Below are 71658 nucleotides of genomic sequence, written 5' to 3'. Positions count from 1 at the left end.
TAAATTGATAGCTCCTTCTCTTCTGGAACTCCCAACATTACACAGTGTTCCCAAGGCTGGTAATTTCGATAGGAGAGAATAATGCATTGTATGTGCAAAGGGCTTGGTTTTTCCCAGAGGCCTTTTCGTGTGCAGTTCTCATTTAATCTCTATATATACCCTTGGAAGAGAAAGAGCACCCATTTTTAGATGAGGGGAAAAAGATACTTATTAAGCTAAAAAGAGCTGCAGGGCTCTGGGTCCCATTGTTATTAGTGTAATTGGACCGTGGACACTGACCATTATAAGCATCAGAATTCCTAGAGTGACTGTCAAACTGCCCCATTTCCTTACATCACCCAGAGAGCCATGGGCTCAGGACAAGGACCTCTATTATGTGGCTTTAGGTCTCACATCCATACGCTAGTTGGCAAGATTTTAAATGAACCTGTATTTAGTCTATTTTTTTTAATCTTCTTTGAGATAAAGATTGTCTACCTAGCACCAGGCAGTGGTATGCATGCCTTTAATCCCAGCACTCTGGAGCAGAGGCAGTCAAAGATCTGAGTTTGAGGCCGGTCGAGTCTACTGAACAAGTTCCAGGACAGCCAGGGCTACACAGAAAAACCCTATCTCAAAACAAACAAACAAACAAAAAAAACCCAACAACAACAAATATCCTCTATCTAGCAAGACTTATAAGATGGTAGATTCCCCAAATACAGGAAGGCTCACCCTCTAAATAGCAGCTGTTGTCACCACGCTTGCTGTTGTGGTTGTCGGCATTTATCCTTATTTGTGGCAGCCTACCATCTTTTGACTCTCCTCTCTATATTCGGATGACTTCTAAATTATGAGTAATCACCAAATTAGGAGTCAGAGCGCTGATTTCCAGACTCTCTTGCAGCTAGCATCTGGACCCACAAATTACTTGCTGCCATTTAAGGACATCTGTATATTACAAGATTTGAACTGAGAAGACAAGATTCTGCACAGACTTCTCATCTTTGCTGATGACTGGAAGGCAGAGTCTGGTTTTGAACTGGGAGGATGTTCATAGGAGTTTCAATAGGGTAATTTCTGACATAGAAATTACAGATTATGGGAGAAGTCTTCCATTAGGTCTATGGTTCAGTTTGGTTTGGGGCCTTTTTCTCCTCCAGGTTTACCCTCAGGCCAAATTTCCAGTCTATTCAACAATTCTCTGATCCATCCAATACCTTTAAAAAAAAAAAAGTCTCTTTCTACTTATTTAAGGATTGGCTTTCATTATTTTGTCTAAAACCCCAACTAATATAAATGTATTTTTAATTTTGCAAATTCAGAAGCTGATGCTCTGAGGAGTTAATTTGCTACAGATCACAAAGGTAGCCAATCATAGAGCACATATTAAACTGCAAAGACTATAGCATAAATCATAAAAGTAACGAGTTGGGGTTGAGCCTTTCGTCTTTAAGTGGGAGTAAAAGTCTGGAAGTATGTAGTCTAATTATAAGTCTGAGTGACAAAGAGTCAAAACAGGGACCATAACCCAAATTTTCTGACCTGTAATTTGATGTCTCCCATGATCCCATTTGTCCTCGCAATACTGTGACGTTTTGCTTTATATATTTGGAGACATTCTAATCATACTTAGGTTCAAAATTATGCAAAAAAGAGTGCCATTGTTTTTTGTATCCCATACCTTTCTTTTTTAAGATTTATTTTTAACTGTATGCATATGTCTACATATGGGTATGTGTACATGAGTGTAGAAGCCCACAGATGCCAGCCAGAGGCATAAGATCCTCTGGAGCTGGAGCGACAAGTGGTTGTGAGCAACCTGGCATGGATACTAGGAACCTCAGGTCCCCTAAAAGAGCAGCCAGGCAGCTAGTGACCTTAACCTCTGAGCCATTTCTCCAGCCAGCCTTCCCAAACTTTCTATATTTAAGTTCAACTTTACTGGGAGATAGCCTTTAATAATTCAGCAAGTGTGTGTATGTGTGTGTGTGTGTGTGTGTGTGTGTGTGTGTGTGTGTGTGTGAATGCCACATGTCTTGGTGCCTAAAGAAGCCAGAGAGGGTGTTGTATCCCTTGGAGCTGGAATTACAGGTTCTTGTGAGCTGCCTATTGGCTGGGAGCCACACTCTGATTCCTTAGAAGACCAGCAAGTGTTTTTATCACTCAGCCATCTCTCCAGCCCCAGGACCTGTTTCTGTGTCTCAGATTGAAACTTTGTATCTGCGATATATATATATATATATATATATATATATATATATATATATATATATATATATATATATATATACATATATATATATATATTCCTATATTTATGATATCTACTCATGTAAGGTCCAAGAGACACTTACATATCCCCATGCAGCCCTAAAGCACTGTAGGCTGCTTCTCACTTTCCCAAAATTGTCAGTGGATTCCCCAACCCTTCTTCACAGCTGAGGCACACCTATGGGCTCCCTTTATCAGACTAAATACAAGACAAAGTCATGTGTGATAGTTCATGCCTTTAATTCTGGCACTCAGGAGACTCAGGAGGCAGAGACATAAAGATCTGTATGAACTTGAGGACAGCCTGCTTCACATAATGAACTCCAAAACAGGACACACACAGATCACACACACACACACACACACACACACACACACACACACACACATATGCCTGGCTAGCATAACACTTTTTAATGTAAATAAATGTTGTACTATTTATTTGAAATTTAAATTTATTTAGGTGTCCCACTTTTAATTTTTAATTTTACTTTTTCTTTTAATATTTCGTTTATTACCTGTTTGTTTGGTTTGGGTTTTTTGAGATAGGCTTTCCCTGTACAGCCTTGGTTGTACTGGAAATTGCTCTGTACAAACACACATATATATATGTGTGTGTGTGTGTGTGTGTGTGTGTGTGTGTGTGTGTGTATACATATACATATATACATATATATGAGAGTTATGATATATATGTCAGCAGATGTGGTGGCCCAAGTCTTTAATCCCAACACATATGGAGTAAAGGTAAATAGATTTCAGTGAGTTCCAGCCAGACCAGCAGAGTCTACATAGTGAGTTCTTGGCCAGCTTTAAAAACCTAAATAAGCCAAGCAGTGGTAGCACATGCCTTTGGCCTCAGCATTCAGGAGGCAGAGGTAAGCAGATTTCTGAGTTCAAGGCCAGCCTGGTATACAGAGCAATTTCCAGTACAACCAAGGCTGTACAGGGAAAGCCTATCTCAAAAAACCCAAACCAAACAAACAGGTAATAAACGAAATATTAAAAGAAAAAGTAAAATTAAAAATTAAAAGTGGGACACCTAAATAAATTTAAATTTCAAATAAATAGTACAACATTTATTTACATTAAAAAGTGTTATGCTGGGACTGGAGAGATGGCTCAGCGGTTAAGAGCACCGACTGCTCTTCCAGAGGGCCTGAGTTCAATTCCCAGCAACCACATGGTGGCTCACAACCATCTGTAATGAGATCTGGTGCCCTCTTCTGGTGTGTCTGAAAACAGCGACAGTGTACTTATAATATCATAAATGAATAAATCTTTAAAAAAAAAAAAAGTGTTATGCTAGCCAGGCATGATAGTGCATGCCTTTAATACTAGCACTAGGAGGCAGAGGCAGGCTGATCTCTGTGAGTTCAAAGCCAGCCTGGTCTACAAGGTACGGGACAGCCAGGGCTACAGAGAAACCCTGTCTCGAGAAAACAAACAAACAAACAAACTAATTACTTGTTTCAGTGCTGTGACCAAATGCCGGATGTCTTAGTCAGGGTTTTATTGCTGTGAAGAGACACCAGGACCAAGGCAACTCTTATAAAAACAAACATTTCATTAAGGCTGGCTTACAGTTTCAGAGGTTCAGGCCATTATCATCATGGTGGGAAGCATGGCGTGGGACAGACTGGAGAAGGAGCTGAAAGTTCTACATCTTGATCTGAAGGCATCCAGAAAGAGACTGTCTTCTGCGGGCAGCCAGAAGGAGATTGCCTTCCATACTGGGTGCAGATTGAGTTTGAGGTCAAAAGACCTCAAAACCCACCTCACAGTGACACACTTCCAACAAGGCTATACATACTCCAACAAGGTCACACCTCTCAATAGTGCCACTTCCTATGGGCCAAGCACTCGAGCACATGAACCCAAGGGGGCCATAGCTATTCAAACCACCACACCTGACAAGAAGCAATTTAAGGGAGGAAAGATGTATTCTGGCTTACAGCTCGGGGATCATTTTATTACTGTAGGAACATGCAGAAAAAGCTGGGGGAAACACGGGGGTGGGAAGCCACTAGTCACATTGAGGCAGATTCCAATGGCAGAGTGAACAGGAAGTGGGGTCAGGCTATGAAGCCTCAAGGCTGGTCCCTCGGTGACCCACTCCCTCCAGGGATGCTTTGCCTCCTGAAGGTTCCACATTCTTACAAAACAGTATCGCTAACTGGGGACCGAGTACAAGTGAGTAAGAGGAATGGTTCACATTCCAGCCACAAGTGTGTCTTTCCTTGCTAAAGCTGTCATCCCTAACCAACCTGGGGCCAACAGTTTTGTCCCTGCGTGGCCTGCCTGCAGATCCAAGGATGTATCAACATGTCCATCAGCACCAGCCTCATTTGCACACCCCTGGGTTTCCTGCCTACCTCCAGGATAACACCTCCCTTGCTTTAGTCAACAGTGATTAGATCCGGACACTTTAAATTGCTGCCACATTATGTCAAGATGTCCAATGTGGCCATAGTGAAAGCTTTCTCCTGGGGGGCCAGTCCGCCATGTTCTCAGAAGTGCGTTTATGTTATACATGCCCCTCACTCTCCACATGACCAATGTATTACGTCACTCGGTGAAAACGCTAACGTGCAGAGGGGTTATTTCTTACGAATTAGTCAGAAGACAGAGGAATGTCCAGGACGGCCTGTTCAGGATGTCATTGTGAGCATCCTTGCTGTCCATCTCGGCAAAGGAAGTTTTCTGTGGTAGTCATGGCCTGGGGCCCACACATATCAGGCAAGTACTCTACCACTGGACTACAACTCCAATCCAAAGGATTTTTCTACAGGAATTTTCTTCAAAAAGAGTCAGTCAGGCTGGCCAAATGGTTCAGGAGGTGAAAGTACTTGCTTACGACCCAAGTTCCATCTCAGAACCTGTGGCGAAAGGCAAAACCTCATTCCTGAAGTACCTCTGTGGTCTCCACACCCCACCTTACTCTCTCTCTCTCTCTCTCTCTCTCTCTCTCTCTCTCTCTCTTTCTCCCTCTCTCCCTCTCTCCTCTCTCTCTCTCTCTTTCTCTCCTCCCTCCCCTCTCTTTTACACACACACACTCGCGTGCACACATACACATACATACACATGCATGCTCATGAGTACACACACACATACACACCATATACAGCATACATGCAATAATAAATAATTTTCAAAGCTTAAATAAAAGAAGCAAGGGCTGGAGCTGGCAGCTCAGTTGATAGACTGATTGCTTAGCACACAGGAAAGGAGGCCTTAAATTCAGACCCCAACCCTAGGTGCGGTGGCACACGTCTGTCATCCCAGCCCCTGGGAGATGAACACAGCATGATCAGAACGTCACTGTCATCTTCAACAATACAGCAAGGTTCAGGCGGCCTACAAGGAATTGTGTCTTGAATTCTTTTTTTAATTTTGAAGAGGGGTGAACATATCCCAGAGTTAACTGAAGTCAAGCCGTAAAGACCACCTCCGGGTCCTCAGCTCGAAGCTTTCTATCTACCTGCTGTGTTGCCCGTGTAAAAAATCAAAAAGTGAGGTGGGGAGGTTGAAATAGAAAGCTATCAAGTCGAAGGGGTTGAAACACGGATATTTTAAGAAACTACATTAGTCAAAATCTAAGAAATGAAAGACACCGAGTCATAGGATGAGAAAATGATGTGGTTTTGTGTTGGAATGTTCCAGAGAAAGGCCCCTTTCAGGACAGTGCTATATAAAGCTCCCAGAGGAGAAGACTGCTTTGTTCTCATTTTAGAAACAGAAAATCCCCTGCACCCAAAATTCCAAAGTCCTCTATACATGTTTTCCGACAGCTCCACCCCCCCACCCTGTAATGCCACTTCCAGGCAAAGCCTAAGCAGGTTGGTTGGGGTGATCCCAATCTCATTCTAGGGCCTTTGACGTGACCCAATGAAGAGTGTCTTCCTTTTTCTCTTTATCATTTATTTGTGATTAGATATTGTTATCATCCCTGTGTCAGTTGGGGGCCAAGTAGGAGACTTGATGATGTTTTCATGGCAGAGTATTTAACAAGGAGACTTTGGGCGTGAACACTGGGAGGCCAGAGGACAACCTTAGGTTGCTCTTCAGGAACCATCTGCCTGGCTTTTGTGGCTTCTGGGGACTGAGTTCAGGTCCCTGCTAGAGCAAGGAAAGCATCTCGCCAAGTGCGCCATCTGCCTGGCCTCGTGGAGAGTTCATTTCTGGTTGACTGTTCTCTGAGTTAACGCTAACAATTTGTCCAAGGTAAACGTTAAGAAGACATCGCAACTTTGAAACTCTCTTTTGTCATACCTCAATTTAAAAAAAAATATTCTAGAAGCCTTAAAAACTGATCCAGGCCTGGCTTCCTACCTACCCGCTCTGGCATACTGTCTTACTAAAAAGTGACGTCGTCTATCTATCCTTAGAGGACATTTCCTTCCCAAAAGACTCCTACAGTAAGCCTTCTGCTAATAGGAAATGTTTATAACTCAAAGGAGAAGGGAGTGCTGCCTCTCACGACAGCCTTGGGCTCACAATTTATTGGGCCTATGAGGTCTTTGGCTCTCATTCACCTAGGTTTTTCACTCTGAAATCCTCCTTCTAGGACACCCTACTCCAACACTGCTCACTGAATGGCAAGGCAAACTGTGACCACCCCAGTCTTGAAAATAAATAAGTTATGAAAAAGTAGGGTTTAGAGGTTTGCTCTGATACCAAGGAAACCATGAGGTACCGGACAGATGGTTCATCAGTTAAGTGTACTGGTTGTTCTTCAAGACACCAGTGCAATCCCAGTTTACAACCATCTATAATTCAATCCCACAGAATCTGATGCCCTCTTCTGGCCTCTGTGGATCCTGCATGCATGTGGTGCATAGACATCTACACAGGCAAAACACCCATTTAAAAAAAAAAGACAAAAAAAAAAACACAAACGAACTGAGCAAACCATGAGTCTTGGGAAACACTTGGAAATTTCAGAAAGAAATAGAAATCAAATACAGCCCTGGTACTTAGATCGGCTGCCAAACATAAAATAGGTCGTCAACGAAATGGGATCATGTTCTACACGATTTAAAAATCACCTTCTCTTCACTTCCCTTCTCTGTAGATGATAAAATGTTCCCAGCTCATTACTTAGTCCGAGGACAACCTTGAACGTATATCCTTCTGCCTCCTCCCCAGAGTTCACATTGCAAGCATGAGCCTTCCCACCCGGCAGTGTGTACTGCTGTGAATCAAGCTCAGGGCCTCGTGCATACCACACAAATACCATATCCCCACACCCCACTCCTTATTAGTAGCATTTTAGTGGTTATACACTGCGTGCTATAAATGCAGGGCAGTTTATTTCTACAGTCCTCTAGTGGGGACATTCCTACTGTGATAATTACCATTCTAAGAAATTATTGTTCTTAGCTGGTGGTGATGGCGCATGCCTTAATTCCAGCTCTAAGTTGGCAGAGGCAGGCAGATATCTGTGAGTTTTGAGGCCAGCCTGGTCTACAGAGCGAGCTCCAGGACAGCTGAGGCTACACAGAGAAACCTTGTCTTGAAAAACTAAAAGGGGGCTGGAGAGATGGCTCAGCGGTTAAGAGCACTGACTGTTCTTCCAGAGGTCCTGAGTTCCAGCAACCACATGATGACTCACGGCCATATGTAAATGAGATCTGATGTCCTCTTCTGGTGTGTCTGCAAATAGCTACAGTGTGCTCATATGTAATAAATAAATAAATGTTTTTAAAAAGAAAAAAGAAAAAAAAAGAAAGTTATTCTTGCAGTCAGCCATACCATCATCATTACATCCTCTGCACAAATTCCCAGAAGTGAACTAGTAAGGTTGTGTACTTTGTAATGATTTGAGGTCCACATTCATGAAAAAAAAAAAAAGTCCATCAACACCACCAGTTCCATACAATAGAACCTACCCAAAGCCTACCTCAAGGAATAAAGAGAGCCTGTTTCCTCTTTGTGTTGAACTATCCTGTATGACGGTAAATTGGTACAGAAACAGTTTGGGTTTATTAAAAGGACTTGCCGGGGTTGGGGATTTAGCTCAGTGGTAGAGCGCTTGCCTAGCAACCGCAAGGCCCTGGGTTCGGTCCCCAGCTCCGAAAAAAAAGAAAAAAGAAAAAAAAAAAAAAAAAGAGGACTTGCCACGTGGCTACTTTAAACAATGATATCTCTTGGCACGTTCAAGGCATGATCCAGTTTAAAATATGATTTTAGTCTGGCCTGGTGGAACATGCTTTTAATCTTAGCACTTGGAGGCAGAGATAAGGGAGTCTCCATGAATGTGAGGCCAGCCTACTCTGCATATTTAATAATAAATATTTAAAAATTAATATGGGGGACCTAAGAGATGGCCCAGTGGTTAAAAGTACTTAGGTTTTTGCAAAGACCCTAGCACCCACATGGTAGTGTTTAAACATCTGTAATTCTAAATCCCACAGGATCTGACACCTTCTTCTGACCTCTATAGGCACCTCGCATACACACAGTTCACATACATACATACATGTAGGCAAAACACTCAAACATACAAAATAAGATAAATAGGTTTTTAAAAAAGATTTTAATCAAGTAAATAAATTAAGTATAATGGGGAAAGGAGGGGAAGGAGATTGCTCTGTCAGTAAAAGGGTTTTCACTAAGCAAAAGGACCTGAATGAATTTGGATTCCCAGCAGCCACATAAGAAACTAAGCACATGACACACGCTTACAATCCCAGCACTGAGGAGGCAACTGGAAGAGCATCCTAGGGCTTGCTGGTCAGTCCACATAGATGAATCTGTAAGACCCTGCCTCAAAGACTAAGATAGAGGGGCTGGAGATTTGACTTGGCTGTTAAGAGCATGGGCTGCTCTTCCAGAGAACCTGGGTTCGATTCCCAGCACCTACACAGGTGCTCACAACTTCCTTTAACACCAGTTCCATGGGATCTAACACCCTCTTCTGGCCTCCTTGGGCACGGGGCATCCACATGGTAAAGAGGCACACGAATAGGCAGAACACTCATGCACATAAAAATAATAAATAAACAAATAAAGATAAGGTGAGGATTAGAGGAAAAGATCCAGCTTTGACCTCTCACCCCCACATTCATGCATATATATATGTATATATATAAACATGCATACATATATACACATAAAAAATAAGATAAAATGTGATTTTAAGTTTCTGTAGAAGTCTTTCATAGCATAACTAATACAGAACCAGTGTAGAAAATAAGGCTTCTCTCTGTTTGATTTTCTTTTCAGAGAGAATGCCAGCTCTCAAAGGACTCTCCTTCTGCCCTCTCTTGAGAGGAGCTTCGCCAGCACAGCACCATTCTCCTGAACTTAATCCATCTCCTATTTCATATTCCGTTTCCCATCATTCCCTGGATAAACACGGCAGCGCCCACATGAAGACTGCAGCCCACACTCACCCATCCCTTCACTGAACTCCTATTATACTTATTGTCTGTACCACACAATTAGCACTTTATTATATACTGTCTTGTTCCCTAATTGTCTGTACCACACAATTTAGCACTTTCATTACATTCTGTCAGATTCTGTAACTGTGCCGTGTATTTTTGTCCCATCTCTCTGCCTAGATTACAAGCACAGGGTGGCAGGGTCCCCGTCCCGCATTACCATCTCCCACAGCACAGTTGCTTGGCCAAGCACAGACCCCCAACAAGTCCTGGTTGGTGGGAAATGAGGAGGTTGGAAGATGGTTTAGTTGAGTTTCTGGTGGACTTTAAACAATCTGAGTTGCCTAGGCTTGCAGTGGGAAACAAACTGAGGCACCAGGTAACAAAGGGGTACCATTGTCATCCCTCCCTGTCCCTCTGTCCCACCTGCCCTGAGGCTTACAAAGTCATTTAGTCTGGTTTTCTATGTATACAAAACAGGAAGGCCAAAACGTATGACAACACATAGGTCCCATCCAATGATTTGCACTACAGCATTCTCCCGCCAGGAGCTTGAGAGCGATTATTCTTGGAAATTAGAGAGACTTCGAACCTACTGCATGGTCCTCAACTGACTGCTTGTTCTTTCTCCTGTCCCTCTGAAGCTATCTCCCACTCCTTGTCTCTGTGATGATTCTAGTGTCCGTTAGGTGCGATGTGGCTGAGTGTCTGCAGCCTGCTGGAATAGTCTTACTTTTCTCAATTCCTGCCACAGCCATGCCTTGAAGTAAATGGGAAGCCTTATTATAAACATAATAAGTATGATTGATACTTCTGTTCGCCTCGCACACTCTTTGAACAGTGTCTGCCTGGGCTGTGATTCATAAGCTCGTCCCTCGGTGAGTGTAGAAAATGAAGTCAGACAGAGTCCCGCAATTAATTTCTCTTCCCAGCCGAGGTTGTTTCTATTTAATGACCTGCCACGTGACATCAGAGTTACTTCTAAAGTACTAAGAGAAGGAGAACCCCACCTCCATCAGAATCCCTGCCACCGGCTGTGATTCTCGCCTCTGCTGTAAACACTCAGGTGACCTGATCCTAAGGCTTGACCGGTCTCTCTGACTCTGGGATGATGTAAAAAGATTCCATCACTGAGTGCCGCCTGACTTTCCCTGTTTGATCAATAGGTTTTGCCACACCGCATCCTTTTGCGCTTTTGTTCTTGTTGTTTAACAACTGATAGGTACACAATAAAATCTACCAAGAAGGACAGTTGTGCAATGTGTGACTCTCTCGGGACTGGAGAGGGAAACCTGTCCAGGAAGAGCTTTCATGGAGGGGCTTTCCCATCCCTGAGGCGCTAAGTGGTCTTCTCAGGCTCCTGAGTAAGACAGAGGACTTGCTTAAGAACACTTTCCTTGGCTTGCACTGCAGAGTTTCCCTTCCGTGAAACTACCTGCTGCCTTGGCCCTCCATGTCAGCTGTCCGGATTCATTTGATCTCTCAGAAGTGTTTATGTAGGTCAGCCACGTCACAGGCGGGGTATTGCATGCTGGAGATAGGAAAATAAACACCACTCGGGCAGACTCACATTCCAGCAAAGGACACCTAATGGAGGCAGACAATAGACAGTTCGCACATAGAAGATCACTGTGAGAAATCAGGTCCTGCCAGGCCTGGTGACACACACTTTTAATCCCAGCACTGGGGAGGCGGAGACAGGCAGATCTCCGAGTTCAAGGCCAGCCTGGTCTATAGCTGAGTTCCAGGGCTACACAGAGAAAACATGACTGGGGGTGAGGGGCAGGGTTTAAAGGGGTTGGAGGGGTAACACTAGCTGACATCTCTAAAATCTAGCACAAAATAAGCAACAGAAAGGTTAATTTTCTTAACCTAGACTTAACTCTCTTCTACTCTGTCCAAATAATATGAAGATTCTTCTCACTCAAAATCCGTGCTCAGCTACTGCTAACACTTCAGTTCCTTGAGATCAGGCATCTATATTTTTTTTTCTTCCAGTAGCTGCTATGTGGGGGCCGGGGGGGGGGGGGATGAATTCAGGGGTCCTGCTTGAGCTGGCTGTCCCTCCCACTGAGTCAACTCTGTTGGATAAGAGTTAAGGGAAGAGTTGGCTTGATTACAGGTGCCCTTTGACCCGAAGAGAGGGGAGATTACTTGAAAGCTAATTTAAGGCGGACCCGGGGTGAAGAAGAAAGCGCCAAAAGGGCAACCTTGTTGCTGAGGTGTTTATCTCCAGCCTCGGTTCGCTGCCCTAGCTCCCCAGATTCACGCTTAGACTCAGCCTGCAGAAGAGAGAGAGAGAGATGGTGAATATGTATCAGCTGCTTCAGAATGCTGATAGAAAACCGTGGAGGAGAAGAGAAAAAAAAGTCGGGTCACTTCCCCCGTGGGTTTAAAGCAGGTGAGTTTGATGGCCCTGAGAGCACCTGAGAGTGGCTGAAAGGAGACACTGCCCCCTAGTGGGAGGGAACATCAACCAAGAGCCCAGGGTTGAAGTGGGAAAAAAAAAAAAAAAAAAAAGAAGACAGCAGGGTACTTTGATGTAAACCAATGGAGAGGGTTGCTAGAGAGTTTCTCCCCTATGGAGAGCATTGCTAGAGAGAGAGTTTCTTTCTCCCCTAGGCAGATCTAGGCACAGCCAATACAGTGTGAGCACTGTGGGTCCCACCCAGACCGTACAGAGAAAACCTAAGACACCCCTAGAGGCCCAAGATAAACATCTAAATGGGTCCTAATAATGAGAGAGACTTCAGATAGGCTTCTCCCTCCTGGAGGTATGGAGGAGCTTGAGTGCCCGGGTAGTGGAGGTTGGAGACTTGTCTGACCAGGCTGATGTCAGGTAAACAGACAGCAAAACAAGAACTAAATTCTGAAAAAATAGATATTCCCTGAGCTAAGCAAAAGAAAATTCTACCTACAGACACAAGAAACATTTCAGACCAAATTAAAAGGATACCTTCTGCCTCTGGCCCCAGAGAAACAATGTTAAAATCAGATATGCTTCGCTCAGAGGCCCCCACAGGTGATCCGGGTTAACACAACGTGCCACTTCCACAGAGCTGTTTGAATCCCCTGGAATGCTAACCCTCAGACCTCCTTCATCATTAAAAGGTGGAAGCACAGATATCAAGGACCTCGGAGTCTCCCAGCTCTCAGATCAGCATCCACCTGTTCAGTAATGTGGGATCCCCTTGAACATTGCTCGCCCCCCTAGACGTACCAGTGCATATGTAGCTGTATCCTTGCACATGGCATTTTCTCTTCAGCACAGACGGGATGCCTACATAAATCCTGTTCTGTGTTTGGCTTTTCCCTGACTTCCTGGTCCACCTGTAAATACAGCAAATATTTGAGTTAGACTTCTCATCCAGAGGAAACACAATTCAGGCTATAGCACGATATCTAGCCTGAGAGGAACACAGAAGGAACGCTCTAGAATATTCTGAGAGCTTGCCACAGGCCCAGATGAACCTGGTCAAGGAGGGCACTGCCAACAGTCTGAGAGCTGGGATCTAAGAATGCCCACTATCTACAGGCTACAGTGTCCTTAAGGCTTATGCAAGAAGGGGGAGGGGTGAGTGGGAGGAGGCGAGAGGGGAGGCAGGATCAACGGAATTCCTTGGAGGCCTGCAATCTCTGATCCTGCATCATAGTTAGCACTCAGTAGTTAATCAAGGACCACACAGAAGAAGCAAATTATACTTCAAGTTTCACCTACTTCATACAATTTTCAGAAATCTCTCTCTCTCTCTCTCTCATCAGATGCATATAAATGAAATTCTTTGAAAAAAAAAAGAAAAGGGAAGAAGGAAAAAAGAAAGAAAAGCTAAAATGTTTTACCTTAAATGATAAAGGAAGCATAGCATCTTTTTATTGTTCAACACACATGCACACACACACACACACACACACACACACACACACACACACACGCCCAGGCACACACACACCTTTCCCTTTCCTCTCTCCAAGCCCTCACATACACCCCTCCCTGCTTTCCTTCAGATCCATGGCCTCTGACACACAACGTCAAGACTTTTTATTGCGTAAGTGCATATGTGCGATGTGGTGTGTGTGTGGTGTGCATGCTAGTGTGCATGTGTGTGTGCGTGTGCGTGCAGTGTGGTATACGTGTGCGTGTGTGTGCATGCCATGCTACTTGGAGGTTAGAGGACAACCTGGGCAAGTTTGTTCTTTCCTTCCACCTTGTGGGTCCTAGGGACTGGTCATCATGTTCGAGATCTTCGATTATCTTCTGCTTCTCAAGAAGTCAGTACCACTGGGTGTGCTATGGGGAGTATTTTGTTTTGAGACAGGATCTCAGCTGGGCATGGGGGCCCAGGTCTTTAATCTCAGCACTTGGGGGAGCAAAAGCAGGCAGATCTCTGAATTGAAGAACAGTCTGGTCTACAGACAGAGTTTCAGGACAGCCAGGGCTACACAGAGAAACCCAGTCTTGGGGGGTGGGTGAGAGGAGAGTACTCAGACGGACAGACACACAGACAGGAAGAGACAGGGTCTCATGTAGTCCAGCCTTACCTGGACCTCGATGTCTGTGAACTCCCGATCTTCCTGACCACAGCTCACAAGCACTGGGGCTACAGGTGAGTGTCACCACACCTGACACAGCCTCCATCTGCTGCATTTTTATTTGGGGTGTCCTGGAGGCCCTGCTTGTGGCTTTATATACACTAGGATGCCATTTTATGACTGGGCTCTACCCTCAACCCTAATGCTCAAAACCCAGAGAGCCAGTGTTTGAGAGGAAATGTGTTATGCTATTTTATTTATATGGGTGCTTTGCCTGCATGAATACCTGTGCACCAGGTACATGTCTGGTGCCTTCAGGGGACAGAATCCCTTAGGGGCTGGAGTTACAAACCATTGTAAACTGTCCTACAGTGCTGGGTATTGAACCTGGGGCCTCTGGAAGAAGCGCCAGAGTTTTTAACCACTGAGCCATCTCTCCAGTCCTAATATCTTCATTGATTGCTAAAGTTCCAAGAAACTTGCAGTTCGGAAAGAGAGAGAAAGGAAGGAGGGAGGGAGGGAGGGAGGGAGGAAGGGAGGGAGGGAAGGGAGGGAGGCCAAGCAAGAAAGCCAGCAAGCAAACAATTTCTGCTAGTAGCCTGCCATCTAGTGATAGGTTTCTGCCCTACAGCGTTGATAATAGCCCGTGTGCCTTGGGATGCTTTTCCAAGCTGTGGCAAGCAGACTATAGATCATTCACACAATAACTAGGACAAGCCGAGCGTTCTTGAAAAGAGTCTTTTGCCTCTGCATTTACTTGAATATTACGAAAGAAACCCTGCCAGTCAAAGATAATGTTAACTTTCTCTTTGGCTAACAATCAATGTTCATAGTCTCCCATGCTAATGATCAATGGCCTGCATTTTCAAAAGTTTTCTCAACTACTAGATTATTGCAAGGCAATGTGTGTGACCAGTTGTCGCCAATGTCAAAAGGTGTGAATACCAACAATGAGGCAATGTTCTCCAGATTTAATCTACACTAGGACTCTCCCTTTCGCTCTGAGCATGGCAGTCCTCGGAGTCCTCCAAAGCTGTAAATGGTCCCACTTGTCCACCTGCTGTAGTGTGGATAGCTGCTACAGACAGCCAACCTTCTCCTGCTAAGCTGACTATTGTCCTGAGTCCACAGGACTGCCACGTGACCTGTTAGCCGTGTCTGTTCTGTGTTCCATAGCAATCCATACCAATTCAACCATGTGTGGAGGGTAGGGACTCACGTGTCCCACGGAACAGAAAAGACCAAACAGAAGAGAAGGTGTTGGCCGTTAGAGCAGGGAGGCAGCCCCTGAAGGGGAAGGATCTGAAATAAGTGCCCTCTTGCATCAGAAGGATGAGAGATCAGTGGAATAGAAAAGATCCTGGGTTCATGGAAAACCCCAATCTTGGCAAGAATTTGGGATCTCTGGGAACTTAAAGAAAGACCAGCAAGCTATAAACTAATTCTACTTAATAAAGACAGCACGGCACTTACAAGGCAGAAGCAAGGGGTTTGGAGAGGTGGCTCACCCACTAAGAGCACTTGCTGCTCTTAAAGAGGACTGGGATTTGGTGGTTCATCTGTCACTCCAGTTCCCAGAGCTCTGACGCCATCTTCTGACCTCTACAGTGACGAGGCACACACGTGGTGTATGTACACACATACAAGCAGAACATTCATATACATAAAAATTAAATGATGCATTGTTTTATCTTAAGACAGAATCAAGGCTACCTGTAAGTTTAAGGCCAACCAGAGCTGCGTAAGAAGACAATATCTCAGAAACAAACCACAGAATCAGGGAGATGGCTCAGTGTGATGATCTAAGTACTATCCCCAGAACCTCACACCTCCCTACTCACAATTTTAATGCACACACACACACACACACACACACACACACACACACACACACGGATAATAATGATAAAGACAATGATAAAGTTTATTTAATAATGAGAAAAAAGAATGCCAGGTGCAGTCGTGCACTCTTTACTCAGGAAGCAGAGACAGGTGCATCTCTGGGAGTTTGAGGCTAACCTGGTCCACATAGCAAGTTCCAGGACCATCAAAGCTTCATAATGGAGAGACTCTGTCTAAACTAAAGATTCTAGAGCAATCGGGGGGGGGGTGTCTTCAGGGCAGGACATGGTGATGCTTATCATTAATCCCACTGCTGGGGGTCATAGGCATAGTCTGTGAGTTTGGGGCTAGCCTGGTCTACAAATGAGCTAGGGCCATACAGTAAGACCTTGTCTCAAAACAAACAAACAAACAAACAAACAAACAAACAAACAGATTTATTTTGAACCTGATGTGCTGGCAGAAGCAGACAAGCAGGCAGATCTCTGTGAGTTCAAGACCAACCTGGTCTGAAAAATGAGTTTTAGGAAAGAAACCCTGTCTTGAAAGAAGGAGGAGAAGGAAAAGGAGAAGGAGGGGGGGGAAATGATAGCACAAAATTCCAGGATGTTTAAAATCAACCACCACAGTAACCATAGTAACCAAAATAGAAATAACACAAATCCATCACCTAATAAATGAATAAATACAGTGGGGTCGATCCGTAAGGTAGAATATTAGTCAACCATAAAAAAATTGTTGTATGACAAACAATGCGGACAAATCTTGGAATTAGTATGGGGAGATGGCTCTGTTGGTGGAGTGCTTCACTGGTAGGTCTCATGCAGCTTGTACCACAACCACAAGTACATGCAGTGTCCCAGTCCTGGCACTCAGCTTCATATATGTCTTCTGGGAAGAGTATTATCCCTCTTATAAGGTATAAGAAAATTCTATTATGCAGGTTATATATACATATATATATATTATATGTGCTACAAATATATGTACATGTTCGTGTATGTGTGCACCTGTGTGTGTGTTTGTGTGCCTGTGTGTGTATATGTATGTGTGTGTGTGCGGTGTGTGTGGTTTGTGTGTGAGTGTGTGTGCACCTGTGTGTGCCTATGTGTGAGTGTATGTGTGCCAGTGTGTGTGTGTGTGTGTGTGTATGTGTGTGTGTGTGTGTAAAATTATGCTCCCTCTTTTTCCCTACTAGATTTATTTTTTGAGAAAAGCTCTCATCTAGCTCAGGCCAATATTTTTAGTTAGTGTACTGGTCAGGGCTGGGGAGATGGCTCAGCGGTTAAGAGCACTGACTGCCCTTCCAGAGGTCCTGAGTTCAATCCCTAACAACCACATGGTGGCTCACAACCATCTGTAATGGGGATCCAATGCCCTCTTCTGGTGTGTCTGAAGGCAGCTCAGTGTGTTCATATACAGAAAATAAATGAATAAATCTTTAAACTAGTTAGTGTACTGGTCGGGTTTGTATCCACTTGACACAAGCTAGAGTTATCTGGGAAAGAAGAGGAACAGTAATTGAGAAAACGCCTCCATCAGATTGCCGGCAGCAAGTCTACGGTGCATTTTTCTTCATTACTAGGCTGAGCATGCTGGTAAGGAGTATCTCCCAGGGCTTCCGTTTCAGTGCCCGCCTCCAGGTGCCTGTCTTGAGTTTCTGCATTGTCTTCCCTCAATGGGATGTGACCTGAGGTATGGAAGCCAGAGAAAGCCTTTCGTCCCCAGGTTGCTTTTGGACAAGGCGTTTTAACCCAGGATTTGAACCCCTCACTAAGATAGCACATAACTGGGCATGATGGCGCATGCTTTTAGTCCCAGCACTAGGGAAGCATCAGCAGAAGGGTTTCTCAATTCAAGGCCAACCTAGCCAACTTAGGGAGTTCCAGGGCAGCCGGGACTAGATAGAAACCCTGTGTCAAAAAAACAAAACAAATAACAACGAAAAAGACAACACAGAAACAAGGGATCCCATCATGACATTTTCATGCATATACAACATTATACATTGATGATAACTCCCCACACACATACTACTTTAACTCCCACCCTGCTGGTCCCTTCTCCTCCCAGAAACTCTCCCTTTATATTATTAGATCTAGATTCCTTGTGTAAGGGATATTTTTCTCCCCCCCCCCTTATTTTCTCTTGCTCCCTTCTCCCACTCCCTTTGACCCCTTCCTTCCTCACCATAGTCCCCTTCCACTTCCATATCATAGAAATGTGTGTGTATATACATGAGTGTGTATGTGTGTGTGTGTGTGAGAGAGAGAGAGAGAGAGAGAGAGAGAGAGAGAGAATTAAAATGCAGCTAGACAGACGGACAGATTCTGCACATTAAAGGAAATATATCTTTGTGAATCTGGTTTATTTCTTTTAACACGACAATCTCCAGCTCTACCCATTTCCCCATAAATGCCATAATCTCATTCTTCATGATAGCTGATCAAAAGCAATACTTTTTTTTAACCCATTCACCTCTTGGCACCTAGACTGTTTCCATAGTTTGGCTATTATAAATAGTTGAGCAGCACCGTGAGTCTGCATGTCCCTATGGCACATTCCCAGAAGAAGTACAGTTGGATCACATGATAGGTTTTGTTTGTTTGCTTTACAGGGAGAGTGCAACCAGGTCTTACATAACCTAGGCTGGCCTCGAACTCATCTTCCCACCTCTACCTACAAAGTGCCGGGATTACAGGCATGCAGCAGCATGCCTGTGTGGTGTTCTATATTAATTTACTGATTCCCACAGTGGATGTACCAGGATCCTCCTGTTAATACATCCTCAATGGCATTGTGGCAGGGTGGGGTGGGGTGTTATCTCCTTTCCGATAGCACTAGTTTGTGTGTCAAGTTAACATAAAACAAGTGAGAACACGGCCTTATACATTAAGAGCCCTCCCCACCCCCTTTTTTAATAGGAATCTTTCTGTTTTCGGTAGATATTCCCATCCCAGCATTCCACATGGTAACTTACAACTGCCTGTAACTCCAGTATCCGGGTACTGAATGCCCTCTTCTGGCTTCTCTAGGGACTGCAGGCATGTAGTGTACAGAAATAACCAGACCCACAAAATAAAGTAAAATAAAAATAAAAGGTTAAACTTTTAAAGTTAAAACATGGGGGTGGGGTGGGGCTTGACACGTGCACTCATGCAAAGAACCACAGAGGAGTCAAAAAGCACTTTGCAAGCTAAAAAGAAGACCTATTTTTCCCTAAATAAGATAATACGCATCAGCCATGGCCTATCGTGAGAGATTGAGATCGATTTGCATCGCCACAAGACAGCTGTGGACCTGTTTAGAGCAATGCTTTTGGTTTCTGAGCGATGAGGCTTGCAGTAGAAAGACTTGAAGAGTCAGGTGTGGGTGGGGAGAACAGCCCGAGTGCGTGCGTGCCCTAGCATGCATGAAGCCCTGGATTTGATCCCACAACTGGAATCTCAGTATTAGGGAGATGGGGGCAGAGGGATAGAGCTGTCCTAGACAGAGTTCAAGGCCAAATTCGGCTTTTGGAGACTCTAAGAAAGACCCCATGTTCCTGAAAGTAGAGATGTGGAGTGTTTTGGTTAAAAATACTTGTTTCCTTTTCTAAAGTCTTTCAATTACTCTCCAGAACAGGGGCAGAAAAGCTCCTGTCTATACAAATAGTAGTTAATTCACACACACACACACACACACACACACACACACACAAATTATTTGAATATATGTATGTGTGTATGCATATAAATACATATGTAATTTATGTTTGTGTCTGAGTGTATGCGGTAGGCATTGGATCCCCTAGAACTGAAGTTACAGTCAGTTGCGAGATGCCATATGACTGATGGGGGATCGAGACTGACTGTGCCTACTGGTGATTGAACCCAGATCCTCTGCAAAAGCAGCAATCCCTTTTAATGATAGGAGATTTAGTGATTAGAGAGAACCAGCTCTCCAGCCCATAATTCTTTTGTCTGTTTGTTTTGTGTTGTGTTTTGGTTTTTCAAGACAAGGGTTCTCTGTGTAGCCCTGGCTGTCCTGGACCTAGCAGACCTGGCTACTCCGGCCTCGAACTCAAGAGATCTGTCTCCTAGGGCTGCGATTAAAAGCGTGCACAGCCACCAGTGGCCTATAATCCACTCTAAAATTCTCCTCGCTTCTCCTTTTTTCCTACAAGAAAAGAGCAGCGCTGGAGCAGTGTCAGCCTAGAGATCGTTTGTGACACAACATCTCACATCCCGTGCAGCCAAGACTCGCTCTTACAGGACGGGAGAACTCCAGGAGTAGTAAGTACAGTGGGTGTCCAAGAGGTGCAGGAACCTTTCTGAAAATAGGCTCTGGCCACACCCAGGAAGGAGCAACTAGTGCACTGTCTCGGGATTCCATCCCGTGAAACAGCGCCCGGCCGAAGTGGAACTACAACCCCCAGGCTCCCCGCGCAGCCGCACATGGTCCCGCAGCCCCTGAGATAAAAGCGCAACGGCGCTGCTCGGTGGAGACCGGGTCCCCAGTGCACAGGAACAACTCGGTAGCCAAGGTTAGCGCGGCGCCGCCGACCAGAGGAGTGAAGGTAGGTATGCTGGGCAGGGAAGCTTGGGAGTGTGAGGCGAGCGACCCTGTTGCCTTGGGGCCAGTGACAGTCGGGGTTTCCTTGCAGACCCGCGTTGCCTGGCCTCCGGGAACCCTTGTCTGAATCAGTCTCTTAGCCTTTGAGTAGAAGGGAGTTTAGCCATTAACTCTAATACGCCTATCTCTTAGAGGAGAGGTTGCTTGTATTTCGTGTCTCGTGTTTTTCAATATCTGCATTTCTAGTTTACCAAGTATTTCTCAAGTCATTCTCCTTCAGAACTACATCACTTCCCCCTCCTCCCTTTTAAAACTTGGTGGTTTTAAATGCCAACTTTTTTGTCTGTGCTTTGGCATTCCTACGTGAGGTTTCCAGGGCACTACCGCTTACCCAGCGTTTCAAGAAGAACATCCCAAGTTCACCCTAAGTCATGGGCGTATGAGCATTGTGATTATTTGCTCTTAGTTCAAACTATGAAATATTTCAAAGCTTAATACTCCCAAGTTGATCTTAAGATTTGCATTATAAAAATATTGGTTATTCGCTGTTAAAACTTGACTTTTTTGTTTGGTTTCATTGTTGGGGGAGGGACGGAGTTGAGAACAGGGTCTCTTTGTGTAGGCCTGGTTGTCCTAGAACTTTCCTTGTAGACCAGGCTGGCCCCAGACACTCAGATCTGCCTGCCTCTGCCTCCCAAGTGCCAGGATTGTGGCTTGTGTTTCCTTGGAATACAATCTCTTGTATCTCAAGCTGGCCTCAGACTCTGATCCTCCTGCCTCCAAGTCTTGAACAGAAATGATTGTATATCCTGCTTATAACTCTGGGGGTTTAATGAAAAGCAACAGTTCAGGAGGAAATCTGAAGTTAAATTATTTTCTGTTTATAGAATCAAGAAATCTTTTCTCCCCCCTCCCTTTCTTTTCTTTTCTGAAACTAGGTATTTCTATCATGTATCCCTGACTGTCCTGAAACTCTCTAAGTAGCCCAGGCTAGCCTGGAACTCGATGATCCACTCCCTCTGCCTCCCAAATGTTGGGATCAATGGTGTGTGTCGTCGTGCCCAGCTGAATCCTCTGGGTTTTGTTGTTTTGTTTTGATGTCCTTAAAACTGGGTCTTACGTAACTCCAGCTGGTCTCCACTCATAAGTAGCCACAGATGGGTTTGAACTCCTGACCGTCTTGCCTCCACCTTCTAGATGCTGGTCCTCAGATGCATGGTAATTCCTTGACTCTTAAACATGAGTTTGAAAAGTGTGCTACGCTGAAGGGATCGAAGTGGGAGACAGTTGCTGTGGAGGATAGAGAAGTCACAGGGAGAGACAGGTGGTGGCCTCAGGCATGGGTTTGAGCGGTAGAGCTGTATGCTGTAGGCATGAAGAAGCCTTCCAGGCAGGCCAGGGAGTTTGACTCATCATCTGACTAGGATCAAGACAGGATTAGAAACGTGGATGTTCCAGGGGTGTCACGGTGATTGCCAGCCCCCCTCCTTTTCTCCCACAGGCCCTATGTTTCTAACTACTCAAACTGCATCTAAGTGGTGACTCATTTAATAGCTTTAAAAGACATACAAGCCTCCGAATCAGAACTTAAAGAATGTTCTGATTAAATATGAAATGAATGCAGCCAGAAGCACAAGAAGATGGGAGCCTAGGTAGCCAGAGCCAACCATTTGCTCTTGGATGCTTAAGCTGACTGGTTCAAGCACTCAGCGTCTTATCAATTTAACCTTCTTGGACCCAGGTTGATGATCACGGCTGAGCCAGATAAAAGATAGCACGGGGTATGTCATAAGACAGGCAGGAGAGGAGAAGGAAGAAGTTCCAGGTAAGAAGATAACAGAGTTTAAGTGACTGGGGACCTCAGGGAGCTAAAGTGCTGAGCGTTGGGAGGAGGCGGACACACCAGTGACTGCTCCCACTAGACAGAACTTCGCAGAGAGCGTCGAGCAGGTACCTGGCACAGCCGCCAGAACCTTGTGTCAATTCATTCACTTTACCCTATCAACACAGTTCCTGGCGTCCTCGTTACAGAGGGAAAAAGAAGCATAGAGAGAAATGGTGGAGCCAGGGTTCAGCCTGATGCTGGGGCTACCCTGTAAGGTTGAAAGCTAAGATGGTGTTCACTTTGGGTATCTTGGGTTAACATGGCCGTAGGAATGACAGGCGGAGACTTGCAGCAGGCATTTCCGCCTGCCTGCGGAATCCAGTCTCTTTCCTGGGATGTTCATTTCCTCTGTTGGGTCTTCCACTTGTATTAGGATGGTTGGGTTCACTCTGCCCAGGGGAAAGCTCCACCAGTCCCACATGGACGAATGAAATGAGGCTGCCTGCTCCCACGGGGAGTATCGATCAGGGAATTTGCCATCAATCCGATTGTCTCATTCAGTCACCTACATAGCCATCACACGTGAGCAGGAAACTGGGTGTTGGGCTGGAGAGATGGCTCAGTGGTTAAGAGCACCGTCTGCTCTTCCAGAGGTTCTGAGTTCAATTTCCAGCAACCACATGGTGGTTCACAACCATCTTTAATAAGATCTGATGCCCTCTTCTGGTGTGTCTGAAGACAGCTACAGTGTACTCATATGTAATAAAATAAATAAATCTTTAAAGAGAGAGGGAAGAAAGAAAAGAGCGCCTTCTTTCTAACTATATTCTGTTTAAGCAATAGCAACCTTGTACAGTTGAGGCCGCTGAGTTAAGTTTTATCTCCAGGCCTGCGTCTGCTGGATTTTTCCTCCGCTTCCTTCTCAGGGCTGGGTTTTTCCAGCTAAAATGGGAAGACTTCCAGATAGTAATTTTCTAGGCCCACCCACCCTTTGTATTTAAAGTTTTCCCACCTATATAGTTCGGCTCTAAATTTTTACATTCCTCTACTTGTTCTGACTGTTTCTATCTTGTAAGTTTACTTTATGGTTCTTAACTGGGAATGAACTTTGGCCTGGGGGTTTGACCATTAATTGACATTCCTTGAAGAAACAGAGTAATGATACCGTGTCTTCCAGACCTTCCAACAGCCTGATGGCCTTCCCTAAGAAGAAACTCCAGGGTCTTGTTGCTGCCACCATCACTCCAATGACAGAGAATGGGTAACTATCACTGGGGGACAGAGAGGGACAGAGGGGGACCTGTTCCCAGCCACTGAAAAGGTCAGAAGCTCCAATAGTCCCTGAACCTCTGCTGGGGTGGTCTTACCAAAAGGTGGTTTCTGCAGTGTGCCTGACCTCCTAAGTCAGAAAAGTCATCACAGTGGAAAAGGAAGAGGGAAGGAAATTCTCCCGGTGCCTTTAAGCCCAGATAGGGCTGGTGGAATGGAGGAGAACCCTGTCTTAGTACTGTCCCTGTTCCTTTAGGGAGCCTGTCATTTTGGACATTCGCATCATTGAGTGGCTGGCAGTGTGGCTCACTGCAGAGTCTGTGCTTAGGTTTGATCCACGGAACTCACCTTCGAAAAGTGGGGGAGGGTGCTGAGGAGACGGCTTGACTGGAAACGTGCTTGCTGCACAGGCCTGAGCACCCAGATGCAGATCACCAACATCTGTGTGAAAATCAGGCAATCCCAGGATCGCAGAGGTGGAGACGGGAGGATCTCTGAGGCTTGCGGACAAGCCGGTCTGTCCGTCTGAGTCAGCAAGCTGCAGGTTTAGTGCAGATGCTACCTCAAAAGATAACAGTAACAAAGCAGAGAGCAATTAAGGAAGACATACATGTCTATGCACATACAAACACGGACCCACAGACACGTGTACTCAGAAATGCGGCCACATCATATTACACACATCTATCAAAACACACTGCCCAAGGGAAGCAAAGCAGGCTGTTCATGGACTTGCCTTAGGGTTTCTGCTGCTGCGATGGAACCATGACCAAAAGCAAGCTGGGGAGGAAAGGATTTATTCTGCTTACACGTCATATCACAGTTCATCATCAAAGGCAGGCGGGGCAGAAACGCACACAAGGCAGGAGCTGATGCAGAGGCCATGGAGGGGTGCTGCTTACTGGCTTACTCAGTCTGCTTTCTTATAGCACCCAAGAGCCACCTGCCCAGGGATGGCAGCACCCACAATGAGCTGGGCCTTCCTATAGCAATCAGTCACTTAGAAACTGCACTGTGGACTTGCCTATAGGCAAATCTTTGTGTCTTTCTTTCTTACTTACTTTCCTTCTTTCTCTCTCTCTCTCTCTCCCTCTCTCTCTCCCTCTCTCTCTCTTTCTTTCTTTCTTTCTTTCTTTCTTTCTTTCTTTCTTTCTTTCTTTCTGAGACAAGGTCTCTGGACATAGCCCTGGCTGTCCTGGAACTCACTGTGTAGCCCAGGCTGGCCTCAAACTCATCACCTACTTAATGCCTCCCAAGTGCAAAGATTAAAGACACAGCTTTGTTTTTAAGTCCTTCTCTCCAAATGACTCTGTGTCAAGTTCACGTACAATTTACAAGGACCCGGGTCTTAGGCGAACCATATGCTGTGAGAAAGGGAAAGACGTCAGCAAGGTAGACTCATCAGACATCTTTCCAAGCTCATTCAGAAACCGATTGGGAGGTGGGGGCGGAGGAAGGAGGGAAGACAGCCTCCAGGTAGCTGATGGTTGTTGAGTGTCTCACACAGGTGTCTTGACTTCTAGACGCAGCCTGGGACAGACCCTTTGCCTGCACGATAATGGCCATGCGCCACACATGATTTTGCATTGCACATAACTCCTTCTTGGACACCCGACACGACGGGAGCAGGCACTTCCCCATCTGAGAGTCATTGACCCATTGGAGGTGAATTCTGGCTTCTTTAAGCTTCCTCCTCCTGTAAGAAAAAAAATATCACTAGACCTACATGGCAAACTGATGAACATTAGTAAGATAATCCTTATGACAGTGCTTGCCCACTGCACATAGGACAATGGGTTTGAATTGTCACTGTGGCAAGAGGCAAGGATTAGAGGAAGATGGACCAAATAATACTCCTTCTTAAAGGCTTTTCTTTGGGGGCTTCTATTCCTAAATTTGTAAACCTAATAAGCACTTTTAATTCTTATTCAAAGGTGGCCACATCATGGGTCCCTTAGATATTTGGAGCCCAAGACTTGTAAGATGTATGAAAACCTCCCATCCTCCCTGGATCTAACTTGCTGAAGTGTTTTGCAGATCACTCTGCTGGTCTTTGTTTTCTGTTACTTCTCCCTTTCCATGGCTTCTGAGAAAGGCTGAAATCAGCTCTTACTCAATGCATTAGCCACTTGTCTCGTAGATAAGCAGGAGGCATGTGACTACACGGGCAGGCTGGATTTACTTCCTGCTACAAGTAAGGCCCTGTCTGTGTCCCAGCTCAGCACATTTCGTCCACTTGCTACATTAACCTCAGAAGCGGACTCTCCAGACAGCCTTACTTTTTATCCGGGACACTCGGGGAGCCGCTGTGTGCCCTATTCTGCCGTTATTTGGAGCCACAGACCCAAAGCACTAGAGATAACTAACAGGTCTCTGGAGCCAGAGGGAGGCGTGGGGGGTATTTATGCTCTCCTGCAAGTTCAGCACTTGGGAGGGAAAGACAACAGACTGAGCTATGTTGACTCTTTGCTCTCTCACCACTCGCTCCATCAAAATACTCTTATAGGGACTAGAGAGACGGCTCTGTGGTTAAGGCACTGGCCACTCTTCCAGAAAACCTGGGTTAAAGTCCTAGCACCCACATGGTAACTCACAACTGTGTGTAACTACAGTCTGGGGTATCGATGCCTTCTTCTGGCCTTTGAGGGTGTCAGGCATGCACACGGTGTGCACAGAATTACATGTAGGCAAAACTCCTATACATGTTAAGTAAATAAATCTAAAAAAATTAAAATAAAACCACTTGTATACACACAAAAAGCTTAGAATACCCAAGAACAAGTGGGCACCAGCCTATTTAGCCACAGGAAAATCTGCCCTTCTGATGTGTTTCCAAAACATTACATCTAATGTAAGGCATTGGAATCTAATAGAGTCCCTCTAGGAGATCAGCCATTATGATAGTGTTTCTAAGCTGGCTTGCAACAGAAAAGCCTCCATGATCCCAAATGACTGCCTTACTTTTCGTATGTATGTATGAATGTATGTATGTATGTATGTATGTATGTATGTATGTGTTAAGACCCAATCTATGTGGGGGTGGGGGGAGGTCAGACCTATTAAAACCACCAAACACGCATTTAAAAAAATAATAATAAAAATAAAAACTGTTACTAGCCCAGTGAAATGGCCAAGTAAATAGTAAATAAAGCACTTAAATCCCCAGGACTCACATTAAAAAGTGCATGATAGCACTTGTTGTTAATCCCAGCATAGCAGATAGTGCCAGAGGAACCCTGGGAAGCCCTGGGGCTAGCTAGCCTGGATTACACAAGAGCAAACAAGATCATGTCTTAACCGAGGTACACCATGAGGACTGATAGCTGAGGTTATCCTGTGACCTGCGTGGCACCCATTCCCACACATGGGAACATATCCAGATACAAGCACACAGACAAAAGATAAGAAGAAAGCCACCCTTCATCCCCTGCGAAGGAAGACCTCAGTCAGACAACCTCTATGGAGCTCGAGTGGCCACAGACCTCCGCTCTTATGCCACTAGCAACCCTGAGTTTAACCACTTAGTAAGACATTGTAAAGTACCTGCCCCACCAGTTCAGCTCCACCGGGTAGCCTAGTAAATGTCCTAGAAACCTGGCAGGTCCCTCTCCTTCACTGGAGTCTGTTGACTCTCCTAAAGCCTGCCTTCTCACTGCATGGTTCTTACGCCAGTTGTTCCAGTACCACATGGGCATGCATGGGGATTTGATGGGGATGCAGGCTTCAGGCCCCTTACATACCACTGGTCAGAACCTGCCTCTGAACAGAGGTCCATTAAAGCCTGAGGTGAACTAGCCTGAAGCTGAACGCCAAACTCTCGAGACAGCATAGCAAGTCCCACACAACCTGCCTTTTATTCCTGCTGCTTCGGATTGTTTCCACAAACAATAGCACATCTTTCCTTCCAGGCTCCGGACCTTGACTCATTCTATTTTCTCTGCTTTTTCCCGTTATCACCTTCTCCTTTAATATTTCTACTTACCCATCAAAACATTTGCAGGGGTGAAGGGAGTTTCCTCCTCCCCGCTCCCCGGGAGTCCATCTTCCCATCTAGTGCTAAATACACTGGCAAGAGATGGGAGAGGAGAGTGCAGCACTTATGTGCCTGGCCTGGGCTTGGCAACCATACAAGCCATGACACTTCAAGGGACAACATGGTTTAGATTTAAGTTTTCTCTTTAGCTTGGGGGGTGGGGAGGGCTACAGGCACCTTTAGGAGAATAAGTGAGCCCAGAGGAGACAGTAGTTGTAAGTGGTTCTCTAGAAAGATCGACTTGCTGTGATGACATATTCCCAGTCACCACTCTAGTTAGGTGGACATAGGCTAGCAGCTGTCCCTCTAGAGTGATGTCCAGTGAGAGAACTTTAAAGAGTATTCCACTGTGCACCTGGGAGAAGCATCAGCAGGTCAGAAAGTCCCTGATTCTGGGGATTTCCTAACTCTTTAAAAAAAAAAGATTTATTTATTTTATATATGTGAATACATTGTCCCTCTCTTCAGACATACCAGAAAAGGGCATTGGATCCCATTGTTGGTGGTTGTGAGCCACCATGTGGTTGCTGGGAATTGAACTCAGGACCTCTGGAAGAACAGTCAGTGCTCTGAACAGCTGAGCCATCTCTCCAGCCTGGTGTTTTTTTTTTAACTCTTTAGTTCAAAGCTCTCAGTGTGCTAAGCATCATAAATTGTGATATCGTTTCCCAATCCCTAAAGCCTTCCATCATGAATTCGTCCCTATTTCTCTTTTTATAAAAAGCCTAGAGGCTCTCTCCTCTGTGACCCCACGGCACTCTGTGTATACCTTTTAACAGTGCATCAAATTTATCTGTCTTATGGTGACTGTCTTAGGTCTTTAGTTAGGGTTTACTGCTGTGAACAGACACAATGACCAAGGCAACTCTTATAAGGACAACATTTAATTGGGGCTGGCTTACAGGTTCAGAGGTTCAGTCCATTATCATCAAGGCAGGAGCATGACAGCCTCCAGGCAGGCATAGTGCAGGAGGAGCTGAGAGTTCTACATCTTCATCAGAGGCTGCTAGCAAATTCTGACTTCCAGGCAGCCAGGAGGAGGGTCTTAAAGCCCAAGCCCACAGTGACACACCCACTCCAACAAGGCCACACTTCCTAATAGTGCCTCTCCCTGGGCCAAGCATATACAAACCATCACATTGACTATGACAATAACTTCTTTATTCGTTTATTTTGTGTCTGTGTGGGGGCATACAGCATATGAATGAAGGTCAGAGGACAGATTGTGGGAGTCGGGTCTCTCCACCATGTAGATCCCAGGGATTGAATTCTGGGGATCAGGCTTGGCATCCATCAAGTGCCTTTACCCATTGAGCTGTTTTCAGCCCCGGATAATGTTTTGTTTTGTGCCTGCATCCTCCAGCAGGCTTTGCACTGCTTTGCCTGGTTTTACTGAGGGTAGGTGCATCCAAGGATCGAACAAGTGTCTTACTTACTTTTACACCTTCAGCATCTAACGGAGGTGACCTGTGAACTTTCACTAGTGACTATACTACAGGATGACTAATGGTGGCAGGCAAATAAAAGAGAGAAGGGAAGCGGGTGTTTGGTTGAGCGGACGTTGGGTGCCAGTCATCATGTTTGGTTGAGCAGACGTTGGGTGCCAGTCATCATGTTTGGTTGAGCGGACGTTGGGTGCCAGTCATCATGATGGGCATTTCATCTACACAGTTCAGTTCCATCTTGACAGCTCCACTCAGGGACCTGCAGCTCTGTCAGTGCTAGAGAAACTTTAAGAAGTCACTTTTGGGGTTGGGGATATAGCTCAGCGGTAGAGCGCTTGCCTAGCAAGCGCAAGGCCCTGGGTTCGGTCCCCAGCTCCGAAAAAAAAAAAAAGTCACTTTTTTTCTGGGTACAATAACATGTCCCAGGGTTAGAGAGGGCTCAGCAGGTAGGAGCACTGATTTCCAGAGGTCCTGAGTTCAATTCCCACCAACCACACGGTGGCTCACAACCATTTGTAATGGGATCCGATGCCCTCTTCTGGTGTGTCTGAAGACAGAGACAGTGTACTCACATAAAATAGATAAATAAATTTTTAAAAAGGGAAAAAATATAACACATACCTGTAGTCCCAGCTCCTCAGGAGACTGGAACAAGAAGATCATTTCAAACTGGGCAACACGGTAAACTAGAAGGGGGTGGGGGAGGGTAAGAAGAGCCCAAATGCCAAGGGAAAAGGGTTCCTTTTTCACCCCAGGTGGTGGTGCAGCCTTTAATTCCAGCACTCGGGAGGCCAGTCAGGTAGCTCTCTGAGTGCTCTGAGGCCAGCCTGGACCACAGAGCAAGTTCGAGCATAGCCAGAGCTACGCAGAGCAACCCCGTCTCAAAAAACCTAAACAGAAAAAGAAGTTTCATTTCTCTCCATCAAACGCCATCGCTTCTCTGTGGCAAGTGCCCTCCCGCTGAGCCGCCTTACAGGCCCTGAGTCTGTTTGTGACTGGACTCCTGAGTGTCTGGGTCCTACAACCTACAGCAAGCATTAGGCAGGGATCTGAAAAGGCCTGAAGTGACTGCCTGGACATGGAACCTCTACCAGGGCAGATGCTGATCTTCCTCTTTGACAAAGTAGCCCTAGTCCTAACGGTAGCCTGAGCCTTTAGTCCCAGCGTGCTAGGGACAGGGGCAGGCAGATCCCTGTGAGTTTGCTGACAGCCCAGTCTATAGTGAGTTCCAGGACAGCCAAGGTTATTTAGAGAGACCCTGTCTAGGATAGCCAGGGTTACATAGAGAGACCCTGTCTCAAAAAAGAGAGCCCTAGCCTTGTTAGATATCTGGCTTTTCAGTCATGTGTATGTGTCCGTGAATGCAGGTGTGCCTGTGGAAGGCAGAAAACAACCTCAAAATATTCTTCTCTGTGTGCCATCCACCTTGTTTTTTGAAGCAGAGTCTCACTGGCCTGGAACTCAACAATTAGTCTAGACTGACTGAGCAGCGAGCCCCAGGGGTCTGCTGCTGCCTCTCGGCACTGATATATTTTTATATCCGTTCTTTTTCTGTTTGTTTTTCATATCATGTATGTGAGTACACTGTTGCTGTCTTCAGACATACCAGAAGAGGGCATGGGATCCCATTACAGATGGTTGTGAGCTACCATGTGGTTGCTGGGATTTGAACTCAAGACCTCTGGAAGAGCAGTCAGTGCTCTTAACTGCTGCTCCATCTCTCCAGCCTTTACATCTGTTCTGTACATCAAACTCAGGTCCTTCTGTTTGCAGGGCAAATATTTCACCAACTAAGCAACGTTCCCAGCCCAAAAAAGCCCTTCTGTATGCAAAAGGAGTTTTAACACTGAAAGACAAACAGAAGTTGTTCTCATGGGTTGCCATTTTCCAGCCTTTGCAGACATTCCAAAGGGGCATAGGCTGAGAAGCTTTTCTAGATGATTCTTCCACTGCCCTAGAAACTCTAGTGTTTCAACCATTCCTAAAAGCATTTAAAAACATCCCCAGACTGAGCTGTCTTCTTAAAAAGACAGATCATGCATCACCTAGGAGCCCAGATAGAATTGTCTGTCACCCAGGGCAGCCTGAAGGTGTGTGGCAGGGAAGGGGGTGGATATAGGGGGAACCCCTTCCCATTGAGCCAAAAGCAAAACAAAAACAAAACTGTAAAGTTTACCAAGGAAGGAGAAGAAATTTGACTTTCACCTGCCTACATCTGCTTGAGGGGTATAACCAGCTCCCTAGAAAGAGGCACATGCCAGGACAGACCCAGACATAACGGCAGCTCTGACTGAGGGGGAGGAAAGAGGAGGTAGAGTTTCACCCCAGCTGTCCCTCCAAACCCAGCCCCATGACTGCTTCCCAGCACCCCTTCTTAGGATTTACCATCCACTGCTCTGAACCCTGATGCACGTAATTCTTAACTTGGCCACAGCTTCCAGGTGTTAGTAACTTGTGTTTACACAAACTCCTTGACTCCATTAACATACAGTGAGAGTTACAAAGTATCACAGGAGATTTGGGAGCCTGAAGGCAAAGTTTCCTGTTTTGTGAAGCACAAGTGACTGAGACAGTATTATGTTGGGGCCTGAGCCACTATAAAAAGTGCCCTTCTCTCATGGCTTTAAATTGGTGACTTTTTTTTTTAAATCTATCCCTTAAGCACCCCTTTCCTGCCTCTGGACTGTGGGCAATCATCACCCACAATGTGGTCTATGCCATTAGTATCTTTTCCTTTCATCTCAGGATCTGCCCCTTTCTATTCTCTCTTTGTTTCCATTCCCTTGGCCAAAATACCCTTTGATGTCTGTTTTCTAGATGAATTCCAATTTTTTTTATTGCTGTTTAAGGAATAAGATGAAAAGAATGATAATGAAGCTAAACCCAAATTAGCCTGTGGTCCTCCTATACAAAAGCAGAAATGATGGCCAACAGGTTCGCTGTGTTCCTGGCAATGGAACCATGGTTCTGCAACAGTAAACCCAGACTCACCTTTGAATTTTTACTCTTAGGGTGGTCATCCATCCACCCTACCTTAATTTGCCTTTTTTATTTGTTTTTTTTGTTTGTTTGTTTGTTTGTTCATTTGTTTGTTTTATTTTTAAAACAGGGTCTCTCTGTGTAATCCTGACTGTCTTGGGACTCATCAGTCTGGCCTTGAACTCAGACATCTGCCTGCCTCTGCTTCCCAATGCTGAGATTAAAGGCATTCACCCTCACTGCCGGCTGCCACCTTAACTTATTATAATGGTAGGCCATTGAGTGCAGGTTTTTTAGTCCATTTATTTCTAAATTAAGGGAAAGCGCCCTTATCACCTTACGCATCTGATCTTTCTTTGCACTTCAGACTGAGAAGTACAGGCAGGTCGCACGGGGAGTTTGTTAAAATGCAGGCGCTCGGCCAGTTGTCTTAGACCATGCCTGTGATGTCAGCAGCTGAGGAGCTGAGGCAGGACTAACTGGAGTTCAGGGCCAGCTGCAGCTACCTAGGGAGAGGCCAGCCTGAGCTACATGAGACCTGTGACTGGACATTGTAAATGTACATCTTATTGAGAGAGCTCAGCTGAGACACGAAAGAGTGAAGAAAAGGAGAATATGAAGGTTATATCCAAAACAGTGCTCCTCCCAGCAAAGGAAGCACAGGGATTTGCTTTTGGAACTCTAGACACATTCAGTCCTAGGCATTCCCAGTAGGAGGTCACTCCTCTGCATCTCAGTTAAAGGTCTCTCTGTTAATGGTTTGTTCGTTTCTGGTTTATATGTATGTGTGTTTGCCTCTGTGTGTGTATGTGTACTGTGTGCGGGGCTGTTGCCTGAGGAGGTCTGAAGAGGATCCCAGACCACTGAAACTAGAGTTTCAGATGCTGTGAGGCACTGTGAAGGGCCAGGAACTAAACCTAGGTCTTCTGCGAAAAGTGCTCTTAACGGCTGAGCCTTCCCACGATGACCCACATGATGGACAGAGAGAGCAGGTCATAATTTCTAAATAAAAGCTGGCAGAGACATTTGGAGGCTTGCTTAGCTCCAAGTCCTGGATTACTTACGTTAGGATTCGAGTGGCAGGAACACCTCTGGGAATGTTGGGTTACACCAGAACCGGAAAGTTTCTCCAGAAGGGAGGCAAGGCTAATGAGATGGCTGCGTGGGTAAAGGTGTTTGCCACACCCAAAACCTGATGATTTGGTTCACTCCCTGGGACCCACATGATGGACAGACTCCCCAAAGGGGAGTGGCCTCTACCCGTGTGGGTGCACACACACGCACGCACACACCCCATGCATCACTACCACCAGTTTATGACTTGTGCATATTAAACAAGCCATCTATCAACTGAGCTATGTAGCCAACCCTGGAGTAGATTTTTAATAATTATTAATTAATACGAGCAGTTCGTGAGCCAGGAATTGGTTGAAGAATCATCTAAAAAAGTAGACTAAATATGCATTATTCCCTATTTGCCCGTCTTTTAGAGAAATCAACTTTCCTGTCATTGGTCAGTATGTGGATTACTTGGTGAAGGAACAGGGAGTGAAGAACATTTTCGGTAAGTCATCTTTAGAGTTTTCTGGATGTGTCTAGCTTGGGCCTTAGCAAGTCATAGTTCTTACCTGACCAGGAGGCCATACAGCATGTGTCAGAGGTCATGGCAGAGCCTGCTAGGAAAACTAAAAATTTCAAATGTGTAGGCTCACTGATTTTAGGTCTGCGGCTTCCCCGTAGAGCACCTCGTTTAGCAGTGTGCCAACAAATACAGTGTTTTTACCCCCCACTTAGAGACAAAACTCTGTGCCCTAGAAACTGGTGAAGTCATGAAACCAAAAGGGGGTAAAGTAACAACAAAGCCTGCTTAAGTAACAGTTTAGCTCCCTGATACAGGGCCTGGCAAAGTGGCACAGGCCTTTAATCCCAGCACTTTGGAGAAACCCTGTCCAGGAGGAAGGAAGGAAGCAAGGAAGGGAGCAAGGAAAAGAAAGGAAGGAAGAAAGGAAGAAAGGAAGGAAGGAAGAAAGGAAGGAAGGAAGGAAGGAAGGAAGGAAGGAAGGAAGAAAGAAAGAAAGAAAGAAAGAAAGAAAGAAAGAAAGAAAGAAAGACCTCTTTTCTGAAGGGAAACAGGAGCAGTAGATCTGGGAGAGAGGGGAGGTGAGGAGGAGGTGTTGACTAGAGGGAGAGGAGTCCGGGATTGGGGTGTATTATATGAGAGAAGAATAAAGGAAAAATACATTTACAAGGAGTTAAAAAATAATTACAAAAAAATAAATGCAAATGAACTCAATGTGGTAGGTAGCGTGCACCTATAATCCTAGCAGGTAAGAGGCTAAAGCAGGAGGATAAGGCCAGCCTGAGATACAGTGTAACACTCTGCCTTTAAAAAAACAACAAAAACAGGGGCTGGGGATTTAGCTCAGTGGTAGAGCGCTTCCAGCGTGAGGCCCTGGGTTCGGTCCCCAGCTCCGAAAAAAAAAGAACCAAAAAAAAAAAACAACAACAACAACAACAACAACAAAAACAAAAACAAAACACTGGACTAGAGAGGTGGTTCAATGGTTAAGACCCTTGCCACTTTTGCAAAAAACCTGAGTTCAATTCCAAGCACATCAGCTTCTCACAACCACCACATAGCCCCAGGTCCAGATCAAACATGCTCCCCCGGGCACATACATGTACACAGATACGCAGAAGTAAAAATATATTTTTTAATTCCCATCTATCCCTAATGGCAAGGAGCGATTTCTAACCAAAGTCACAGTAGACTGTTTTTGACTAGATGAAGGAAGAAAAAAGGATCAAGTCTGAAGTAAAAATGGACAAGCAGTGCGCCCCCTCCAGGCTCCATCTCTGTTTATTTTTGTGCCCCTTCCTCTCTTGCAAGGGTTTCACACCGAATCCTTTCAGACTTAGGATCAGAGGAACAAAAAGCATTGGGGTCCTACTAACCGATTCTTCGTTTAAAACAGTGAACGGCACCACGGGAGAAGGCCTGTCCCTGAGCATCTCCGAACGTCGCCAGGTCGCAGAGGAATGGGTTCGTCAAGGGAAGAACAAGTGAGTAATTAGGCTGAGAAAGCAACTCACGGGCAAGGTCTGTGCCAGCAAGGCTCCTCCCACCGTCCCAGTCAGCTGACGGGGGAGATGAGCGGGAGCTCTGAGCCTCCCACGCTTGGCGAAGAGCGTCCTTCCTTTCTCTGAGGAAGGGCAGCCGGACCACAGAACACCCCAGCTCTTATTCAGAAGCCACCTCTGTGAGGCTGAGCTTCTCAGGGTCTCCTGTACTCGGACTGGAAGAGGAGAACAAGAGGGCGGCCTGCTGTTGTGTGTATTATTCCTCTGTCTTACTTGGGCCTTCGATCGCTATGACGGAACACCATGACTGAGCATAAGCAGCCTGGAGGGAAAGGGTTTATTTAGCTAATACTGCCTCATCATAGTCCATCACTGAGGAGAGTCAGGGTAGGAACTCAGAGCAGGAACCCAGAGGTGGGAGCTGGTGCCGAGGCCGTGGAGGAGGGAGACTTAACTGGCTTGCTCCTTATGGCTTCATCAGTTTGTTTTATTTTTATATTTTATTTTATTTATTTTTGGTTTTTAAAGATTTATTTATTTATTTATTTATTTATTTATTTATTTATTTATTTATTTAATGTGAGTACACTTTCAGAAATACCAGAAGAGTGCATCAGATCTCATTACAGATGGATGTGAGCCACCATGTGGGAACTGAACTCAGGACCTCTGGAAGAGCAGTCTCTTTTTTTTTTTTTTTAAAGATTTATTCATTTATTATATATAAGTCCACTGTAACTGTCTTCAGATACACCAGACAAGGCAAGAGCATCAGATCTCTTTACAGATGGTTGTAAGCCACCATGTGGTTGCTGGGAATTGAACTCAGGACCTCTGGAAGAGCAGACAGTGCTCTTAACCACTGAGCCATCTCTCCAGCCCCGGAAGAGCAGTCTCTTAACCACTGAGCCATCTCTCCAGTCCATTATTTTTGGGGTTTTTTGAGACAGGGTTGCTCTGCGTACCCTGGCTCTACTGCAACTCTCTCTGTAGACCAGGCTGCCCTGGAACTCACAGATATCCACCTGCCTCTGCCTCCCAAGTGCTAGGGCTAAAAGTGTGTGCCACCACACCCAGTTTATTATTTTCTTATATGCCCTAGAACCATCGTCTGTCTATCTCTTACATCAATCCCACATTAAGAAAATTCCCTAGACAAATGGTTCTCAACCTTCCTTATGCTGTGACCTTTTTTTTTTTTTTTTTTTTTTCTTTTTTTCGGAGCTGGGGACCGAACCCAGGGCCTTGCGCTTCCTAGGTAAGCGCTCTACCACTGAGCTAAATCCCCAGCCCCATGCTGTGACCTTTTAATACAGTTCTTCATGGTGTGGTGACCCCTACTATAAAGTCTGTGGTTGCTGGAGAGATGGCTCAGTGGTTAAGAGCACTGACTGTTCTTCCAGAGGTCCTGAGTTCAATTCCCAGCAACCACATGGTGGCTCACAACCATCTATAATGGGGATCCGATGTCCTTTTCTGGTGTGTCTGAAAACAACAACAATGTATACTCATATACATAAAAAAACAAATATTAATAAATAAAAGTCTTGTTGCTGCTTCATAACTGTAATTTTGCTACTGTTACGAATCATACTGTAAGTATCTGATACACGACCCCTGTCAGGTTGAAAACCTCTGCCCTAGATTCTAGGGCCTGAAGACTTGTCTACAGGGCAGTCTATGGAGGTATTTTCTCATTAGGGTTCCTTCTTCCCAGATGACCCTACTTTGAGTCAAATTGACATAAAACTAGCCAGCTACCCAGAGCGTCACACTGGGGAGCTCTTGCATGGTCTTGTCTGTTTTCTCAGGTTGTGAAGCCTAACCCTGCCATCTCTGCCTAAGTGTAAACTGAGGGAAAGGTGTGGTCGGTAGTACTTAGGTGTGGAGGTAAAATGTTGGTCAGTAGAAACAGCTGAGCCAGGGCCCCTTCTATATAGCTACTTGTGGATGGGAGAGCCTGAAAGCTGGCCTCTACCCCTGGAAGCTTCTTCATCCCTGATGAGGGGATGCTAACACAGCTTACCAGAGCCACGTTGCGTGGGCTTTTCCTTACTGTTTTTATTTTTTTCTATTTTGGGTGGTTTGGATTTTTGTTGTCGTTTTTGGTTTGGTTTGGTATTTGGTTTTTCGAAGAAGGAGTTCTCCACATAGCCCTGCCACCCACCTGTGCCTCGGAGTGTTGGGATTAAAGGTGTGCACTACTACTGCCTAGCGGTCTGTTTTTAAATTGATGCAGGGTGAACCCCTGCCATGTTCCTTATCATCATCGTCACCACCACCACCACCACCACCACCATCATCATCATCCTTATGTGTGGTGTGTAAGAGCATGAGCAGCATGCGAAGGTCAGAGGATGGCTTAGAAGAGTCAGGTCTCTTCCGTCAGTCCTGGGGATAGAACTCTGATCCTTAGACTTCTCGGCAAGCCCCCTTACCCGTTGACTTCATCTCTCCAGTCTGTCCTTTATTATCCCCCAGGGGAGAGTCTTTTGTCAACCTGGCTGGCCCGGCTCAATTCATTACGTAGCCAGAGATGACCTTGAACTTTTGATCCTCCTGTCTCCACTTTCCAAATGCTGGAATAGCAGGTGTGCAGTGTACCAGGAGACTGAAGTGCCCTAGAATTTTTATTTTTATTTTTGAGGCAGGGCCTCTTTTACTGTCCAGTAACTCACTATGTGGTCTAGGCTTACCTTGAACTCACAGAGACTCACCTGCCTCTGCCTCTGGAGTGCTGAGGTTAAAGGTGTGTATGCCACCATGCTTGCTTTCTCAGGACTGCTCTATTCTTTAGACTTAGCCGTGCTAACTAACGGCAAAGGCACTCCCCCTCTCCCTGTCATGTTGCTCTTATGTCTTTAGTTCAACATTGTTAGTTTCTAGGCCCCTGCAGTAGTACAAGTGTACTATATTTCTGTGAGGTTTCCCTTTCATTCAGTCCTGAGGTGGGGCGGGAGGGAGTGGGGGATGAAGGGGGTGCCTGTCAGTGTAAAGGTGGGTTCTAGCTGGGGAAGGAGGCTATGAGATCTAAAAATGCAGAACCCGGTAGCTGAAGTTTCCTTTGTTTGATGGAGGAGAGGAAGTCCCGCCCCGCTGTCACACAGCTCCCGGAAATTGAGGTCAGCCTTTTCTCTTCCTACAGAAGATTCCTCTTTTCCTCTGTATTCTTTTCCTCTGTAGTTTGCCTTGTTTTTATTTCTGCCCCCTTTCACCCCCTTGCTTCTTTTCTTTTTAAGAATGTTTTTATTATCTATTCATTTTATGTTATGAGTATAAGTGATAAGTAGTGTCCACCAACAGAATGAGCCAATTCAAGCCAAATTAAAGTATAAAGGCAGGTTTATTGGGGGTAGCTCTTCGCCAACCACATTGTTGCCATGGAGAGGGAGACAGAGGAAGAAAAAGAGAGAAAGCATGCAAGAAGAGAGAGAAGAGAGAGATAGGGAGAGGTGAGAGAGAACCAAAATGTCAGGACTGAGGGATGCTGGGAGAAGCTGGAGGCCAGATCTGCTTTGGTTAAGCACCTCAACAGCTTGTCTCCGGTCTGAAACCCAGTAGTATGTCGGTGCGCCACATGTGTGCTTGATGCCTACAAAGGCCAGAAAAGGATGTCAGATTCCCTAGAGCTGGCATTACAGACAATAATGTAAGTGCCGGGAATTGAACCCAGGTCCTGAAAGAACAAGCCAGTGCTCGTAACCACTGAGCCATCTCTCCAGTTAGGTTATGTTCTTGGTAAACCAAGCTCTCATTCTAAGCTTCAGAATCCTGCATGTCCTGGAAACTGAGTACAAGCTCCCTTTTATGCAGGTCAGGACCTGGTGACCTGACTCAGCCCTTGCATCCACATTTCTTGCTCATGTCTTTTCCTTGATATGAAGCTCTCCAGTAGAAGAGTTCTGTCTCTGGATGTTTTGAAGAAAGCCTTTGTACATCTGGATCCTGAAAGAACTGCCTTGCTGTGGTCTTCTACAAAAATTTCCTTTCTACATGCTGTTGTATTTTATAAAAAAAAATGAAAAGGAAGCCAGGGATATGTTTGGTGAAGGCGTGGTATAGTGGTATGGTGTGTGTGTGGGGTGGGGGGTGCCTCTAGAGGCCGATGCTGAAGCATCCCTTCCCCCTGAATAGAGTTTATTTAGGGCATGGGGAGGGGAGTTGAGGGGGTAGTAGGGACAGAGAGAGACAGAGAGACAGAGAGAGACAGAGAGAGACAAAGAGACAGAGAAAGAGATGGGGCAGGGGAGGGAGAAGGGACAGAGGGAGAAGAGGGTAATAGAGCAAGAGACCAAGAGAAAAAGAGAATGAGGAGGGGGCAAGCAGCACCTTTTATAGTGAGTCAGGCATATCTGTCAGGCTGTTGCCAGGTAACTGCAGGGCAACACAAGAAATGCTAACACAAGCACTTGTATATAGAAAGTGTGTGGCCTGTAGATAGTGTGCTGCCTGTATATAGAACATATATAATTTCCAAGTGTTTCTGATCAGGTAGTCAACACCAGGAGCAAAAGAGATTTTGTGAATAGGAAGGAGGACAATTTAAAATAATTTTGGAGGGCTGGGTATGGTGGTGTACCCCTTTTAATCCCATCATAATGAGCTCCACAATAGAACCTATCCCAAAAATAAATAACAAATAAAATATCTTGGGGGGGTGGGGGTAGAAGAAATGGCTCAGCAGGAAAAGGCACTTGCCTGGAAGCCTAACATCTGGAGTTCAATCCCCTTACCCGCTCTCCATACACTGGATTATTGGAAGGCTGCAAACCATGTGGGTGCTGAGAATCAAACCTGGGTCCTCTGGAATAGCAGCCAATGCTTTAAACTGCTGAGCTATCTCTCCAGCCCTAAAATAACTGTGGATAGTGGTCAGTTTACTTACTGTATGAGACAGAGAAATAGCTTCATGCACTTTTTAAAGTTGAACTGCTACTCATTGAATCCAGATCTGCCTCCTACATGTTAGGGTAGTGCCCTGCCATTGAGGCATATCCTAATTATGTGTAGCCCTTTTGTATTTTTTATTGAGACAGGGTCTCAGTAAATTCCCAAGGTTTCCTTAAACTTGTGATCCCCCTGCATCAGTTTTCCAAATAGCTGGGATTATAGGCCTGGGAAAATAGGCTGGGAAAATAGGGTCTATTTTTATTCATTCTTGCCTACTTTTTTATTCTATTTTTTTTTCTAGACAGGGTTTCTCTGTGTAGACCTGGCTGTGCTGGAACTTGGTTCTGTAGACCAGGCTGACCTCGAACTTGCAGAGATCACCTGCCTGTGCCTCTGCCTCCTGGGTGCAGAGATTAAAAGGCATAAGCCACCACATTTTTTAATTTTTTAAATAATATTTTTAATTTCTCGAGAGTTTTATATAATATATTTTTAATTTTTGGTTTTGAAGACAAATAATTTCAGTATTTTCCCCAGGTTGGCCTTGAATCTGAAATCCTCCTGCCTCAGTTTTCCAAGTATCTGGGATGGCAGACCTGTGCCACTAGACCCAGTTTTCATTCGTCCTTGACTAGTATTGGGGTTTGGGTTTTTTATGTGCATGCACATAAGCACCTGTGCCATGGCCTGTGGATGGAGGTCAACGGAAAACTTCTGGGAATGGATTCTCTTGTTTCATGTTGTGGGCCCCAGGGATGAGGGTAGACACTGATTCAACCATCTTTTTAGTCTCAGGGCACAAACCAGGATGGTGCAGCCTTCTTTGTTCCTCTAAACTCCAGGAAGTTCACACCCTTGTCTTCTGCAGGTTGGACCAAGTGGTGATTCACGTGGGAGCACTAAACTTGAAGGAGTCACAAGAACTGGTATGGCTATGCTTCCCCCCTGCCCCCGAGACTACTCAAGGAACCTCTTTTTTTATGCTAGAATGGATACCAATCCTATATTTGTCTGGAAGAGATCAAATGTGGGACCGCTGGAGCAGCCATGGGGCCATGGAAAGGCGGTAGCTCAGAGAGATGCCAACAGCGGATACCAAGGACCAGCCTTGGCTTGGAGAGGGGTTCTGAGGAAGGGGTGTCTGGGAAAGGTGAAACAAATGACCAAATTGTGGGTTCAAGCTGGCCACCTATGTTTTGCTGAAGATGGCTTTCTGTCTGCCTTCTCTCTGTCCTGCTTTCTTCTCTCTGATCTACCTTCTTTCTGAAGATTAGAGACAGCTCTCTCTCTCTCTCTCTCTCTCTCTCTCTCTCTCTCTCTCTCTCTCTCTCTGTGTGTGTGTGTGTGTGTGTGTGTGTGTGTGTGTGTGTGTGTGTGTGTGTGTGTGTGTTCTGCTTGAGACCGTTCTCCAAGTAGTTTTCTCCTTCTAGTCTAAAAAGTTCTCTGGACAGCTCATCTCCTGCAGATCATAAGTCTTTTATTTACATATCAATCAAGTTATTTACTTCAGGTTTCCTTTTGAATATCCTAAGAATCAGCATCCAGTGACCCCAGCCCCTTAATTCTTAGGTGACAGCAAGCACACATTTTCTTTCAACATTGCAAAAGAATTCAGAGATCTTGCTGCCCCTGATAGTCTAGATGATAAACTAGCTGGGTGGGACCCCCATCCTGAAATTACCATTTCTACCACACCTGGACCTGGACTGGATATGTCCAAGGCTGACCTTGAACTCAGGAATCTGCCTGCCTTTGTGTCTTTCTGACAAGGTGGCTCATTAATGCAAATGCCTCTGTTACGTTAGGTTCATATAATTCTTTTTTTTTTTAAGATTTATTTATTTAACGTGTATGACACTGTTGCTATCTTTGGACACACCAGAAGAGGGCATCAGATCTCATTACAGATGGCTATGAGCCACCATGTGGTTGCTGGAAATTGAACTCAGGACCTCTGGAAGAGCAGTCAGTGCTCTTAACCACTGAGCCATCTCTCCAGCCCAGGAGATATAATTCATATAATTCATACTGCATTCTTATATTTCTGCATAGTTGAGAAATGATATATTTTCTAACCCATGTTTGTAGAGTTCTCTTCCACATCCTTAAGGCTGTCCCCTTAAAGGTCCCAGTGTTTACCATTTTGCTGAGACATTAGCCACACCTTCACCTCCCGGACTCATGCATGCTCAGATTATTATAGAGCCATTAAAGTAAACAGAGGACATTCCATTCCTCGGAGAATGTGAAAATATGTTCATTATTTTACAAACAAGCCTTGTGCTCATGACAGCCACTGATACTCATATAGCCCCACTCTGCTGGCCCTGCCCCAGGGGCAAGAACTATGTCATTCTGTTCCCACTAAAGCCACGCCGGACCCAGCAAGTGGACAGGAGACAAAGGAACTTCCTCCAGGAAGAGCTGAGGTTGGATATAAAGCCGCTGAGTCTGCAGAGCATGGGCCAACATCTGTGTTTTCTGCGAAGTGAAGGCAAGGCCATCTGCTGGACAGAGAGGGAATAGGAAATGAGGCAGCCCTGGAGAATGGGGTTCTTCAGAGGTTCAAAACCAAAGCTGTAAGCCAGAAACCTATCAGACGAGCTCCCCGTTCAGAACTGTAGAAACCAGCCAGATACAGTCTTCAGCTAGGACATAGGATCAAGGAAGCAGAGACTTGGGTTGCTCTAGGCTTAGCGATTAGGCTAAGTTAGATCAGAAGGCCAGACCAGAGCCAGGCAAAGTGGCAGACACTCTGTAATCCTAGCTCTCTGGAGACTGAAGCAGGGGAATCGGGAGCTGGAAACCAACCTGGGCCACATAGTGTCACTTGGTCTCAAGAGAAAACAAGCAAAAGCAGGTAGTGGTGGTTCTGGGGCCTGGGTGATTTGATTACAAAAAGAACAAAGGGTTTATCAGAAGGTCCAGAACCCCATACAGCTACAAATTAACTGTGTCCCCAGGATATTCTAGCTCCAAGATTACAGTGTTTTGGTAGTCTAGCTCCATAAAATTTGTCTGTTTTTCATATTATTTGGCTCTAATGTGAGTGAATACTATATACTCGTGGAATTACAGTTAAATGTTCTTAGATAAACTAAAGGGATGGGCTAGGATGGCTCAGTTGGTGAAGTATGTGTTCAGCAAGCATGAGAACCTGGATTCAGAGCCTCAGAAACCACGTAGAAAGGTGGGTGTGGCTACAGTGCCCATTACGCTAACCTTAGAGCAAGCAGAAACAGGTGGATCTCTGAAGCTCATCAGTCAGCCAGACCAACCCCATCAATGGACAAATATCAAGTTCAGCAAGAGACTGAAAAAAAAATAATGATAAAGGTAAAATCTGGCATCCTAGTATATGCCTTTAATCTCAGCACACGAGGGGCCAAGGCAGTTGGAACTCTGTGACTTCTGGGCCAGCCAGGACTACACAGTGAGACCATGTCTCAAAAATAATAACCCACAAGTTGTTCTCTGAGCCCATATGCCGGCACACACGAATAAACAAAGATTAAAATGCCGTCATGTCAGATGGAAAGAACACAACTGAACACAATTAGTATAGAAAGAGATCATGAATGCTGTCCTTTGGGACAGGGATGAGCTCCTAAAATATCGGTACACAGGGAAGCAACGGTATTGCTGTCTACTAAGCTGAACCCTCTAGTGAGCCTTAGACAGTCAGGTCACCTGCTCCCTCTGGTCATTCCCTCTTCTCACCTCTCAGATAAGGATCCCTTTCTTCTTAAACAGAGTACTAAATAAAAGATTCACCTACACCCTGTGCTAATGGTGCTGATGCCCAATGTCTCTACCGATCTCTGAACTACATCCCAAACTTCTCTTAAATTCCATCATTTACTTCTGTGGAAAGATTTTGTTTGTTACTGCTAGAGACTAAACCGAGGACCCTGCACAGACAAAAGCTCTTCTATTGAGCTGATTCCGCAATCCTCATGCAAACGGATAATTATATCTGCTAGGTGTTTCCAGGTTACTGTCGCCGGACAAGCCCTTTTTCCTTTCTGGGTATGGGACAAGGTCTGAAGCAATCAGCAAGTATATGCTGAGTACTGTTGTGTCCTGTACAACTAGCTTGGATACAAGAGTGAACAGGATCTGTCCCCTGCCCTATAGCACTAACCCTCTAGCTGGAGGACAGTCACCTAGTACAACTGTCTTACAGCATGATAGGTTTAGGCCAGATGTAGTTGCACGTACTGTATTCCCAGCACCTAGGGAGAGGAAGGCAGGAAGATCAGAGTTCGAAGCCACCTTGATACTCTTCTTTTTTTTTTTTTAAAGATTTATTCATTTATTATATATAAGTACACTGTAGCTGTCTTCAGATACACCAGAAGAGGGCATCAGATCTCTTTACAGATGGTTGTGAGCCACCATGTGGTTGCTGGGATTTGAACTCAGGACCTCTAGGAAGAGCAGTCAGTGCTCTTAACCACTGAGCCATCTCTCCAGCCCTTGATACTCTTCTTAAGATAGATTTAAAATGTTAGGGGCTGGAGAGATGGCTCAGTGGTTAAGAGCACTGACTGCTCCTCCAAAGGATCCAGGTTCAATTTCCAGCACTCATATGGCAGCTCACGACTGTCTGTAACTCCAGTTCCAGGGTATTAGGTACCTTTCCCCAGCTTCCCTGGGCACCAGGCATACATGTGGTACATAGATATGTGTGTAGACAAAACACCTATTCTCATAAAATTATAAATAAAATAAACATTTTAAAGTGTTAGGAGTGCCCAAGGAGAGGACTTGTGGGTTTTTTCCTTTCCTCTAGGGGAGTTGAAGAGGATGTCAGAGCTTGGCACTGTGTTTCTTTTGTGGTGTTTATACTCTTCTCCTTCTTAACCTTTCTCTTTTTTCTTTTCTTTTTTTTTTTTTTTCCGGAGCTGGGGACCGAACCCAGGGCCTTGCGCTTGCTAGGCAAGCGCTCTACTACTGAGCTAAATCCCCAACCCCCTTCTTAACCTTTCTCAACCGCACTCCCCATCTGTAATGTCAGCTCAAAACATGACTGTTACACCCTCCCGTGGGAAAGATAATATCGCTGAGTAGGCAGAACAGTGGAAGAGAAATTATACATGCAAGTTTCTCTGTTGTAAAGGAACTGCTCGTGGCTTAGGAAAGTGGTTTGGGTGGTGTGGTAAGATTTTGGGGTGGGTGTGTATGCTGACTGAAATCCAAACAAGTAGCCAGGCCTGGTGGCACAGGCCTTTAATTCCTGTTTTTGAGAAGGTGGAAGGAGGCAGATCTTTAGTTCAAGAATAGTCTAAACGTGGAGAGACCCAGCACTGGAGAGGCTGAAGCAGGTGGGTCTCTGTGAGGTCAAGCCTGGTCTACTTAGGCCAAGGCTGTGTCAAAAATCAAAAGCAAGCAGAAACTCTTGTGGGTGACTGAAAAGATGGCTCAGAGGTTAAGAGCACTGACTGTTCTTCCAGAGGACCCAGGTTTGATTCCCAGCACCTACATGGAGGCTTACCACTGCCTGTAACTCTAGCTCCAGGCATCTGACACCATCTTCTGGTCTCTGTAGATGACTCTGTACAAACACACAAAAATAAAATCAATGGGAATAAATCAAGAGGTGCCAGAAAGATGGCCCAGTGAGCAGCACTTGCTGTGAAAAAATAAACTAAGCCCTCAGCTCACCTGAACCAGGACATTCTTTTTTAAAAAAAAAGGGGGGGGGTATTTATTTATTTAATATAAGTACACTGTAGCTGTCTTCAGACTCACCAAAAGAGGGCATCAGATCTCATTACAGATGGTTGTGAGCCACCATGTGGTTGCTGGGATTTGAACTCAAGACCTCTGGAAGGGCAGTCAGTGCTCTTAACCACTGAGCCATCTCTCCGGCCCAATCTGGGACATTCTTGGCCATGATGTTTTAAGTTAGTGGTTCTCAATTCTGTAAGTCTTGACCCCTTGTGGCGGGGAGTCAGTGACCCTTTCACAGGGGTGGGCTAAGACTATCAGGAAATGCAGATCTTTACATAACGACTCATAACAGCAGCAAAATTACAGTTCAGAATTATCGGTGAAAGTAAATTTATAGTTGGGGGAGGTCCCCACAATATGAGGAGCTGTAATAAAGGGTTGCAGCATCAGAAGTTTGAGAACCACTGTTTTCATTGAATTGGTTAATCTGTCCATTCTCTAGCAGGGGGGTTAGTTGGCAGACCTGAAGAGGTTGTTGCTGAACTCTAGTGTCTGTCAGGGAGTAGGCTGTGGGACTACCATCGCTAGCTCTACTCTGGCCTTTTTTTTTCCAGGCCCAACATGCAGCAGAAATTGGAGCTGATGGCATTGCTGTCATTGCGCCTTTCTTTTTCAAGTCACAGAACAAAGGTAAGGAAGGACATTGGTCTGAGTGCACACTGCTTTGCCACATTCACCCTTGCTCTCATTAATATGTGTGTGTGTGTGTGTGTGTGTGTGTGTGTGTGTGTGTGTAGTTTATATATATTTAATTCATAAACGCAAAGTCCTGTAGACTGGCAGTGTCACATTGCAGTGGAATACCGTTCCTCCTCCAAGCTCTATAACAAAGCACTTGGATTTTGCCAGCTGTCTTAGTTAGGGTTTTACTGCTATGAACAGACACCATGACCAAGGCAACTCTTATAAAGGACATTTAATTGGGGCCGGCTTACAGTTCAGAGGTTCAGTCCATTATCATCAAGGCAGGAGCATGGCAGCATCCAGGCAGGCATGGGGCTGGCGGAGCTGAGAGTTCCACCTCTCATTCCAAAGGCATTTAGGAAAAGGCTGGCTTCCAGGAAGCTAGGACAAGGGTCTCAAAGCCAATTCCACAGTGACACACTTCCTCCAACAAGGTCACACCCACTTCAACAAGGCCACACCTACTTCAACAAGGCCACACCTCCAAATAGTGGCACTCCCTGGGCCAAGCATATACAAACTAGCACACTGCTCACCTAGCTGGTCATCTACTGAGCCCTAGCTGGTAGGTGCCTCTGTTTGGGTCAGGTGTACACTCCTGGTGGAATAAGTTATGAGGTTTCAGAGTTGTATGTCAAAGCATGAGCCCATTTTTCTCAACAGTCAGGTATAAATGATGGTCATTTTGAAGCTACACGTCTGTCCTATTTAGGATTGACGAGTTGCGATGAGGTGAAAAGGGATTTCACCAAGTCGCCCACTGTCTCCCAAGCAAGCTATTGCTTTCTCCTTCTATAGTGCTTTCTTTCTTTGAAGAAACTATTCGTATCCAAATTTAAGGAGAGGGAGAGAGGGACAGAGACAGAAAGACAGAGACAGAGAGACAGAGACAGAGTGGGTTAGTTCTGGTCTGGTTTTTTTTTTTAAAGATCAGCTCTCAAATAGCCCAGCCTTCCCTTGAACTCTTGTTTATTTGTTTGGGGAGAGGGCACTGAGACAGGATTACTCTGTATATCACTGGCTATCTTGGAACTCACTGTGTAGACCAGGCTAGCCTCCAACTCATATAGAAATCTGCCTGCTTCTGCCTCCCGATATTAGAGCTGATATTAGAGACATGAGCCACCATGCCTGACCTTTGAGCTCTTTATGCAGCAGGAAATGTTGAATTTCTGCTCTTCTTTTCTCCACCAATAAGAGAGTATGATATTTTATTCAACATTGATTAGTAATAAAAGAAGTAAAGGGTTTTTGGGATGTACTGGGGTTTATACCCTTGCCTAACATGCACTGAGCTCTAGGATCCACAACAGGTGGTAACTTATTTACTGACAGTTTGAGAGTTTAGAATAGACCTTTAAAAGGCTGTTTTGTAAATTTTTACATGAGCAGTTTTTCCAAAGAAATGAATTATACAGGACAATTTTCCCCTGTGCTGGACATATTTTCACAGTGCACAAAGAAGGTATGACACATAACAATGTCCCACCTTTGGGTGTCACACACAGTGTAAGCCAGCTCTCAGTGTCTGAGTAGGGCCTCAGTTGACTTGATAATCAGAGGAATCCCACTTCCTCAGTAAACCAGAGGCAGGCGTCTGGTCTTTCTGGCTCAGTCCGAAAAGGGGACAAGTGCTGAATGACATGAGTCACCACTCTTATCCCTGACACACATACTTTTTTGTTGGTTTTTTAGAGACCGGGTTTCTCTGTGGAACAGCCCTGGCTGTTCTGGAACTCTCTTTGTACACCAGGCTAGCTTCAAACTCACAGAGACGCACTCCCTCTACCTCCCAAGTGCTGGGGTTAAAGGAGTGTGCCGCCATGGCCAGCCCTTTTCTTTTTTTTAAGCTTTTTTAAATTTTTAAGAAAACAGCTAAGTTACTCAGGCTGGCCCTGAATTGATTTCATTGCCCAGATGGGCTGCATGCATGTGTGCGTGTGTGTATAGATGTGCATGCACATGGCCACGTTGAGTATGGAGGTGAGGGGATGAGAACTTTCAACGTTCAGCTCTCTCCTTTCTGTATCTCAGGGATCACACTCAGGTCTTCCGGCTTGTGCTGCAAGTACTCTTACCTGCGTAACCTTCCCACCCCACCCCACCCCCCAGACCCCAGACCTTGAACTCCTGATCCTCTGGCCTCAGTCTCCCAAGAAGCTGGGTTCACAGGCCTACAGTGCTGCAGGCCTGGCTATAACTTCCCTCTTGAAGCTGGTGTCTCTGCTTTTGTAGAACTGACTCGATCACTGCTGTGCTGTGGCTCTGGTGCATAGTCTCTGTTGTTGTCACATAGCCCTCCTGGGCTAAAAGGACAGAAGGCCTCCATGGCTGGCCTCTGGTTTTCATGGTAATATGTAGTGATCGTCTCCTACTAGTGGAACATGACTGTGATCAAATCTAGCGCTCGGGTCTGATATATATACATCTTTGTCTGAGCTACACCCTCAGTCCCAGTGTGTGTGTGTGTGTGTGTGTGTGTGTGTGTGTGTGTGTTCTACATATATGTCTGAACCACATAGACAGGCTTGGTTCCCGCAGAGACCAGAAGACCATGTCAGATCCTCCTGGACTAGATGGTTGTGAGCCACCGTGTGAGTGTAGAAGTCAGACCAGGTTCCTCTGGAAGAGCAGCCAGTGCTTCTCATTTCTGGACTCATTTCTCATTTCTCATCTCTCCAGCCCCCTCATTTCGACCTTTGGACAGAAAGAAAAATAAATCTTAAGGCACAGTGACGTTGTAGTTGTATAGGAGAGTGGTAGGGTGGTTAGGAATTTCAGCTTCCGGAAGCTGGCTGCGTCTCATTGAACCATTTTCTAATACAGGAAAGTGCTTGTCTCCCGAGTGTTCACGTGACTCCTGTTCTTTCAGATGCCCTGATAAGTTTCCTGAGGGAGGTGGCTGCCGCAGCCCCTGCTTTGCCATTTTACTACTATCACATCCCCTCACTGACCGGGGTGAAGAGTAAGTCAGGTTCAAATTCTTCTCAATTCTATTTATTTTATGTGTATGAGGGCAAGTGTATGGCTCGCATGTGTATCTGCACCACGTGTGTCTGGTGACCATGAAAGTCAGAAGAGGTCATCAGATTCCCTTGGACTGGGGTTAGAGATGGTCATGAGCAGCATCACTTTATATATGGAAGTACTTAAGCTTAAGAGTTGATAGACTGACATGTAGTTTTTGGTGGAGACAGGTGGATCAGGAATTCCAAGTCATTCTCTGCTACACAATAAGTTTAAGGTCAGTCTAGGCTGCATGAGTTATTATTACTATTTCTTCCTCCTCCTCCTCTTCTTCTCTTCCTCCTCCTCCTCCTCTTGTTCTCTTCCTCTTCCTCTTCCTCTTCTTCCTCCCCTCCCCTCTTCTTCCTCCCCTCCCCCTCTTCTTCCTCCTCCTCTTCTTCCTCCTCCTCCTTCTTCTTCAAACTCACAAGTCCACCTGCCTCTGTCTATCTGTCTGTTTATTGAGACAGTCTCACTATATATCTCATCCTGGATGGCCCAGAACCTGACCTCAAACTCACAGAAACTGTCTGCTTCTGCCTGCCGACTGCTGGGATTACAGGCGTACACCATCTGTGTTTGACTTTTTAAAGATTGCATGGGAAGGGGAATACAGTCATGTGTGAAAAGGCCACCTCGAGAATGGTACTTGATGGTGTCTGTTGCTGTGAGGATTATTGACGTGTTTGTTGTTCCGAAGTTCGTGCTGAGGAGCTGCTCGACGGGATTCAGGATAAGATCCCCTCCTTTCAAGGACTGAAGTTCAGTGACACTGACCTCTTAGATTTCGGCCAGTGTGTCGATCAGAATCACCAGCGACAGTTTGCTTTGCTGTTCGGGGTGGACGAGGTAAGTCCCCCTTGGGCGTGTCCCAGCTTCAAAGTGATCCACTTGGCTGTTTCTGACTGAGGGCTCTTCTCTTTCTCAAAAGCCTGAATTCTTTTTTTTTTTTTTTTTTTTTTTTGGTTCTTTTTTTCGGAGCTGGGGACTGAACCCAGGGCCTTGCGCTTCCTAGGTAAGCGCTCTACCACTGAGCTAAATCCCCAACCCCCAAAAGCCTGAATTCTTTGTCTCTTTCTCATCAGCAACTGTTGAGTGCTCTGGTCCTGGGAGCAACTGGAGCAGTAGGCAGGTAAGTCTGACCTGTCTTTCTTGTGATTACAAACTTAAAGTCATTTACCACTGAGGTAGACGGGCTTCTAGCATTTTTGTCCTTTCTGATAAAAGTCCCCTGTAATGACAGGCGCTTTCATTGAAAACAAACTGAGTTAGAAGTCATTTGTCACAGTCAGCCCTGGAAAGATGGACCCTAGCTGGAAAGGAATGGCCTTCTCTCCCCTTCAGCGATCTCCCCACCTCTGTTCACTCTGTGGTTTTTCTCCCAAATGCTAAGGAAATGATCCTCCAGCATTAGAAGGGAGGAAGAGGCTTGGAATATTGGCGCAATCCTGTAAGCCAGCACGTGAGAGGTAGAGAAAGCAGGATTAGAACTCCAAACTCATCCTCAACTACATAAAAAGTTCCGATCGAGTCTGAATTCCATCAGACTCTGTCTCGAAACAATGGCAGCAAAACAAATAAAAGCACTCCAGTATGGTCACATGTGGTGATCTGTGCCTGTAATACCAGCATTCAAAGGCTCGAAGCAGAAGGATAGCCATGATTTTGAGATAGCTAATAGATAGACTCTGTCAAGAAAAAAAGGGGGGTGAGGGGGCTGGAGAGATGGCTCAGTGGTTAGGAGCACTGACTGCTCTTCCAGAGGTCCTGAGTTCAATTCCCAGCAACCACATGGTGGTTCATGACCATCTATAATGGGCTCTGATGCCCTCTTCTGGTGTGTCTGAAGACAGCTACAGTGTACTTATATATAATAAATAATAAATCTTTAAAAAAGAAAGAGGGTTGGGGATTTAGCTCAGTGGTAGAGCGCTTGCCTAGGAAGCGCAAGGCCCTGGGTTCGGTCCCCAGCTCCGAAAAAAAGAACCAAAAATAAATAAATAAATAAAAAAGAAAGAAAAAAAAGAGACAACAACAATAAGCAGTTGCTGGCTGCTCTTGCAGAGACCCTGGGTTCAGTTCCCAGCACCCACATCGCAGCTCACAACTGCCTGAAACTGTATTTGCAGGTTCTGGCGCTTTCTTCTCACCTCTGCAGGCTCCAGCTGACACATGGTGCCCATAAACCCATGAGGCGCACACACAGACACATAAAAATAATAATAGAAATCCTAAAGAAGAAAGCTGTGTTCCACGATAGTCCTCTCTAATGCAAGTCACCTCGCCTGTCACTGCATCATTTCCAGACATAGCTGTCATTCCTACTCGGAAATTATATTCCATTGTAATCAGGCGAGGTGGGTGAGCACGTAGGCTGAAGGGGCTGGGGACTCCAGCTTAGCAGGGCCTATTGTTCTCTCTGTAGACCCTAATGGTCAGTATTTCGAAGCTGGTTTATCAGAAACTCAGTTACAAAAGACAGAAATCCATTCAAACTAGCCTGCCTTTAAAGCAAACAATAAGTTAGTTGTTATAAAATGCCGACCAGCCAGGTAAAAGACAGAGATAAAGGCAGCCACATCCTAGAGCCCATGAAAACTCTCACCATCCACAGCAAGCCACCCCTCCCCAAGGGGCCCCTGAAGCTGCTCACATCTGCATCTTCTGCATGCCTTTGTTTCTCTTCCCCGTTTCAGGACATTGTTTGCACCATCTGACTTAGTCAAGGGTCCACCCAAGTCCAGTCCACTGTGGCCAGGAATCCACAGTCTTGTGGCCCTATGCCTACCCAGCACAAGCCAAGCAGTTCATTCAGCGTGCCCATTGTACTTGCTAACCTAAGTAGGGTGTGTTGCAGACACGGTAAACTGCGCCGGCTGAAAGTGTATTTCCTCAGGGGTAGCTAAGGCACTCTTCACCGAGTCTTGGTATGCATGCCTTTGATAAACACTGTTGGCTTGATCCATTGATGGAGCCCAGGCTGACCTCAAACTCACAATACAGCTGAAAATGACTTTGAACTTCCTGCTCCACCTCCCAAGTGTCTAGAACCTGCTAGACTCAAACTGAAAGAGGTCCTTCTCCCTCAGCCTCCCGAGCGCTGAGATTGTAGGCACGTGACTTTTAGTTCACAATCCAGCTACATTTGAACCCCAGCTGTCTACTTCCTTGTGCCCTAGGCAGCTGTCGGGCTTAGCCTCTCCAGACTAAAACACACCTCCAACTTTTACTCTCGGATTATATCCCCTCTGGTGTTCTCTATGTTGGCCTCTAGGTTCTCTCAGCATTCCTGAGTCCCTACCTGGCATACTCTGCCCTCAACCCTGAATTTTCCAGCCCAGGGGCTGGGCTGCCCTTCCCCCAAAGGTTCCTCCCTATTTAATCTAGATATTTTGCTCTCTCTTTTCCTCGACCTCTTTCTCTCCTTCCCTATCCCTCTCCCTCTCCTTCTCTCTCCCTTCCTCCCTTTCTCTCCTTCCTTATCCCTTCTCTCTCTCCCGCTTCCTTCTCCCTCTCCTTCCCCCCCTTAGTATCTCCCTTTCTTCCTCACTCTCTTCTTCCCTATCCCTGTCCCCTCTCTCCCTCCCTTTCTCCCACTTTGTCTCTTTCTCCCACACCTAGCTCCTCCCCCTTCCCCATGGCAACTTCCCTTGGGGCCAGTGAACTTGCCCATCCAAGAGCAGCTTCCCAATAAACCTGCCTTTAACATAATCTAATCTGGCTTGGATTGGCTCATTTCACCAATGGAGAAATAACCCATCACTCTGCCTCCTCCTCTGGCCCAGCTTTGTGTTGCTAGAGAACTCAGAACTGAAGACAGACTGGTTTTTCTTATCAACTGACAAATAGAATAGTGGGGGCCCTAGGTATATGTTTTCCTTTATGTATGTTTGTATTGATTTTTGGCCTTCAGGACGAGATCTCATGTAGCCCAAGTTAAGGTCACATTCACTATGTAGCTCGGGATGCCCTTAAACCTATGTTGCCCAAGCATTCAGGTGTGTGTGTGTGTGTGTGTGTGTGTGTGTGTGTGTGTGTGTGTGTGTGTGTATGTGTGTGTATGTCTGTGTGTATGTGTGTGTGTGAGTGTGTGTGTGAGTGTGACTGAACCTAGACCCTCACATATGCTAGATTAGCCTCTACCACTGAGGCAATCCGCTACCCCTAATTTTGCCCTTTTAAATATCAAGTGAATATAAAGGGCTTGGACCCTTCCCACCGAATTATTTAGCTTGGGTTTTTTATTTATTTATTTATTTTTTTGTGGTCTTGCCAGTACCTATAACTACCTGGGAAAAAAGACAAACCAGATGTTGGAGGCTTTTGAACAGAAGGACTTGGCGTCAGCACTAAGTTACCAGGTAAATAAATCCATTCTTCATCACTTAAGTCACTGCCTTCTTTTTCTGAGGGTCCTGTGTCTCCTCTCAGCAGGCTTGAGGGTCTCTGACTCTTTCTTCTGTTATTTTTTATTTGTTTGTTTAATGGAACCTGTCCCCAATCCTCCCTGTCCCCGTATCCAAGGGGATACACGGCCCATATAGGAAAGAGTCCTTTCTTCCTCCTACAAAGGATCTTACTTTTATTCTATCTTCAAAGTATTTTGTGATTATAAAATAATGGTCATAGATTTCTGTGAGAGTAACTTCATGCCATCCTTTAGTGTTTTACTTGCATACACACATGCACTACGCGCGCGCGCACACACACACACACACACACAGGGTATGTGGGGAGTGTTGAGTTCCCTGGAACTAGAGTTGCAGACAATTGTGAGCTGCTATGTGGATCTTGGGAACTGAACCTGGGTCCTCCAGAAGAGCAGCCAACTTTCCAGTCCAATCCATCCTTAAGTTTTGTTATTATTATTCATTGAGGGGACAGGGTCTCATACTCTGACCCGGGCTAGCTAGGAACTCATGGTATTCTCCTGCCTGAGGCTGTCCAACGCTCCTTCGCTCCTTCGTGTGAGGGGGCACAGTAAAGAAACTGTCAACAAGGGGTTGGGGATTTAGCTCAGTGGTAGAGCGCTTGCCTAGGAAGCGCAAGGCCCTGGGTTCGGTCCCCAGCTCCGAAAAAAAAGAACCAAAAAAAAAAAGAAAAAAAAGAAAAGAAAAGAAACTGTCAACATGACAGCTTTCTCCAATAGGGGGAAGGTCTTTATTGTGGGTAAGAAAGAGAAACTGCCCAGAGGATCTGGAAGGGTTATATAGAGAGTGTTAATCCCACCTGTGGAGAATAAGACCATCACCACAACTTTGCAGCAAGCTCTAATTAAATACTGGCCATGTCTGTGCCATGGTTCCCAGTGGGTGACAATGAGTCATATTTGCAGAGGCTTGAGGAGGCAGTCCCACAAGGCCAATCTTATTTCCCATCAAGTTCAATCAGGGGCAAGCACACATTCTGAGATATGTCTTACCAACATACCTCTCACCTACAGGCGTAATCATGTACATCCCTGCAGTTGAGTCCGACAAACCCTATTAGGGTATTAAGAACATCCGGCTTTTTATCGTCCGTAGGCATAGCCTCCGGTACTTCAGGAAGTATCCATCCTTAAAGGGTCTTACACGTTAGGGGCGTTTTTGTTCGATGGATCTCTTAGGCACAGTCATTAAAACTTAAAACATTACTTTAGCTCTCACAAAGCAAAGCAAGCAGACTGAGCATGGCCAGGGCTGGGAAGGTGGGAGAGTGGGGGAGGGTAGCGGAACTAGCAAGAGATAGAGCATAGAAAGAACCCCAAAAAGCACAAGAGAGCAGAGAAGGGAACATGGGATGGGCAAGCCATGGAGACTATGAGAAGGATGAGTAGCTGCTGGGAAAGCACTCTTTTCAGGTTAGAAAATCCATTTCATGGGCTGGAGAGATGGCTCAGAGGTTAAGAACGCCTGCTGCCCTTCCGGAGGTCCTGAGTTCAATTCCATCTGTAATGACATCTGGTGCCCTCTACTGGCCTTCAGGCACACATGCAGGCAAAATGCTGTATACATAATAAATTTAAAAAAAAAAAGAAAGGAAGGAAGGAAGGAAGGAAGGAAGGAAGGAAGGAAGGAAGGAAGAAAGAAAGAAAGAAAGAAAGAAAGAAAGAAAGAAAGAAAAGAAAAGAAAACCCATTTTGCAAGTGCTGGCTTGTATCTAACCTTCAGAAATTCTTCTATAGTCCAGTTTGAACTCGTTTCTAGACATACAGAGGGCCTGAGACCTAACAGATGCAATGACAGATGTATGTGTGCCCACCCTTAAGGAAGTTCCACCTGAATCACCAAGAAATGTCAAAGTGTGATGCTAAGAACCTAAAATAGAGAGGGGAAGGATAATGGAGAGTCAAGAGAAGTCACTGGTGTGCCCCAGGAAGTAAGCTCAGAGTGGGAAACACCCACCAGGCGGGAAGTAAACAGACGATGGATGCAAAAGAAGGCTGGCTTTGAGGAGTTTGTGTGTGTCTTTGTGCACATGTGTTAGAGAACAACTTTAGGGAGTCAGTCCCCACATTTTTATGTGGGCTCCAGGGTCCTAGCTGGGATGGTCAGGTGCACACAGCATTTTTTCCTACCAGATGAGCCACCTCTCCAGCCCTGGTTTTGTTTTGAGTTAGGACCTTGCTACCTACCTGATAAGCTTGAACTGAAAGCAGTTCTCCTCCCTTAGCTGCCCCACCCCATCCCCTCACCCAGTGGTTTTTTTTTTTTTTTTTTTTTTTTTTTGGTTCTTCTTTTTCCGGAGCTGGGGACCAAACCCAGGGCCTTGCGCTTCCTAGGCAAGCGCTCTACCACTGAGCTAAATCCCCAACCCCCCCTGCTGAGACTCTTACAATAGAAAGGTGTATTTCAAAGACACAGAAGCTACAGTTGCTACTGTGTGTTGGCTACCTGGAGGACAACAAAGACGTCACGGAAGAGCCAATCTTAATAGCTACAGAATATGCAGTTTTTCAAGGCAATAAATAAAATAGAATTATAAGAATGTCTACCATCACAGTAAGTTTGGAGAGTTGGTAGGTTGGTGGGTTGGGACTTTTAAGGACTTTTTTGGTTGGTTAGTTTTGTTCTGATTTTTGGCTCTTTGAGATAGGGTCTTGTTACTTAATTCAGACTGGCCTAGAACTTATGAATCCTGCTACCACTGAGATCACAGCAGGGTGTTTGCTGAGAAGCCTCTGTTAAAAGTAAAACTCTAGATATAGAAGGTCAGGATGCCTTCCCTATAAACACAACTCGGTGGCTTTCTGCTTTTGACATTTACCCTTTTACCTGCTGTAGGTGTGTGCACTTGCACAAATGGAGATGAGAGGAGAGCTCAGGGGACGTCCATTTTCTCCTGCAGCCTGAGCAGACTTAGCTGCCTCATGAGCTTCTTTCTCCCGCTCTGATGGATCTACAGAAAGCTAAGCCCTCTGTAGTCTCTGGGGTTTGAAGTCTGAACTATAGACGTGGTTTTCACAGTGTGATGATGCTGACCACAGATTCTTTCTTCTGTTCTAGTTCCGCATCCAGAGATTTATCAACTACGTGATCAAGCTAGGTGAGTGCCCTTGCTCCTCTCTGCCTCCGTGCTGACTGAAAGCTGACAGCCAGCACTTGCTTACTGAGCCAGGGTTACCTGATTATGGTCTCAGGGAGTGTCATCCATCCAGGGTGGGTCACAGGGGTCACACAGCAAGACTGAGACTGTGACAAGTTTGTTTTTTTCAAGCAATCAGACTTTTTTTGTTGTTACTATTTTGGCTGTTTGTTTGTTCACTGTCCTGGAACTCACTCTGTAGACCAGCCTGGCCTCAAAATCAGAGATCCACTTGCCTCTGCCTCCCCAGTGCTGCAATTAAAGGTATATGTGCCACCATAGTCAGGAGCAATCAGACATTCTACACCCTTATGAGAAACAGAATAGAGCCAGGCTATGGTGGTGCATACGTTTAACCCTAGCACCTGAGAGGGAGAGGCAAGTTTAAGGCTACCCACTCTTTACAGAGTTTAAGGACAGCCAAGACTACACAAAGAAACCCTTTCAAAAAAAGAAAGAAAGAAAAAGGAAAGAGAAAGAAAGAAAAGGAAAGATGTAATAGCAGTTACCAAGAAGAATACAATTGCAGTTGCCAGGATACAATGAGGTCCACAAGCTACATACAGAAGAGTATATGCCTAAGACTAATTGTTCTGTCAAGTTTCTATATGCTTCGCTGACTTCTAGAGAAAGCAGAGATATAGATATGGCCTGAATGTTCCTCTGCCTCCGTTTCTAAAGAACTGAAAGGCACACAGGCCCCCAGGAACTACGGACTCTAACCTGAAAGACCCATGACACATGCCTCTCAAGGCAAGTAGGCCAAGCCAACTCCATGATTCCCCAAAGCTGATCAGGTGTGAAAAATGGCTTCCATCACTCCCAGCATGCCTCTTGTGTTCAGCTGTGAGCAAAGTCCTGCCCCTAACCTTAAGCATCAACTAAATATCATGCTGGAATCAACTTTGGCCCTCAGCCTCCTACAAACGTCTCTCCTCCACCAGCATGTTGCTCTCTATCCTGTGTGTGTGTGTGTGTGTGTGTGTGTGTGTGTGTGTGTGTGTGTGTGTGTGTGTGCGTGTGCACAGAGCATTTTCTATTCCTTCTACACCTCTCCCCACCATTATTTGCCTCTGCTCATTAAAATTCTACTGCTGAGCTATGGCTGATCTCACCCTAAGTACTTGGAGGAAGGCGTTCTGAATGCAGATCTTACTAAATTATGAATGACTGACAGTTCTCCCAAGAGTATATGAAATTGAAAAATGAGTTTATTAACACCAGTGTATTTAAATGTTGGAGGTTTGGATGACAAAGGGAAATTAGGGGGAAACACAGCGAGTCTGAGTAGAGAAACCTCTGCAGAGCCTCTTAACTTCCTGCATAGCCAGTGACAGCTGCTGCGGTTCCTTTGCTGCTACAGGAGATGGGCCCTTGGGATAGCTAAGCATGGGTCAGGCCGGGAAGCTCTCAGTGTGTTCTTGGCAGACCTCCCGCCTCCCTTTCAGAGCCTCCTTGCCTCATTGTAGCAACTCTCTGCTCTGCCCAAGCACCTATTGTCTACTTGGTCTCATTCCCAGAGTTTCAGCTGGCTTTCTCAAGGCCTCCAACACAGTATTTCTATTTGCTCTCCCTGTTCAGTAATGTTGTCATGGTGGGGCGCCACCGGTTCTGTTAATTAGCACTATTATTCTTTTGTCCTAACTAATACTTTTCACAAAGATTGTGATTTTGATACAATAATTATGTTTCTAAAGTACATTAAGGTAGAAAATTAACTGCAAAGTGAGGTGTGGTAATACTTTGTCTGTAATCCCAGCACCAGGATAATGGAGGCTGGAGGACCAGACTTTCCAGGTCATTCTTGGCTACATAAGAGAGTTTAAGGCCAGGCAGGGCTCTAGAGCCTGTCAAAATAAATAATAAAATGAAATATAAATAAAATGACTATAATACCAGCCCCGTAAAAGCAGGGACAAGAAGATTTCCACAAGTTCCAATACAACTCATCTACCAGGTTCAGGCCAGCCATGGATATATTCTAAAACCTGATCTCTAACAGGGCTTTAGGGGTTGTGGAGAGATGGCTCGGTGTTTAAGAATGTTTTATGCTCTAGCAAAGAACCAAAGTTCAAATTCTAGCACCCTCTTAGAGCTACCCACTAGAGCTCCAATGGCTCCAACACCCTCTACTGGTCTATGAGTGCACCCTTACATATGCGCGTACATGCACACATAAATAAATTTTAAAAAATAAAATAAATAAAAATTAGCATCAAGAGGGAAATTATGTAATTGAGGGTTTTGTTTTGTTTTGTTATTTTTTTTTTAATGTGAGTACACTGTTGCTATCTCCAGACACACCAGAAGAGGGCATCAGATCCTATTACAGATGTTTTGGCCTGGAACTCAGAGATCCACCTGCCTCTGCCTCCTGAGGGCTAAAGTTAAAGACATATACCACCACCACACAGCTCTATTATTTATTTTAAATTTGTTTTTATTCTTATGTGTAAGAGTGTTTTGCTTGGGCTGGAGAGATGGCTCAATGGTTAAGAGCACTGACTGCTCTTCCAGAGGTCTTGAGTTCAATACCCAGCAACCACATGGTGGCTCACAACCATCTGTAATGGGATCCAATGACCTCTTCTGGTGTGTCTGAAGACAGCTACAGTGTACTCATGTACATTAAATTAATAAATCCCTTTTTAAAAGAGTTTTGCTGCCCATATGTCTATGTACCACATGTGTGTCTTGTACCCAAGCAGGCTAGAAGTGGATAGGTATTGGATCCCTTCAAATTAGAGTTACACATAGTTATGAGCTGCCAAGTGGGTGATGGGAATTGAACCTAGGCCCTCTAGAAGAGTAGCCAATGCTCTTAAAGAGCTCAGTAGAGCCAACTCTTTTTTTTTTTTTAAAGATTTATTTAATGTATATGAGTACACTGTACCTGTCTTCAGACACACCAGAAGAGGGCATCAGATCCCATAGCAGATGGTTGTGAGCCACCCTGTGGTTGCTGGGAACTGAACTCAGGACCTCGGGAAGAGCAGTCAGTGCTCTTAACCGCTGAGCCATCTCTCCAGCACCCAGCCAACTCTTTACCTACACACTTCCCTTAACTCTTGATCCTCATGTTCCGCCTGGGTGCTGGGGTTATTGGTGTGTTCCACTCCGTGTTGTGTTTTTATTGTTTATTTGTTTCATTTTATTTATTTATCGAGTTGTATGTGAAACTTACAAGTGTATCATAGCCCCCATGTAGATGTCAGAGGCCAGTTCGAGGGAATCAGTTCTCTCCTTCCACCATGTGGGTCCTGGGGATTGAACTCGGGTACATTGGAAGCTCTGCCTTTACCTGCTGAGCTATATCATAGGCACCAGCTTTGACTCTTTATGTTGTTTAATGCTGCTTGTTTGTTTATTTGTTTGTTTATTCATTTACAGTAAGGCAGAGACTTGAGCTCAGGGACTCTTATATACTAAATGAACACTCTACCACAGATATTTAATTTTTAGTTGTGTTTTGGAGTCAGGGTGGGGGTGAGGCAAGTGTAGGAATTTGTTCATGAGTGCAGTACCCACAGAGGCCAGAAGAGGGTATCGAATCCCCTAAAGCTGGAATGACAGCGGGTTTCAGGCCACTCTGCATTGGCTACGGTGGTGCTGGGAACCAAAATGTGGTCTTCTGGAAGAATAGGGGATGCTTTTAAATGCTGGACCATCTCTTAAAAGCCCTGAAAGGAGCGATTCCCATTCTACTGTGTATGTGTGGGACGGGGTCTCGTGTAGCCAAGACTTACCTTAAACTCTGCTTCCCTTCTCTCTACCTCCCAAGTGCTGGGATTACAGGTGCGTACGCCACGCCCAGCTCAGACTAACGGAACTGCAAGTGTTCTTATCTTTTAGGTGTACAATTGTTCCTTTGAGACGTTTGTGGAGAAATGTCTCACTCCTTATTTTTCCCATCTAGGTTTTGGAGTGTCGCAGACCAAAGCCATCATGACCCTGGTCTCTGGGATTCCAATGGGCCCACCCCGGCTTCCTCTGCAGAAAGCCACCCAGGAGTTTACTGCTAATGCTGAGGCCAAGCTGAAGAGCCTGAATTTCCTTTCTTTCCCTGGTTTAAAGGATGGGAACATGGAAGCCTGTAGCTAGTGCCTGATAAAGTCTGAGACTTTATCTTCAATAGTTCATTCTTTTCTCAGGGATTTTTTAGGTGAATGTGAACTAAGCTTTCTTTTAGCAAGTAGAACCCCACACTAATCAAGAAATATTTAAGTATCACATATGAACCTAAACTTTTTTGTTATAAAGGAGTCACAAACTTTCAAAAGAAATAAGGAATCTATTGTAAATGTATATGCGCTTTATCCTTTAAAATGTCTTTCCAAAGGAATCCATAACTGAAGTCAAGATATATTGAAAGCTTTAGTTATCCAAGAGAGAAGCCTTTAGGAATTGCTGTTCGACTTGTAGGTAACTTTACAAATGAAAACTTTTCAAATAGGAGAAAATAGAATTTATCATCAGATAGCTAAAGATTACCTTCTTTGCCTGAAAACCAGAGTGCTGATGTTAGCCACCCCTGTGTATTGTGAGCGTCTTCTCACAGGTGCTCCCCTCGCACATTCCTCGGACGCTGAAAGGAAAAGAAGCAATCCTTCTACCTTGACTGGGACGGTTGTAGTGATATGAGCAATGACAGCAATGCCTTCTTATTTGACCCCTTTCTATTTAAACACTACTTGATACCTCTTTCATAAGACTACATGATGAACAGTAGTCCCTAACGCCACACACACTCAACAAAAACTGTCAGCGTGTAATTAGTAGGGCAGCAAGAGAGGGGTGAAACTACAGACAGAAAATATAATTCACTGTGTAAGTATAATACGGAAGTTTTTGTAGACTAAAAATAAAATGTTTAACCTAAACTTAAATCTTAGTATCAAATTAATTTTACACGCTAGTGAGAAGTCCTATTTAAAGTACCTGTGTATATTGTTTTGTATACGCGCAGTATACACAGAAATACATAAGCAGATTATTAATCCTTCTAAACATGAAAATTTGATGTACTGAGTCCTTTTATAGTGAACTCCAATGGCCAATAAAGATCTAAAGTCACATTAATTAGAGTGGAACACAAACTATGTCCCATTTTCCTTGCTTTATGGGTCTGTTGGTTTTTCTTTATATTTCATTTCAATGTAATGGACCAAAGTGTCATCCAACACTAATAAAGGGATGCATAAATTTTTATAGTTACATTTTGTACAAACAATTGCCACTACTGTTAATACCTAAAGCCTCACCCCTACCTCTATCCTGGGGTAGGATCTAATTAAAATTAATATATTCCATGTGTAAAACAAAATAAATACAAATAAAGGAATCTCAAGCCCTAAGCCATTCATTTCATAAAATTATTGTAGAGAAATCACTCCTTATACAGATGCAATGGAACCAAGTGAAAATTGTAATAATAATTACAATTATTAATTAATTACATTAGTTAACATAATTCATATTACTATATTAAATGCTGTGTTGGTTATATTATTCTGAATAAATTTCATCTGCCTTTTGGGAGCATTTATTTTCTTAATCTTATTTCAAAGTTTTATAATTTGAGTATTATTATCTTAGGGTCTTATTTCTGTGAAGAGACACCATGACCACAGCAACTCTTACAAAGAAAAGCATTTAATTGGGACTGGCTTACAGGTCAGAGAGTTAGCCCATTATTGTCATGGCAGGAAGCATGGTGGCATCCAGGCAGATATGGCACTGGAGAAAGAGCTGAGAGTTCTACGGTCACCAGGAAGAGACAGTGAGTCCCTAGGCTTGGCTTGAGCTTCTGAGACCTGCTTGTGAGTCAGGCTGTGAACTCTCTGCTGTTGCTGCTGTCACACTTCGGCCCGGCCATCAGGGACTCTTAACTCTAAAACCATAACCCGGAGTAAACATTCTTCATGTAGAAGTTGCTCTGGTCATGGAATTCTGTCACAGCAAAGTAATTAAGACAGTGTTAGAGTCTTTCTAGATTCTTAAAATGGGACCCTGCCTGAGAGGGATCCGTTGTCCGAGTCTCCTGGACTTCCTCACTGAACCTGACGCTGAGTCAGACGTCTTCCTTTTAGGAACTTCCCTCTTTGCACACCAGGAGCCTCTTCTTGCCACACACTAAGCCTTGCAGTCTGTGGGCTGAGCAGGTTTTGCTCACACTCTAGAGACTCCCCAGTTTATACATCCAGTGACGGCTAATGTCTAGCCAGGGGGATGTGTCTTCTGGGAGCCAAGCACAGCCCTGAGATCTGTACAGGAGGAGCAGCCTCTGTTTGCAAACCCAGCTTGGCCTTAACCCTGCTGGAGTGGGGGAGGTTAGGGAAGTCAGGCATTCAAGAATTCTTATTTCAACACCAGTGATCTTTGCCCTGTCAAGGACTGGAGTCTCAGCTGGCTGACCTCAGGCTCAGGCTATTACTGCAAAGTGGCTCTGAGTGAGGACCTCAGGCTTGGGCTATTACTGCAAAGTGGCTCTGAGTGATCGGTTTAGCTGCTAGCCACAAAGAGTGGGCCCTACCACTGTAGGGAGACTTAAGTGCCAGAGCCAAGCTGTCCCCTGAGCTTCATTTGTCCACATCTGGTCTTTCCGTTCTGCCTCATGCAGCTGTCTTCACTGCAAGTCTGGCAGCTTGACCAGAGGCTCTAGCTCTTGTGAGTATACCTTGTCATCAGGCTCCTACGGTAATTCAGTCCTAGTTCCTTCTCAAGATGGAATCTTGCTGTGGCCCTCTGAGACCTGGGCTTTGACAAAATGGATTTCTCTGGCAGAGCAGAGTCAAGGAAGTCACCAAAATCCCAATTAGACTTACTACTACTACTGCTGCTGCTGCTGCTGCTGCTAATGATGATGATGATGATGATGATGATGATGATGATGATGATGATGATAATAATAATAATTTATGCTGCCAAAAATAAGACTCTTCAGCAGAGTGCCTTGCCTAACTTTCTGTTTTAAATTTTTAAATTCCATTTATTTGCTTGTTCATTTGTTTAGTGTATGTGGAAATTAGAGAACAGCTTGGAACAGTTGGTTCTCTCCTACCCTATAGGTTCTGGGACTCCAACTCGGGTTGTCTGGCTTTGTGGCAGGCACCTTTGACCACAGGTCATTTCACCTTCCTGTCTTAGACACCGTGACCATGGCAACTTAGCAGGTAAGATTTTAATTTGGGACTCATGGGTCCAGAGGATTAGAATCCATGAACATTGAGGCAGGAAGCAGAACATGGTGGCAGGCATCCAGGCAGGCAGGGAGCAGAACATGGCGGCAGGCAGGCAGGCAGGCAGACAGGCAGCAGGCAGCAGGCAGCAGGCAGCAGGCAGCAGGCAGCAGGCAGCAGGCAGCAGGCAGGCAGGCAGAAGGCAGCAGGCAGGCAGACAGGCAGCAGGCAGCAGGCAGGCAGACAGAAGGCAGCAGGCAGGCAGGCAGACAGGCAGCAGGCAGCAGGCAGCAGGCAGCAGGCAGGCAGGCAGAAGGCAGGCAGACAGGCAGCAGGCAGCAGGCAGGCAGACAGAAGGCAGCAGGCAGGCAGGCAAGTATGACACAGGAAATGAGAGCTTCTGTTCCATCAACGCAAGACAGAACAAGGAATGGTGTGGGCTTTTGAAACTGCAAAACTCACTCCTAGTGACATACCTCTGCCAATACAGCCACTTCTAATACTTCTGCCTTAGGGTTTTTCTATTGCTGTGAAGAGACACCATAACTGTGGCAACTCTTATCAAGAAAAAGATTTAATTGGGACTGGCTTACAGTTTCAGAGGTTTAGTCCATTATCATCATGGTGGGAAGCATGGTGGCAGGCAGGTGCTGGAGGGAGGGACTTTGAAATGAATGACAAGTACCTGTGACTAGGGAGCCTGGAGATCTTCATGGCTTTGATATTCAACCCCTGGTGTATGTCAAAGGAGCCATATGCCCCTTCTGCTTGAGGTAAGGGAGATGACTCCTTGTGGCCAATGGGAACTGGGGTAACAAGTTTCTGAAAAAGGCTGGCTTCTATCTAAGCACCAGAATGCCTATAGTCTAGCCTGGGCTCATTTCTGGATATTTGGACATCCTTAGACCTAACAAGAACCAACAAACACAGTATATGTGTGGAGGTCAGGGGACTGTTGTGAGGCCTCTCTTCTCTCTCTCCACTGTATGGGTCCTGGGGATCCATGTCTGGTTATTAGGCTTTGAAGCCTGTGCATTTACCTGCTGAGCCATCTCCATAGCCTCCTCTCCTCCCCCTTCTTCTCCCTCCCTCCCTCCTTCCTTTCCTCCTTCCTCCCTGCTATGTAGCTGTGGCAGGCCTCAGTCTTGCAGTGACCCTCTTGCCCCTGCCTCCCAAGAGCTGGAATTGCAGGTGTGTGTCACAATAGCACACAAATTAATTTTCCCATGAGAATAAATATTTCACAGCCACTCAGTGAGTCTTTTTTTTTTCTCTTTCCTTTTTTTTTTTTTCAGAGCTGGGGACCGAACCCAGGGCCTTGTGCTTGCTAGGCAATCGCTCTACCACTGAGCTAAATCCCCAACCCCCAAAGGACTGTTTTCTCTTTTTTTCTTTTTTTCTTTTTTTTTCGTAGCTGGGGACCGAACCCAGGGCCTTGCGCTTGCTAGGCAAGCGCTCTACCACTGAACTAAATCCCCAACCCTTTTCTCTTTCAAAGATGATATTTGGTTTCTTTTTTTTTTTTTTTTTGAGACAGGGCTTCTCTAGCTGTCCTGAAACTCACTTTATAAGCCAGGCTGACCTCAAACTCATAGAGATCCACCTACCTCTGCCTCCCGAGTGCTGGAGCTAAAGCCACTATGCAGCCAATACTTGATTTCTTAAATGACAGTTAATGAGATCTTATTAAAGTAAAAAGAAGGGCTGGAGAGATGGCTCAGTGGTTAAGAGCACTGACTGCTCTTCCAGAGGTCCTGAGTTCAAATCCCAGCAACCACATGGTGGCTCACAACCATCTGTAATGAGATCTGATGCCCTCTTCTGGTGTGTCTGAAGACAGCTACGGACGGTGTATTTATACATAGTAAACAAATAAATCTTTAAAAAAATATTTAAAGTAAAAAGAAATATGATAGTTAAAACTATCGGGGCTGGGTGTATCTTTTTAGATATCCAAATGCTTAGAAATTAACTTTGTATATTGTATGCTGTAATCTCTGTTTCAAGATAAAAACCTGAAATGAAGCTCACTGGGAAAGTTGGCAGTAGGAAGCAGTCTCTGAGACTGATAGTACTTGGGACTTCTTGTGGGATTAAAGGATTAAAGACATAGGAAAGTGCTGTGAGCAGATCATGGGACCAGGAGTGGGGAGTAGTGCATGCACTTTCCTAGAAAAGCTCGAAATTTGAGAGAAATTTCCCCTTTATTATTATCCAAAAAGCACAGGGGATCCCCGTGCTTAGGGAACATCCTAGAATGACTGCTGTGTTTTATAAAACGGAGGTGGTGTAATGCAGAGGGAGGGAGCACCTCAGTCAGCCAGGCCAATGTGTCCCCCCTGAATAATCAAGCCATGCAACAGGCCTAATATTAAAGGTTTATTGGTGGGAAGGGAAGGGGACCTGGAGAAGCAGATAGAGGCAAAGAAAGGAGTAGGACAGAAAGAGGTAGGAGAGAGAGGAAGAGGAGAAGAGGTCAGCAGGGAACATAGAGGGGAAAGGGAGAGAGGTAAGGACTGGTCTTCATTTTTTAAGATCTATTTATTATGTATGCTTGCAGGCCAGAAGAGGGCACCAGATCTCATAATAGATGGTTGTGAGCCACCATGTGGGAATTGAGCTCAGGACCTTGGGAGAGCAACCAGCACCCTTAACCTCTGAGCCATCTCTCCAGCCCAGGACTGATCTTTTTAAGTGCCTGGCTCCTGTCTGTACCTGTGGGCAGATACAAGCTGTTTATTGCCCGGAACCTCCCAGCCGGGAAAGCTTAATGGGGGGGGGGGGGAGGGACAGAGTAGAAAGGACTCTAGTGATAGCTTTAGTCTGAGGGTCCCTGGATGTTCTAGCTCTCTAACTGTACTGAAACGCTGATGATAACTTCTAAAGAGTCCTATAATGTTTCTTGCTCTTTCCGAGAGCAAAAGGCTGCTGTTTTAAGCTATTGACATCTGTAGCCTAACAGCGGGGGATTAAGTAACTTGGCCTTTGTTCTATGTCAGCAGGAACTGCTCTTTCAGTCTGCTAGTCACAGGAAGAAAAAGGGACACTTTTTATAGTGTTTATTACTAAGTTTTTATTACCATTTATTACTAAGTTGTAAAAAGTTTCTTATGAAAGCTATCTAAGGGGAAAAGTAGAAAGATCCTAAGTGGGGGGTATGGGGATAGAGGGTGGGGGTGGGGGATTCTTCTAAGTGGGGAGAGGGAAAAATTCTAGTAAGGGAAAAATTCTATTCCTCCTTCTCATCTCTTTGTCCTCAGTACTCACACATCTTTCAGAACACATGATCACATGTTAAAAGGTTCATCACAAAGTTTACACACAAAAGTCAAACCATAAATTGAAACAGAGAATGTTTACATGCACATCCGTTGGGAGTAATTATCTGGGTAAACCTCCATCACCTGTCACAGCTCCATAGGTTCACAGAAGGTTTAAAACCATAACTAAGTTATTAGTGAAGTTTTGTATAGTTAAACCCAGTCAATATTTTATCTTCTGTCCTAGCACCTATAATACATTGTTAGTTCCCTTTTATGACCTTTGGTTAATTGTTTTACAACCTCTTGGAATGTGCTCTGAGTAGGAGAATGTTTGGTTACCATCTAAGAGCAAGTAACTGGTGACACCTGGGAGACTGGCAGAGATCTTATTGTAGTTTTGACTCTCAGAAAATGACCTAAGAGCAGCCCCACTATAAAAGAGCTTAATAATCACTAATATAATTTTATTTATTTATTTATTTTTTGGTTCTTTTTTTCGGAGCTGGGGACCGAACCCAGGGCCTTGTGCTTCCTAGGCAAGCGCTCTACCACTGAGCTAAATCCCCAACCCCAATTTTAGGAATTCTTATAGGATCATCATAGGACTTAAGAGATCATCTATTTGTCTATATAGCATCACTGCAAGGCAGTACATCTTCGTAGATCTGCAGAGGAATGGGCTATTACTTTAGTGATTGTTATATATGTTTAGTAATAACAGGAAAAGCATTTGAATAGCAGGAATCTTTCCTAAAATGAATTCCCTTACAGCCTTGCTCAATAAGGGTGAACCTGTCACAGATTATATAGTAATCTGAAGCAGGCCATCTCAGGAAGATTGAGATAGAGAGAGTTCTAGGATAGACTTGGCTACACAAAGAAACCCTGTCTCTAAAACAAACAACAAACAAACAACAAAAAAGACAAAGAAAAGAAAGTTAGCCTAGCCGGTGTGAGGCGTGCTTGCCTTTAATCTCAACACTCAAGAGACAAAGGCAGACAGACCTGTGAGTGTGAACCCAACAGCCTGGTCTACAAACGGAATTTCAGGCCAACCCTGAAAGGAGGTTGAACTCAGGCATTACTCACCCTCAGGCTCATGACCACAGATACAATGTGACCAGCTTCCTCTGTCCAGCTGTTGCACAGAAAATACATGAGCCATGGTTTCTTTAGCGGTTCATCTCTCAGACCGGAACCCTCTCATGACCAAAGAAACAGAATCCTGTTGGGATAGAGTGGTTCTACGGTCATTATGCTTACTAGTTGTGTGATTATGATTTCAGCTAATCCGGGGGCTGGAGAGATGGCTCAGTGGTTAAGAGCACCGGCTGCTCTTCCAGAGGTCCTGAGTTCAATTCCCAGCAACCACATGGAGGCTCACAACCATCTGTAAAGAGATCTGATGCCCTCTTCTGGTGTGTCTGAGGACAGTTACAGTGTACTCATCTATAATAAATAAATAAATAATTTTAACAAAAAAAAAAAAAAAAAAAAAAAAAAAGATTTCAGCTAATCCATTTGCTGAATCTTGGTTCAATTCAATGTTGGGGTTGAATAAGTAGGGAGACGACTCAATGAGTGTGATGCGTTATTTGCTCTTCTCCATGCAGGTTCTTGTTCTCTCTCTCTCTCTCTCTCTCTCTCTCTCTCTCTCTCTCACACACACACACACACACACACACACACACACACACTGTGTGTGTGTGAAAGGACTGAAGGTCTGTATGAGATAGGTGGATATGTGGCTTTGGTTATAGTCATTAGACTACAAATTGCTCTAGGCTCTGCCCAATAGCTATCAACTATCAGGAGCCATAATGGGACAATTATGAACTCTATGAACTCTATCTCAGCCTGTAGATCAGGCTGGCCTTGAACTCAGAGATCCTCCCTGCCATTGCCTCTCTAGTGCTGGAATTAAAGGCACGTGTCATGCCCACCCAGCTTAGGCTCACTTTCTTTTTCTTTTTTCTTTTTTCTTTTTTATTAACTTGAGTATTTCTTATATATTTCGAGTGTTATTCCCTTTCCTGGTTTCCGGGCAAACATCCCCCTCCCCCTCCCCTTCCCTATGAGTGTTCCCCTCCCCCCAACAATCACGTTCACTGGGGGATCAGTCTTAGCAGGACCAAGGGCTTCCCCTTCCACTGGTGATCTTACTAGGATATTCAATGCTACCTATGAGGTCAGAGTCCAGGGTCAGTCCATGTATAGTCTTTAGGTAGTGGCTTAGTCCCTGGAAGCTCTGGTTGCTTGGCATTGTTGTACATATGGGGTCTCGAGCCCCTTCAAGCTCTTCCATTCCTTTCTCTGATTCCTTCAACAGGGGTCCTATTCTCAGTTCAGTGGTTTGCTGCTGGCATTCGCCTCTGTGTTTGCTGTATTCTGGCTGTGTCTCTCAGGAGTGATCTACATCCGGCTCCTGTCGGCCTGCACTTCTTTGCTTCATCCATCTTGTCTAATTGGATGGCTGTATATGTATGGGCCACATGTGGGGCAGGCTCTGAATGGGTGTTCCTTCTGTGTCTGTTTTAATCTTTGCCTCTCTATTCCCTGCCAAGGGTATTCTTGTTCCCCTTTTAAAGAAGGAGTGAAGCATTCACATTTTGATCATCCGTCTTGAGTTTCATTTGTTCTAGGCATCTAGGGTAATTCAAGCATTTGTGCTAATAGCCACTTATCAATGAGTGCATACCATGTGTGTTTTTCTGTGATTGGGTTACCTCACTCAGGATGATATTTTCCAGTTCCAACCATTTGCCTACGAATTTCATAAAGTCATTGTTTTTGATAGCCGAGTAATATTCCATTGTGTAGATGTACCACATTTTCTGTATCCATTCCTCTGTTGAAGGGCATCTGGGTTCTTTCCAGCTTCTGGCTATTATAAATAACTTGTCTTTTTTATATGTTGGGGCATCTTTTGGGTATATGCCCAAGAGAGGTATAGCTGGATCCTCAGGCAGTTCAATGTCCAATTTTCTGAGGAACCTCCAGACTGATTTCCAGAATGGTTTTACCAGTCTGCAATCCCACCAACAATGGAGGAGTGTTCCTCTTTCTCTGCATCCTTGCCAGCATCTGCTGTCACCTGAGTTTTTGATCTTAGTTAGGCTCACTTTCTTAAACAGTCCAGGATCTCATTCCAGGAAACAGTGCCACCCATCATGGTTGGCTCTTACTGCCTCAATTAATATTGATTAAGTAACTGGGCCAACTTGAACAAGGCATGCCAGTAGCAGAAGATACACCCCAGGACCAAGGATATATAGATTTGAGAGTTATTCGCTAAAGACTCTGGAATTCAAAGAAACGAATAAAAGTCCATAGATCTGAGTTCAGACACCAGGGAAAGAGTTGAAAGAGGTGGTCTTTAAGGGGCAAGGGGCTAGAGACACAGCTCAGCAAGAAAGAAGAGCAGCCCACTGAGGAGGTAAAGGGAGAGACAGATCTCTATGAGGCCAGCCTAGCCTACATAGTGAGCTCCAGGACAGCTAAAGCTACATAGTGGGACCCTGTTTCAAAAGAAAAGGAACGAAGAGGAGGAAGAGGAGGAGGAAGAAAGAAAGAAAGACAGACAGACAGAAAGACAGAAAGACAGACAGACAGACAGACAGACAGACAGACAGAAAAAGAAAGCACTTGCTGCTCTTGCAAAGAAGCAGGTTCAGGGCCCAGCATCCACATGGTATCTGGTGGCTCATAAACACCCATACCTCCAGTTCTAAGAGCTCTGACACCCTCTTCTGACCTCCATGGGTATGGGCATACATGTGGTGTATGATGTACATGCATGCATGCAGCCAGAACACTCATATGTAAAAAACAAACATGTCTTTTAAAATCTTCTTAAGAGCTAGAAGAAGCCACATAATGCAAATATAACTATCAACTTAAAAAAAATTGAACAACTGATACATGGAGTGGTACAGAGGGAGAAAAGACAGTTTGCAGTAAGTTTTCACTTTACTTCATAGTTTGTGTCATATTATGTCCGAAGATCTAAAGTACATATATCTGGTACAGCCAGAGGCATCTGGATGAGTTCAGAGCAGAGAGAGAGGGCAGCAGGCTAAACTGGGCCATGGGGTCGAGGGGTGAGAAAGGGAAAAGAGAGAGAAAAGGGGAGTGTA

The 71658-nt window shown here is 45.1% G+C and overlaps 1 protein-coding gene across 2 annotated transcripts; it reads left to right on the top strand.

Annotated features, from left to right (window-relative positions):
* Nucleotides 1-20283: 20283 nt before the first annotated feature.
* Nucleotides 20284-62622, top strand: Npl (N-acetylneuraminate pyruvate lyase). 2 transcript variants are annotated; one of them, NM_001013984.1, is made up of 12 exons: nucleotides 20517-20571; nucleotides 23570-23653; nucleotides 33609-33682; nucleotides 35094-35181; nucleotides 40958-41015; nucleotides 46380-46455; nucleotides 49382-49474; nucleotides 50216-50364; nucleotides 50601-50647; nucleotides 53792-53876; nucleotides 57003-57042; nucleotides 60998-62622. In NM_001013984.1, the coding sequence occupies exons 2-12, from the start codon at nucleotides 23586-23588 to the stop codon at nucleotides 61180-61182; spliced, it is 963 nt and encodes a 320-aa protein (NP_001014006.1). In that variant the 5' UTR covers nucleotides 20517-20571; nucleotides 23570-23585; the 3' UTR covers nucleotides 61183-62622. The 2 variants fall into 2 exon arrangements, with proteins under 2 accessions (XP_006250059.1, NP_001014006.1); XM_006249997.5 differs by lacking the exon at nucleotides 49382-49474 and having other exon boundaries at nucleotides 20284-20571.
* Nucleotides 62623-71658: the final 9036 nt, after the last annotated feature.

Source organism: Rattus norvegicus, chromosome 13, assembly GCF_036323735.1.
Source record: "Rattus norvegicus strain BN/NHsdMcwi chromosome 13, GRCr8, whole genome shotgun sequence".
In the NCBI taxonomy this organism is placed as follows: Eukaryota; Metazoa; Chordata; class Mammalia; order Rodentia; family Muridae; genus Rattus; species Rattus norvegicus.
The sequence above is the reverse complement of the archived record's forward strand: the minus strand, read 5'-3'. Positions and strand labels throughout refer to the sequence as shown.

What these genes read in the sequence shown, in the direction of transcription:
- Npl (NM_001013984.1), top strand. Translation starts at nt 23,586, where the DNA reads ATGGCCTTCCCTAAGAAGAAACTCCAGGGTCTTGTTGCTGCCACCATC. An exon ending in GGGAGTGAAGAACATTTTCG is followed by an intron (nt 33,683 to 35,093) that starts GTAAGTCATCTT and finishes CGTTTAAAACAG; the next exon opens with TGAACGGCACCACGGGAGAA. An exon ending in GTTCGTCAAGGGAAGAACAA is followed by an intron (nt 35,182 to 40,957) that starts GTGAGTAATTAG and finishes TGTCTTCTGCAG; the next exon opens with GTTGGACCAAGTGGTGATTC.